This window comes from Arvicola amphibius, chromosome 2 (genome assembly GCF_903992535.2).
Source record: "Arvicola amphibius chromosome 2, mArvAmp1.2, whole genome shotgun sequence".
Taxonomy (NCBI): Eukaryota; Metazoa; Chordata; class Mammalia; order Rodentia; family Cricetidae; genus Arvicola; species Arvicola amphibius.
In genome coordinates this window covers 124892051-124964139 of record NC_052048.2, presented here as the reverse complement: position 1 = coordinate 124964139, position 72089 = coordinate 124892051, and the positions used below count along the sequence as shown (strand labels likewise).

Genomic DNA, 72089 nt, shown 5'->3' with positions numbered 1-72089 from the left:
CTATATAGCTATGCTAAATTGACCCACATTTCTGAGTATTAAAAAATGTATAAACTTTCCTTTTCTTCTTTCTCTACTTTATTAAATTGATTTCTGTGAGGATTACTGTGTGTATTTTGATGGTCATTGCAATGTAATTCTATGGTGCCTGGGAACACTTCTTTAACACTGTGAACTTTCTCAGTTCTCCCCAGTTCCTCTACTCTGTCCTTTTTCTGTGAGGGTACTCAGTAAGGGATGGTTTTTCTCATCATTTTCTCCATCTTCTTCTTTTTCATACTTGCAAGATTTATAGTTCTTCTGCCCTGTTTTCTTTTTACCTTTCAAACAATAATGAAATGGGTTTTGATTTTTAAATAGTATAAATTAACAGAATTAGTCCAAAACTACTTAAAATAGATACAAATCTTTTAAAATATAAAATATTAATTTTTAATATTATTAACAAACTTGTCTATATGTTATTAAGTAATTGATAAGTCAGCCTAACAAATGAATGGTTCTTAGATATATTCTATGATAGTAAATTTACATTGGAAAGAAGTATTTTTTTCTGGTGTATACAGTTCATTTAGTGATATAATTTTATTTAATTTTAGCATAGAACTCTTCCTTCCTTCTTTCTTTCTTTGTTTATTATTTCTTCTCTTTGTTTTTTTTTTTTTTTGAGACAGGGTTTCTCTGTGTAATTTTGGCTCTTCTAGAACTCACTCTGTTTACCAGGTTGACATCAAACTCAGAGATTTGCCTGCCTCTGGTGCTGGGGTTAAAGGCATGTGCCACCACCATTTAGTGGCATAGAGTTATTTCTAATGAGATGTCATCTACTATGCCTCCAATGAGACATATTTTTTTATCTAACTCAAGAGATGAAAAATGACTTTATTCTTTTGTAATATTAGTTTTGCTACTCTGAGGCTCATATAGTAAATATATCCAATATATGCACAAATAATACATACTCAATATATGTTCTTTTAAAATTAGAAATTCATGAGAGAAAAGATATGTGACGCCCTCCTCTCTAAACTAAATTTGATGATATACACACAGTTTTTAAATGGAAACTTTTTATATTTGCACAAAGTTGAATTGTGTAGCCTCAATTAGGGCATTCTCTCAATTCAAAGGTGACTCTATGAGATCAAACTAGGTCCTCTGCATGTGGGTGACAGTTAGGTTCTAGGTCTGTTTGAGGGCCCCTGTTAGTAGGACCCTGGTGCAAGAGCTGGCTTTTTAGAGCCCATTCACTATGGTGGGATGCCTTGCTCAAACTTGTTGCAGAAGGGGGAGGGACTTGATCCTGCCTCAACTTAATGTGCCAGGCTTTGTTGACTCCCTGTGGGAGGCATTATCCTTTCTGAGGAGTGGATGAGGGGTTGGTTGTGGGGAAGTGTGGGGGAAGTAGGAGGAGGGGAAAACTGTGGTTGGTATGTAAAATGAACAAAAAAATTTAAAATAACAAATATCAAGCTAAATAATAGTCATGTCAGTAAAAGTGGTGTGTTTTGAATGCGCTGTGTTTTGAAGTCTTCATCATTAGGGATACAAAGTAAAGCAAATCACATTGTAATCTAGACAAGATCTTATGCTGAAATGCTGGTTCATAAAAGACAAAAAAATACTCTCATTGTTCTGGAATAACTAATATATACTCAAAATTAAAATAACTTCCTGTCTAGCAAAGAAGGAGAAGATTACAACTTTGCACTTTAATTAACTTCAGTAAACAGAAAATCAACTTTTTCCTCCCAAGGGGAAATTGAGTTGCCTAATTTTTCAAATGATAAACAACATTTCTTGAATAGTGTGTAATTTATTCAAGTGTAACACTAAATTATGGCTGTCTTTCAAAAGCTAGCATGCAGCTATGAATTTTTAAGTATCAAGTGTTGTGATCTGAACAAACACGTTTCAGTTCAACTTATTAATTCATGAAATATGTAAAAAAGAATAGAGTGGTACTATTTATATTCTTCTTTTAATGTATATGCCCTTCAAATTAGGAAATGGGTAGTGGCAGATACCATTTTTCAAGGCCTAAGAAATAATATTACATTCTGTTGGCATTAAAATCTAAGAATCACTGCATTTTAGTTAGCATTTTGGCAGTAAGTCGTTTCTGGTATTTTAATGAAAGGTAATATTTTTAAATGAAGTTCAATAATGAAAACATTTATTAAGAAGTCTGATTATATTACTTCTAATAAAATTATAAATGATTTACTAATTCTGCTTCTGAACAAGAATCACTCTGTATAATAGCTCACATTTATAAATATTTCCTTCCTTATAGATAGCCTTCCACATTCACAATAGTATTTAATTTTCAAGACAAAAATGAAATACATATGATACATACATTTGCTAGGGAGCCATGGTTTTAGTTGATAGTGGACAAAGATTTAGAAAGGTGGTTTATCATAAACAAGTATTTCTTTTTCAAGAACAAAATTAATACACAAAATTGTTAACCTTCCTATATATAAATAACAAACTGACTAAGAAAAAATCAGGGAAATAAGACCTTTCACAATAACCAAAATGTAAGTAACAAACAAATAAAATCTGTTTGAGGTGACACTAAGCAAGCAAATTAAATACTTGTATGAAAAAAAATAAGACACTGAAGAAAGAATTTGAAGAAGATATCAAAAGGTGGAAATATCTTACATGTTCATGAATAGGAAGAATTAATATAAGGAAAATGATCTTCCTACCAAAAATAATCTAGAGATTTGATGGAACACTCATCAAAATTCCAATACAAATCTTTTCAAAACTCAAAAGAGTGATTCTCAGCTTCTAAAGGAAACACACATACATGCTCAATAAAACAAACAAACAAATAAAAATCACCTGCAACCATACATGCTCAATAAAACAAACAAATGAAAATCACCTGCAACCTATCAGGATAAGTAAAATACTTGTGAATAGTAAAACTGCTGGAAATATCACTATCCCTAATTTCAAGGTATACTACAGAAATATAGTAATAAACTCAAATCTTATTGGCATAAACACTCACACTTTGATGAAAGAAATTGAATTGAAGACCAAGACAAAAATAAATTTACGTACAGCATCTGTTCTTTTTTTAAAGAAATCAGAAATACACACTGCATAAAAGATAGTATTTTTCAACCCATGATTTTTAACCCACGGTATAGGTCAAATTGGATGATTGCATGTAGAAGAATGCAAATAAATCCATACTTATCACCATGTACAAAACTTAACTACAAATGAATCAAATACCTCAACATAAACCCAGATATACTGAACCTGACAGGAGAGAAAGTAGAAAATAGTCTTGAGTACATTGGCATAGGAAACAACTTTCTGAACAGCATACCGCTACAGAAGACACTAAGAGCAACGAATAAACAGGAATGTAGTGAAACTTCAGTTGTCTTTTAATAAATAAAGCTTTCCTGAAGTTCAGAGTAAAACAGCAGCACCGATCAGTCTTACAGACCAGGCAGTGGTAAAGCACACCTTTAATCCCACTTGACGCACTAGTTTGCCATAGATATTGGGCAGTAGTGGTGCATGTCTTTAATCCCAGCGGAAGAGAGGAAAATAAAACAGAAGGAGCTAGCTCTCACTCACAGTCTTTTTCTGATCCTGGAGGGAGGATCACCGTTTCAGACTGAGGTAGAGGTAAGAGCCACTGACTGGTTGTTTTGCTTTTCTGACCAAAAGATTGAACTCCAATTTCTGTCTCTGGATTTTTATTAATCATGCTTCACAGAAGGTCATGAAACTGAAAAGCTTCTGTAAGGCTAAGGACACTATTGATAAGACAAAACAGCAGTCTACAGAATGGGGAAAGATTTCTATCAACTGTACATCTGATAGCATGGTATTGCATAATAACCGACGACATTATTTGTACAACACATTAACCAAGTAGGGGTAGAGCTGGTGTGTAACTAGTACCTTCATATCGAATGGCTAGCAGTTTATAGATGGAGAGCCACTTGATCACCCCTAGTGCGTCTTTTTGTTCAACTTTTAGTGGTTATTCTGGTAATTACATCTGCCTACCAGCGTTAACTTGTGTTAGTTCATTTGAAGCATAGAAATGTTGCTTTCATTCACATCACTTTACTCTCTCTTAAATAACATGCAAAATAACAGATAATTTTACTCCCAGAACCAGAATCTCGGACTCTAGTCCTGGAAGAGAGATCAGAAAATGTGACTATTGTCTCTGGTGAAAGGTGGAGTCAGGGCTCAAGCACTGTTGATGTATGACCATTAGGAAGCATGGGTTTGTGTTGCATGCTGCCCTCACAATTGCTTAGCTTTATGCAATCTCCCAAGCTTCTTGGTTTGTGTCAGAGCACAGTTCAAGAATGGAGTCATGTGACAATTCTGAGTTCTTGTGAGAACTCCAAGAAAACCAGGCTCTTCAAAACACAGAATTGTCCTTGGAATGTGTTTTCATGCTCCTCCCGGGTATAGTGGATAGGATTGAGTTCAGCTCAGGTGTTTTTATTTATATGCCTTTGTGGAGAAAAATAAAAACTTTTTTTGCAATGTGGGACTTGTCTTTGTGATTGAACACCTTACTCATGTGATTCTACTTTACTCTCAGAGTATAAATGGTCTGATGCTCTCAGTTGGGTTAGATAGTGCATGAGAATTTAGTCTGCCTCCTTTAGGCCCTGTTCTCTCAGGTTTACACCATGATCAAGAGCAGCAACAAGTGGTGCCTGAAGAGGGCCTTGAAGTCAACTATGAGATAAAATAGTTGGGGGTCCCCACAGAAGGAGGCGACTGAGAATAATGAGGCAGACGCCAGCAAAGACTTTTCCCGACCTGGAGCTTGTACATCATTTTATGAAAGAAAGGAGGAAAACGAGCATGGAACAGAGTATGGAAGAATGTTGAAAATGCAACAATAACGAAGGGGAAAAGATCCATGCTCAGCTTTGCATCACTTGGGCCTCTAATCAAACTGTTATTAAGATGCTTATGGAAGATCAGGAGGATATTAATCAGGATGAAGAGATCGCTAATTCCTTGAATGGCTATAAGCTGGGTGATAAAAGAAGCAAAGAAGGATATTTTTATCCCTTCAGGCACTTGTGTTTACTTATGTTTCTACATTCCTCATATGTATGTTTTCAAGTCTCACCATGTGGGATTTGATAACCAAGAGATGTGATCTTCCATGAAGAAAATATTTCTCCCCCTCTCAGCATTTCCTAGTTGCCTGTACTTCTTTTGTGTAGGGTTGAAGATTTGAGGGCTTTTCCAAAATCCTCTCCAGCATGCCCGCTTTTGTCAGTGTTCAGCCATGCTCAGTCAGTCATACTGGTTAGACTTCATGTACCTGGCTTCTCGCATTACTACGACATACAATTTCACAGAAAACTCTTTGATATTCTGGCTCTGACAAACTTTCTGCGCTCTCTTCTGCAATATTCCCTGAGCCTTCATAACTGACATGTTTTATAGATGTTTCAATGCAGCACACAAGAGAACTGCAGACAAAGTGGTCAGTTATTCATGGGCTATGGTCTTATAAGCCTTTTTTAAAATCAAGACTCCTCCACCAGATAGTTTTTGTCTGATGAGTCAACCTTATGAATACCAGTTGTCATTATTGGTTATCCTTATGGACCTCGGGACTATACGCCACAACGCTACATTTTGATTGGTTGTGGTTTTCTGTAAGACTTCATTCCTTAGAAAAAGAAGCTTCCTTGATGACGTGTGAAGACTTTCCTTATCTGTGCCTATAAGGACAAATATTTAGAAAGTAATTAAGACTTATACTGTTTTAATGAGGAGGAGCTAGGTTTTCCCTCAAGAGAAATGACTTCATTAGTCCTTAGTAGCAGTTGGGTAGGTTTCCAGTGGCAGGCATGTTTTTATTCTTTTGTTTCTCTGAACTTTTTGTGATTTTTATTAAATTTATTGCACTATATATTTTTCTCTGTTCCCCTCTCCCATTCTGCTCTCTCCTGTGTCCCCCACACTCTCAGTTTACATTTAGAAGGATATTAGTTCCCACCACCTTTCAATAGTAAGATTTAAAAGTATGCTCTTTTTATTCTTGCTAGGAGAAACTGACTTTAATTTTTACTTAGTTGAATAAAGCCAACTACAATGCTTCTGTCATCATGTATGCATGTGGGGGAATGCTCGATTTTCCGTCTCTCATTCCTGGGGAAAATAGAAACGTAGATCACCTTCTGTAGCTGAAGGTATCACTCCTTTCTCAGTGACAGACAATAAGGTGGAGACAAGTGATTATTGTAGATTGGAGTTGATGGGAGTTGTTTCCAAGCTCCATGATACAGAGTCCAGTATAGTCTAGGAGCTACTGGTGTATTCTTTGAGGATCATTTCAGTCAGCAGTCTTGAAGCTGTTCGGGATGTGGAACTCAGAGAAAACTGCAACAAATGCACTCTGCAAGGTTTGATCATCTGGGTCATCTGTTCCCATTGGAGATTTTTCAGGGGGGTCTTCCTTGATCAGACCTTATTTTTCTTAGCCCAGAATGAATCAACAGCCTCTCACTTTCTTGATTCTGTTTGAAATAGCAATCCTGTGTCCTGGAATCTCAAAATGAGACTCCAAAAGTATGTTCGTAAGTCTAAAATTTGGCTCAAAGTTAATGAAAAAAAATCATCTGATACAGGTAAAATTATCCTAGTTTCATAACTTTATCTCTGGTGGGTATATGTGTATACATGCTTATGTGTGGGACTACAGGAACAAACAGGACACAATACAAGTGTAAAGGACATATAACAATTTCATGTGTGGGTTCTTGCCTTTTACCATGCTTGAGACAAGGGCTCTTATTTACCATTATGTTCACTTGCCTGTGAACCTCCAAGGATTCTCCTGCCTCTGTCTCCCATCTGGATGTAGGAGCAGTAAGTTGACTCCAGATACTCTCGGGTATCACATAGGTCCTGAGAATTTGAACTCAGGTCATAATGCTTATATTAAGCTCTTTACTCCTTTTTCCTGATCATTGTGTCTTAGTTAGGTTCCTATTGCTGTGAAGAGACACCATGACCATGACAACTCTTTTAAATGAAAGTATTAATTAGGGCTGGCTTATAGTTTCAGAGGTTTAGTCCATTACCATCATCTAGGGAAGCATGGCAACCTGCAGCAGATATCATGCCAGAGAAGATGAAGGTTCTACATCTGGAATGGCAGACATCAGGAAGTTAACAGGTTTGAGCTTCTGTGACTTCAAAGTCTATCCCCACCAGTAAGGTCACTCCTACACCAACAAGACCACACCTCCTAATAGTGTTACTCCCTATGGGTCAAGTGTTCAAGCACATGAGTCTATTGGGGTCACTCCTATTCAAACTATCACACATAAATTACAATATTTTTGGAGTACATTTATAAAAAGAATAGTCTTTCTAGTAAGAAAAGTTCTTTGGTACTTAGTACTACATGTAGGATTCTGGAGTCCTGTATAGAATGCATCTTTAATTTTGATCTCCCCAGGCTTTACTTTCTTCTCCTGTCTCATCTAAGAATCTCTATTTAATTATTCAATCCTCCACATTTTCTTCTCCTTTTATTTGTCTATGGTTTTACACAGCATGTATTTATTTTACTTCTAATCACATTTCTGAGTTGTGAGATAGTAGACTGCCATATGCTTTGTTGCATACTCTTCTGCTGAGTCAGTCCTCTTCTCTCCTATCATAATCATCCTTGCATAAGAATGTACATTTCCAACATCCCAACATACCCTTTCATTCATTTTATCTTGAATCCAGTGCTCCCTCCGCCTTAATATAGTCCTTCTTCACAAAGCTCCCTTTCTGGCTTCTTAGCATCCATTTACATCCCAAGTTAAGCAAACAAAACAAATATATTTAATCTTCCCTTTCTCATTTTTCTAAATCTTTCCATTTGTTATTTCATCATCAGTTACAAATCCCCAAGACTCCATGATGGCCACTAAACCCTGTCTATTTCCTCTCTGAAATCAGAATTCATGTTTTTTTAATCTTAAAGATGTTTTCCCATTTAATGATTTTCATTTTATGAAATATGCATTATCTCTTCCATGTGCTTCATTTTCTCAGTTCACATTAATTTTTCCTTTTTATAAAGGTAGCTTTTTTCATAATCTTAGTTGATACTTCTAAATAGCCATGCTTTCATACTTCTCAAATAATGTGATTTAGTCTTATTGAAGTGTTCACTTCCATAGACAGTCTTTTGTCATAGATGAGCTTTCTTTTCAATAAAAAAGCCATTGGGGCTATTAGGATGTGTGTGTCTGGTTATTTTCTCCATTTTCTTTTACAAATGAGCCTTTTCTGACTGGACCTAAGCAAAGAGGTAGAATTTGTTTTAAGTCTATGATAGGATGGAACAGTGAATTCCACATTCAGTTTCTATTGATATCCTAGTAGGATTTGGGCACTGTTATTGTTGGATCTCAGTGGTAGTTGGTATAGTCCCTAAACCTCAGCACTCTCACCCTGGGCATGGAAGGAATGCTTCATTTATCACGGTCTCTTGATAGAATGGAGAAAAGGCTGACCCAGCTTATCTTCCCCTGACACTACGACTAAAAGGAAGTCAAGAAAAGCTCCAGCCTTAGGTTTCAGTGAAGCTGTAGGCTGGGTTTACCTTTTCATCTCTAAGGATAAACTAGCATATCCACCTGGATCATTTCTGACAGTGAAAGGTTGGAGATACTTTTCTCAGAAGAATAAGACATAAAGTTGAGATCTCTAGGAGCTGAACTGTTATTTAATCTTTGCTTAGAATAAGGAGGGGACCACAATTGTACTTCAGGCTTTCTTCCATATTATTAATATTTGTTTTCTGTTGTTCCTCACTGTGGTTTTGCATTGCTGTGGCATGCATAACATTCAAAAAATCTGTATACTGATGGTTATAAGAGCATTGTCTGAGTGTTTAGGTAGAAAGGAAAGATTGGAGGGAATGTCTTTGGTCTTTGTCTATTCGTGAAATATTGATTCCTAGAACACTGTCTACTTTTATGTTTGATTTTTAATTTTTTTCTTTGTTTGAATATGTATCTCTTTGTGCACATATGTGGGGTGCCTGTTGAGACCAGAACCAGGTATAAGATCTCCTGGAATCAGACAAACATATGGTTGTAAGCCTCTGGAAGTGGGAGCGAGGTTTCAAACTTAGGTCTCCTGAAAGACAAGTAGGGTCTTTTAAGTGTTCAATCATATTTTGAGTACAAGAATTTTAATTTTATAACTTAAAACATAAAATAATTTTTAACTATCATACAATATGATCCTGGAGTCTGTAGGATGTCTCATTTTCTCTTTATTTCCCATTTCCTTCATATGTATATTTTATATATAAATCCAGATGTGCTTGTATCACTTTGCACTTAGAGAAGAGAGTTAGGAAAATGTTTCTACTAAGTTTTTCAAGATGTGCAGGTGTTCCCTCTATTTCTAAACTGTTATGGATGTCATTCGTTGCACTGGCTCTTCCAAAATCTTCTGGGGATGATCCACCTTTCCAGCAGACTTAGCTACATGAAAGAATAAAATATATCCTTTTGAAAGACAGTAATAAAGACTATTCCTCCTGTTTTGTTACTTGAAGCAGTCTATATTATAGGTAAGAAATAATTGTTCTATAGAAAAATTGCAATTATCACACCAAGTATGAGAGAACAGTCTGAACCCATACTTTGTAAATCTTAATTACATATCTTTATTCCTATTCATACATAACTATCACTTCATAAATCCTTCTGTAGTATTTAGCTACTTTCATTTAATTTAAATCTCTCTATTAGGTCTGTTATAATTTGGGAGAAATGAATTTTGCATAGTGATAGTCATACTCACTAGAATTTCAAGAAACTTTGAAACAATCAAGGACATGAATAGAATTACTTAAAATAGTCATTTAAAAATGTCCCATGTCATGCTAAGGAGATGAGGCAGCAGGTAAACACATCCTTTGTCAGAACGGTGACCAGATTTCAATGCCAAGAATCCACAATTGGAAAGAGAGAACCAGCTTCTCCAAGTTGTCCTTTGAACCACGGGTGCACTGTGGTATGACTGCACTCACTAAATACACACAAAACAAATCAAGACATAATAAAGCCTGTCCTTCCTCATAATACTTGATGACTACACATAGGAAGCTGAATTTGCACATAAACAGGCATACTTATGTTTGTTCTGAATAGAAGTGATACTCCTTGGGAAAAAATTTAAAATGGGAGCAGTGATGCAAGCCGATTTACAAAACACAAAGGTAAAGAGTTTGTATTACTGAAGCTAGTTAGCATTAGGTGAGCCATCAATGGTCTAGCAGAAATTTGGCATCAATTTCCAAAACAGAAAGAACATTTTCAAAATGGAAGCCAGCTCTCCAGACTAATATTTTCTGTTAAGTAGGAACTATCTTTACTTCTTTGTCACACCTCATTACAGAAAAAAGGACATTAGTAATATATCATTCAAACATTAAAAATAGCTAGTGGAAGAGCACCAGAACATAGCTTCATAAAGAAAGTGAAATAAAACTGGCTGAAAATTGGTTCCTCAGGGCTTGTCTCTAGGAATAATAAGTGACAGGCTAAGAGCCTAATGACTTCCGTCATGAACTGGTGGAAGGTGAGCCCAGGTGAGGTGAGAACTGCTTTGTAAAACAAGGCAGATGCACAGTGATGTTAGACAAGATGATATCTGACAGTGCATGCTGTCAAATAGCCATCTGTGGGGGAGTAACATAGAACTCACTGAAGAAAAGGTTTTCCTGGGTGGTGGCCGTCCTGGTACTCTTCATCCCTCACTTGTGCAGATTCGAGAGGAAGGTAAATATGAAAAGCCACGGATGATTGTTCTTAGACTTTGAATTAGTAGTTCTAGCTTAGATGAATTTACAGATTTCTTAAAATAGTCACTTTTTAAAGGAAAGTACATGTCTGCCAAGCTGGAGTTTCATTTCAAACTGAATCTAACATTAGTGTATCTGCTATCTACTCATAAAATTAAAAATTTGCCTCTGTGGGGTTTAAATTTTTCACCTGTAACATGATGAATAGTAGAGGCACTTTGGGCTTAGCTCTAATTCAATATTTACAAATTAATGACTTTGTCGGGTGGTTGTATACGTTTTTTTTTATTTTTTTTCTCTTTTTTTTTCTTTCTCATGGTTTATTTTTTTTTTATATTTAAAAATTTCCATCTCCTTCCCTCCTCCTCCCCCTCCCTCCGCTCCTCCTCCCCCTTCCCGCCCCTCCTTCTCCCCCCTCCCTCCCCTTCCCTCCACCCATACCTCCCCTCCCTCCCTCTCAAGGCCAAGGAGCCATCAGGGTTCCCCACTCTATGCTAAGTCCAAGGTCCTCCCAACTCCCCCCAGGTCCAGGAAGGTGATCGACCAAGCTGAGAAGGCTCCCACAGAGCCCGTCCATGCAGAAGAATCACAGCCCAGCGCCAATGTCCTTTGCTTCTCAGTCAGCCCCCACCGTCGGCCACATTCAGAGAGACGGGTTTGGTCGCATGATCCATCAGTCCCATTCCAACTGGAGTTGGTGATCTCCCTTTAGTTCTGTCCCACCGTCTCCATGAGTGAACGCACCCCTCACGTTCCTGACTTTCTCCCTCATGTTCTCGCTCCTTCTGATCCTCATCAGGACCTTGGGAGCTCAGTCCAGTGCTCCAATGTGGGGCTCAGTCATTTTCTTCATCTATCGTCAGGTGGAGGTTCTATGGTGATATGCAAGAAATTCATCACATTATTTTTAAATCCCAGCACTCGGGAGACAGAGGCAGGTGGATCTGAGTTTGGGGCCAACCCGGTCTACAGAGCTCGTGGCAGGGCAGTCTCCTAAGCCACACAGAGAAACCCTGAAACAACAACAACAAATAAACAAAAAAGAAAACAAATTAATGAATTCTAAAAAAAATACTCAATATATAAGAGAAAATTTGCCTCTGATACAAAATAGAAAATATTAACATCTATTATAAACTCAGTACCTTTCCTATATTATGCAAGCAATTGCTTTTTTAAAAAAATATTTATTATTTTTGTTATGTGTATAAGTATGAGCCTGGGTAACAGTAAGCCCTGTGTATGTGGGTGGCCATGGAGTCCAAAAGAAGGTGTTGCAGCCACTAGAAGAGAACTTAAACCTGGTCATAAGTCACCTAGCACAGATGCCATGAACTGTACTTGAGTCTGCTACAAGAGTACCGAGTACCCTTATATACTAATCCATCTCCCCAGTCCTAGAGATTTTGTTCTGAAATGGAAAGCAATATGAAAGGCAGGCAATGGACTATATATTCTACTAACAGGGTGAGCACTACATTCACTAAGAACTACTTCTCTTTAAAGCAGTTGGCTAAATGACAAATGACTGACCAAAAAAATTCCACTACTATGTTGTGTTTCATTTATGGTGTGTGGAATAGGTATATATAGCAACATTGTTTTCTGTGCAAGATTTGAGTCCAGGAAAGAGAATGGCCACACTTGCTCATCATAAATCTCAGCTGTTTCTCTCTTTCCAGTAAGTCTGGGCATATGGGCTAATAATTTCACCTGCTTGTGTTTAAAGTTACAGTAGGTGTTGTGCACATGTGAAATAACCAGCTCTTTCCATAATTTTAAAATATGGCAATAGAAAGCATTTTAAGACTTAGTCTTCCAAAACAGAAAGAAATTTCCAATATAATCATTTTCCTACAAACTGCTTTCATACTGAAAAAAAATAACGATCTGGTGTCTTCCTCTCCCTTCTGTTACAGTGACAAATACATTTAAGGAATACTTAGGGACTGGCAGCTATCCTTATGATATCAACTCTTATTTCTAAACAATGAATTTTTCATCTTTCTCACTATCAGCATGTATTTAGAAATAAAGGCAGTAATTCATAGTATAATGCGAGTTTAATAGTTTTAATTTGTAGACTATAATCATCCCTCAATATTGAAAGACAAATACTTTTGATGATTTCTAGGAGAGTAAGCACAAAATAATCACAAATGATACATTTTTTTGCCCCCTTTAATCAAGTAACATCTTTCAAATAAGTAATCAATGAGGCAGTCTATCTCTTTCTATTCTTTCTTTGGTTAAACCAATATTATTTCAAGTAAATGACTATTATTTCACTGATAACTATTATCATCTTTCTATCAGAATTTCTATGGAGCTTTTATATCATGTATTTTTCACTTGGATTCCTTTATTCTGGGAAGGATTTTTACAGTTAATACATAAATAGAACTAGTCATGTTTCCAGCTAATTAGTTAGATAATAATTACATGAATTTGAATAAATTAGTCAGAATATAATACTCTATTAAATTGCAACACTTTTCCTAACCAATCTCAATTCTTAGAAAATAAGCATTATTTGCATTTGAACTTTCTGAATAAAGGATTGTTGCATAATTATATTCTAATGTATTCTGATTAAGTTTCATATTGAAACTCAACTAGAAGATTTGAAAGTTCTCAAAGGTGTGGAATTTTATTCTGACCCTGGTTTTCTCTGTGATTGCATATAACTATTTCCACATTACATAATGAGACTGAATATTTTTAAAACCTAAATAATACTAATACATATTTTAGTAATTCAACTAATAATTAATTGCATTATGGAAACTGAACCATCTCTATTCCTACTAATAAAATAATTCAGGTCAACTTTGGAAGATATAGATAACTATCTTTTTTTTTATTAAAGATTTCCATCTCCTCCCCCTTCCCTCCCCTCCCTTCCAGCCATACCCCCACTCCACCCCTCTCCAAGACAAAGAGCCATCAGGGTTCCCTTCACTATGTTAAGTCCAAGGTCCTCTCAGCTCCCCCTAAGTCCAGGAAGGTGAGCAACCAAACTGACAAGGCTCACAGTGAGCCCGTCCATGCTGTAGAGGTTATGTTCATTGCCATTGTCCTTGGTTTCTCAGTCCTCCTCCACCGTCAGCCACATTCAGAGAGTCCGGTTTGGTTCCCTGTCCCATCAGTCCCATTCCAACTGGACTTGGTGGTCTCCCGTTAGATCTGTCCCACCGTCTCAATGGGTAAACACACTCCTCACGGTCCTGACTTCCTTGCTCATGATCTCCCTCCTTTTTGCTCCTCATCAGGACCTTGGGATCTCAGTCCGGTGCTCCTATGTGGGGCTCTGTCATTTTCTCTATCCAATGCCAGGTGAAGGTTCTATGGTGATATTTTTTAATTTTGACCGTGAGGAGCGCGTTTACCCATTGAGACGGTGGGACAGATCTAACAGGAGACCACCAAGTCCAGTTGGAATGGGACTGATGGAACAGGGGACCAAACCGGACTCTCTGAATGTGGCTGACGGTGGAGGAGGACTGAGAAACCAAGGACAACGGCAATGAGCATGAACTCTACATCATGGACTGGCTCACTGTGAGCCTTGTCAGTTTGGGGGTTGCTCACCTTCCTGGACTTAGGGGGAGCTGGGAGGACCTTGGACTTAACATAGTGAAGGGAACCCTGATGGCTCTTTGTCTTGGAGAGGGGTAGAGTGAAGGTATGGGTGGAGGGAGGGGAGGGAAAGGGGAAGAGGAGGGGTGGAGATGGAAATTTTTAATAAAAAAAATAGATAACTATCTTTAAGAAACTTTACTCCATCTTGTCTATTTTATCTATAGTATTAATATATATATACATATTTTATATATACATATTATTCATTATTATATCATACCATCTCATACAATATCATTCTCATATTAACACAATTACAAGTATTCATTGATATGTAATTGTATATAAGGCCAAAGTGAGGTATATGAAACAAAGGATACAGTCTTCTTGAATAAATTGTAATGTGCCAGAATTAGTCAGTATAACTGAGAAAGTTCAGTCCAATGTATATTAAATTATGTGCCCCAAGCTAACAGTGCAGCCATCCGGATCTCTCATTAAAAAAGACCATTAGCCAACTGGACTAATTGGTTTGATTGTTCTTTCCTCTTTGCATGGCTATCTGTGAATGCTCAATTTACTCTAGGATGGCTCCTTTTCATTTTGTTTTCCAGTCTATTTTTCAAATGTTTGGCAGTATAAATAGTGAAATGTGTTCATAATCCCAGAAAAAAAATCTCCATGCCAAAATTATAAACCTTTGAAAATAATTTTGAGCAGTTATTGAACACTAAGATTGAAATAGTTGTTACTTGTACCTTCAGTCTGTGGCTTTATATTCTCTATCTGGTATCTGATTTTGAAATTACCAGTTGGTTACTTGGAACAAATTAAGATTAGGCCAGAGAATAAAAGAGTAATGCATCATGTTGATATGGCTTCCATAAAGGTACAGATGAAAACAATAAAGATGGACCAGGAAGAGAGGAAAGCTGGTGTTTTGAATCTGGCCATGAAATCCTCTCAGTGCCTTTATTGGTTTATCTTTGCTTAGACAATACTGCTTTTCATTATGAAAAAGAAACTTAGAGAATATATTGCAACAAGCTAGGACTTGCAAAAATATTATGGCAGTCATAAGTAAGTACTAAAGGAATACAGAGAACCCTAAGGATTCTGTCATGTCTTTTACAACCTCTGTTGTACTGAGGCCATGACTATTTTATATTTTTATTGATTGAGAATTTCATACTTGTATATAATATGATTCAATAGAATGTATACCCTCTTTCTTCCATTCCAAGTCCTCTGTCTCTCCTATACCACCTTTCTCTTTTAACTTCATGTGTTCACATTTTTTTTTCAAACTTGAAAAGTTCACTTAATGCAGTCTGTGTATTCATAGATGAGGACTATCAATGCATAGGAAGTCTCTCAGGGACACATCCCTGAAAAAAAGCTGTCTCTCACTTCCCCAGAAGTCTTCAATGGAGAGTAGCACCTACATTAGTGGTGGGAATTCTTGATTCCCTGCTGTGGGACAATGGTTTTAACCTGTAAAGACTTGTTTCTTGTGCTTCTTTAATAAAACATTTATTGGTCAGTAGCCAGGGAGGAAGTATAGGCAGGACAACCAGGCAGGAAGTAGGAGGTGGGGCAATGAGAACATCAGAATTCTGGGAAGAGGAAAGATTCAGTCTGTAGTCGACACAGAGGAAGCCAGACACAGAACAAGCAAGATGAGAATGCCTCAAGATGAAAGGTACCAAGCCACATCACTAACACAGACAAGAATTGTAGTGATGAGCTGCGGGCAGGCCTGCTTTTCATCCTGCCTGACTCCTGGCCACCGGCTAGCTTAAAACCCAAAATAACATCACACAAATTGTATTCTTTTAAACACTGCCTGGCCCATTATTTTCAGGCTCTTACTCACATCTTGACTAACCCATATCTAATAATCTGTGTAGCACCACGAAGTGGTGCCTTACCGTTTAGTTTCTAGCATACGTCCATCTTGGGCTGGAGCTTCATCACATCTGGCTTCTCTCTGAGGAGAGGCACGGCGGTCTGTCTAACTTAGGAGAGGTGTAGCATCTGACTGAGCCATCTACCTCACTTCCTTCTTCCTGTTCTGTCTACTCCGCCCACCTAAGAGCTGGCCAATCAAATGGGCCAGGCAGTTTCTTTATTAGCCAATGGGAATCCTCCATCAAAGAATTATGGGTTAAGATATAGAAATTAGTTAATAAGAAGCCTAAGCTAATAGGCCAACCAGGTTATAATAAATGTAGACCTCTGTGTATATTTATTTGGGACTGAATGGCTGTGGGACCAGGTGGGACAGAAACCTCTGCCAACAATCCCCTCTCCTGTTCATGCTGGAATTTACCTTATTTAATCTTTTATGTAGCTTATACATTCATTCAGGGGTATTTTGAGTTAGTGTATAATGGCCATGTCATGTCCAAGAAACCAACTTTTCCGTAAAGTCATCAACTACCTCTGGCTCTTAAAATCTTTATGCTCTGTTTTGTGCTGATTAGTCAGCCTCAGGAGTTGAGAATATGATAAGCCATTCTTTCTATGGCCAAACAACAAATTATCTTCCACTTGTGCAGTTTTAGATATCTGTAAAAATCACCATCTATTACAAAAGGATGCTTCTTTGTTGAGGCTTGAAAAATGCACTGATCTGGGCTGGAGGTGTGGTTCAGCAGTTAAGAGCACTGGCTGATTTTCCAGAGGTCCTGAGTTCAATTCCCAGCAACCACATGGTGGTTCACAACCATCTGTAATGAGATCTGGTGCCCTTTTCTGGCCTGCATACATACATGTAGGCAGAATACTGTAAGCATAATAAATAAATAAATCTTTTTAAAAATGCATTAATCTGTGTGTACAAAGGCTAATTTTTATAAGCGGTTTTAAAAAAATTATATATACTACTATTACTTAGGTAGCTGTGATAGTTCACCTGTCAACATCTAAGAGGAGTAAGTTCTATCTTGTTTCATTTCCCTTAAATCCAACAAGAAATAGTTGGTTAATCCCAAAATATCTGTGCCACTATTGCACCAGTGAGCATATCTTGTCAGACCAGCCAATTGTGTAGCTTACTGGATTTATAATAAACAAATTTTTAATTTCTAATAAGTATGATTATCAGTCTCCTTTTTCAGCATGAGCAAATAGCTATCTTTGTCATTTCTTTAAATGGTAATACTCTAATTATTAGTTTGCATTGTTAATCCTAATGGATTTACATCCATGCCATCATTCTCCATGTAGAGATAACTCTCAAAGTAGGCAATGTGTCATTTTATTAAGCTTTTAAGATGCTATCATTTTATGAACATTATATTCCTTTTTAATTTGTATTTAACATTTTTGCACACTGTAAAAATCATGAAATCTTTCAAGTTTTTTCCTCTCCACCTTTCTACTTATCCAACTTCATGTCTTCCCTTTTCTCTATTACCCTCTAAATGCCTGAAAAACTTAAAAAACAAATACCAAGACAAAAAAATAAAAAAAAAATTAACAAATCAGCAAACAAAAGCCTCATGGAGTATGCTTTATGATGGACAGTTTCTCCTAGATGTGAGACCAGCCAAGGAATGTGGTTTATACTTCTTATCCCTTCTAAATATTTATGTTTATAACACAATTCTTGCTTTTCTGGTGATTGTAATCCACTGGGGAGAATTGTGGCTGTCATATTATATTGTACCACAATATAACAAACTGAGACAACTGAACAGTGTGTAAAATATTTTAAAAATGACAAGCATGGGGCTGGAGAGAATGCTCAGAGGTTAAGGGCACTTGCTGCTCTCCCAAAGGTCCTAAATTCAATTCCCAGCAACTACATGGTGGCTCACAACCATCTATAATGAGATCTGGTGACCTCTTCTCACATCCAGGCAGAACACTGTATATATAATAAAAAATGACCAACATATTTTTATCAAGTGAAGGCTTGAATACACATTTTTTCAAGTACTTTGTGAATATATTTATGCAATTACAGAAATTTCTAACAAAAAACTAATTCTGAAGTGAAATGAAAATAGTGTAAAGAAAGTTTAGTGGACACTTAGTGTTAAAATGAATTGAATGGATAAAATCAATGGCTATCAATAATGAAATAAATTTAGATATAAGTCATCTTTCTCTTGGCAGTTTTTTTTTTTACTGGTTGACTTTGCTTTGCTTTGTATTGTTATATGCAGAAAGAGATGTCATGAGTTTCATGATTCTTGGTTTTTAGCCAGTTTGAATGAACTGGAGTCTGTGAAGAAAATTAGTAAGATGAAGGTAAGCCAGCACCATCTCTCCCTCTGGTGGCCTCTCTTGCACTTGCTGTGCAATGGGTTCCATACCATAATCAATGAACTCTTCAGTTTTCTCTAGGAAACCACAGTGACTTCCTGCTTATCTCATCCTCGCTTTCTTCCTCCTTTCACCTGTTTAAAGGTGTCTTACCTCACACATCTTTTTAGGGTGTGCTCACACTTCTCAGTATATTACTTAGCTTGTCTCCTACAGATTTCAGTTAAAAGAACTAAAGCGCTGAATTTTTCGTTGTTTTTTGTTTTGTTTTGCTGTGATATGGCAGCACTATGTATCCAAAAATGACACTTAGCTCATGATCTTCTGATTTAGCCTCACAAACATGATTGTAAGTGTCAGGCAACACATGGATTAGATATTTATTTGGAGTATACTTGGGTGCCTTCTATGGCTGCAAAATAAAGACAGTCATTAGTCCTCCACTAACACACATTTTCTAAAATTCCTTGTAAGACAACTTTAAAAGTGTAAATGACATGTAATTGGGGTATTCTATAGTTAAATAATTTCCTGATGTACAATGCAATATTCTTAATAATTTTCAATCTGTAAACAATAGTATAAATTTCAGAACAAAGTGTTTGAATCAGAAAGAAATTCATGACTTTTTTATTGCCCCGTGATTCAGCCTTGGAGCCTATAAGACAAAAGGTAATTCTTTCTGGTATTTTACATTTTAGTATGTGACATATAACAGAATCTTTTAACATATAGTGTTTGTAAATGATATCTTTCACTTGACAAAATCTATTGGTAATTCAATTAAATTTTAAGATGTAACAACCCCATTCTTTTTTTCCATGCAAGATAATGTTTTACTGAGTGGATGTGCCACATTATTCCATTCACTGCTTGGTACATATCTCAATTACTGCCAGAGTTTTACTATTATGGATATTGCTATGATTAACATTTATACTATTATGTAGATGTGTGCTGATGTTTCCTTCTGTATGTATCAAGGAATTGAATTTCCAGATAATACAACATTTATCATTTTAATATCAGGAGCTACCTAGATAATTTTGAATACCACACATTTGTTAGAGTAGATAATTTCCTATGAAATTCTAGAATCTAGCCAAGGTACCACAACAAAGGCAATGTGAAACTTGATTCTAATTTTTGTAATGTGGAGGCATTTTTGTATAATGTTGCAAAGTACATAAAGAAGCACAATTCTTACTGGGCCACTTCAACTTGTATTGACAATGTATTCCCACCTAACTGTACATTCTTGACTAACTTAGCAAGTGCCCCCAAAGGCTCTGGATTCTGAATTAGCTCCAAGCAAGAAAAGATGTTCCAAGAGCTAGAGGTTCACTGCTAAGGGTGGCCATGATGTTGGGATTCCTGAGAGTAAGTAGCTTCATGAACTCTACATTTCTCACAACAAAGGAGGAAGCGGTAAGACGCACTTGATCTGGGAATCACAAGAGTTTACTTTATAACAATATTTTCGCCAGCATTACTTTTGAGAATGTCTCTTTGCTAGCCTGTGAGTGTTGACACATCCTTTGACAAGCTCCAACAGAAAAATTAAGAGGAACGTGCCAACATTTACTTTGCTAAACTGCTACTCACAGTTCAGAGCTAGCTCATGGTCTTTTGAAAAGCATGACTGGAGTATGAGTTCCTGCCAATAGTCATGAAAAAAGCCCATGGAACTAGAACACTGCAGTCTGGGACCATACATTTCACTATGCTCTGAAATAAATCATTAGTGATGAAAAGGAGATGGGTAATATTCAAAATAAAATCATTTACTCTGTATTTCAATAATGTGTTGAAACCTGTATTTTTGCATTGTAGAAACTAAGACACTGGAAAAATCGCATCAGATTTCTGATTTTCTACAAATTCATAAAACAAAAGAATAAAAATCCATGAATTTGAAAAATACATGTGGTACTCGGTGTGCTGCAAAAAGAAATGAAAGTTAAAAGTCAAAGCAAGTTGCTTCTGTCTGCACACACTTAGACCACTGAGGGAGAAAGGGAACTGTGAGCTGCAGGCCAGCCTTGGTGACAGAGTGAGGTCCAGGTTAGGCTGTGTTAGGGAAGGAGAGTTTAGGAGAGAGAGAGAGAGAGAGAGAGAGAGAGAGAGAGAGAGAGAGAGAGAGAGAGAGAGAGACAGAGACAGACAGAGAGACAGAGACAGAGACAGACAGACACACACACACAGAGAGAGAGAGAGAGAGAGAGAGAGAGAGAGAGAGAGAGAGAGAGAGAGAGAGAGAGAGAGAGAGAGAGAGAGAGAGAGAGCTCAATGACTATCTGGCTGATTGTATGCACATTTGCTCCATGCCTTACTGCTAGAAAAGTATTTAAAAATTAAAACTAGATTCATGTTTTCAAGCCATCGCTGTGTCAGTTGCATCCATTAATGTCTTCGAGGCAAGGTTTTATTTGAATAATGCTTCATCATCCTCACGTGCCAGGTGCACTGCTGCTCTGAAGGATTTCCAGAGCAGTAAGTCATGAGTTTATGAATTATTTTATACAGACATAAACAGCTTCTATTTACAATAATCTCCCCTTGTAGCCTTAAGTGAAGAGAAGCAATACTCGTTAAAACAGTAGGGGTTAGCCTTTGGTTAAATAAAAAAATGCACTTGCTTCTAAAAGACACATTTTTTTGAATAATTGGCAACAGAGTAATTTTAACATTACAGAAGAGCCGAGGCAGCTTTCATAATGATTTGAAAGGAAGCAGCGCTCATTTTAGGGAGTTCACAGCTAGAACAAGTCCAGCAATAAATGATAGACTTGCTTGATAGGGCACAGCATGCCACTAGTAGAAAAAGTTGTTTTGATTTTAAATGTCAGGGGAAATTCCTCTTTAAGGATTTTAATAATAATAACGTTTAAATTGAGTCGTGCCTTTTTCCCCTCCAAAAATATTCAAACCTTTTTTTTTTATTAAAAATCCATTGTATGTTTTGGATAAAAGAGAAAGCAGAAAATAACAGGCTTTTCTCTAAAAAAATGGAGGGAAGATAAGAGAAGATAAAGAGATATATGAATGCAATTAATTCCACTATTATATCTAATAAGACAAGTCCATTACAAAAATAATTCCACTGTCTCGAAAAACCAAAAAAAGAAAAAAAATAATTCCAGACATGCATATTTTCCTAAAATTATTTCAACCTCTGCTTCTGCAAAATTCTTAACAACAATTTTGAAAATTTAATATTCCACGAATTTTTATTCAATATAGAGTTCAAAATATACATCAAAATCAATGTTTACGACACAAATCAATATCACCAGAATTTCCTAGATTCCTGTTAAATGTAAACAGAACTTGTCTTTGTATTTTTATAAAAACATGGGCTACTGCATTAAAACTTTCCCAAAAAAAGAAAATTCATAATTACTTCCTAATATAGACTTGCATTTATCTTCATATGATATAATCAGGGCAGAATAGCTAGCTTTTGAGAATATTATGGATCTGATACATCAAGAATGAGTTGCTAGAATGCTGATGGCACAAGGTAGAAACATTCACTGTAGAATTTGTCTAAACATAAGAATGATTAATATAGGCTTTAAATATGGCATTTCATTCACGTAAGAAAAATCAAGGCAGGATTAAGTCTTTAACCGTTAGATGTTTAAACCAATTTAACCTTAATCACTGGTCTTCCAAAAGGATACAATTGATAGATCTTATAGGTGTGTCAGAGGTGGACCAAAGTCAGATTCTTTGTTCTTAATATCTTTTAAATGGCCTTATTTCTGTGTTGGAACCTGAGAGATTATAATTTAACTGCACTGTAACATTTAATTCAAAACCATTGATCTCAGCTTTCCATCTACTGAACTGGATTTTGTTCTGACCTTGGAACCACAGTTCCTACTTCACTATCATGGTCTTGGGATCATAACTTTATTTTTTGTTAGTGGCTTATGCAAAAGAGAAGGGATTTTGCTCTTATGGTTTTTGACTTTTCAGCTAACCTGAACAGTTCTTGTCTGCTGGACCTGGGATCTGAGGATCTTAAAGAATAGGGAAGACTTCTCTCTATTGCTATAAACAATCTTACTTCAGTTTCAGTGCACTATTATACAAGAAGGCAACAACGAAAGCAGAAATCCAAGAAAGGTTGCTTGAGTTCATAAAAACATGTAAATAAACACCAATAACAACATACAAATTCTTTACAGAGCAGTCCTTTCACATAACATTCTCAAGATAGACCTATTTAAATACAGTTGCCTGGTATGCATTATACTTTTATCTGGCAATGCACAAAAGCAAGGCAGAAGTCAATACCCAGATTCAGGGTACACTGACCAGATTGGATTATATAGTTTTGAAATAAAACAAGAATATACCTGTCTCTTACATTTAATGTAAATGTTTAACACAGGAGGCATGAAATCATGTCCAAGGACAATCCAGGGAGCAAAATGCACCTGAGTAAAACTTTCCTCTGTCTTTTTTTCCAGTTCCTCAAGGTATTGTTCACCATGCATCATTCTTTTGACTATCTACCAAAAATTGTCTTTCTAGTCATAATATAATACATCATAAATATAATATACTTGATGGTGCTACTCAAAAAATAGCAAGTTATCAACTAAGTTTTTGTCATGCTTGAATTACAAATTAAAATAAAAAATAAGAAAAAAGAGACAATTCCAATTAGTTTTTCTAATAGCCTTTTGTCTCAAGTTTTATCTGATATTGTCTGTCATACAAATAAATGTACACTGTGTGACCCTAAGCATAATTCTTATTTATTTTCCCAGAGCAACTTAAAATTACAATATAGCAAAATCCCCAGGTAGAAATCACTCCTCTTTCTTCTTGAACTTCCAGAAGAATATAGTCCAAACAACTTGACTTTAAATAGTTTTAATCTATGGCTTTATCTTCTTCTCTGATTTAAGTGAGTAGCTGGATTTTGAATTTTGTTTGCATTAGCAGATTTCTTTAACTTAAAGATGCATAGTTTTGATATAATTAGGGTAATTAAAAGGGTACATATTTTGACACAGATAAAATAGAATATTTATTTGTATAAAATAAATTTCTAAATGTAGGAAATTGTATCTGCATGCTGTATATACTAGAAACAATGAACTTATGTGCTGTCTCTCACACTTTGACAGAAGGAGCCCTTTAATAACCGCACAATAACTCACAGAATGTGAAGCTCTCGTCTATCCTGTTGATAACTACATAGGTGGATGGTGCTAGTTAATGATAATTTAAAGAATCAAGACATACTGAGAGAGCAAATTCATATATTTTGACATGGTTTATTATGTTGAGATGAATCAAAAGGTTCTTATTGAAAGTATATATGATATATAGTAATATCATATATACATGGCTCCTGATTTCTGTAATAGCATCACAATCGTGTATGATTGGCTGGCTGCATTAGTAATGTAACCTTTCAGTTCTAGTCTGTAAGCACTGCCATGTGATTTGTTTTGGCTTTCATGGTAGTAACATATGGAGGCTTGTGAAAACTCTTGCCTATTTCTGCTCAATCTTTACTCCATTACTGTAAAACCATGTCTAGGCTTTCTAAATTACTAGAAACAGCAAAAACTAAAGTGCTTCAACTCATCCTAACTGTACAGTACTAGGCCAGCTGAAAAGTAGGCCAGATGATATCAGAATAAAATAGTGGCTTATATGGTTATAACCAAATAAATTATTTTAATCCACAGAATTTGGAGATTGTTGTATGGCAAAAAATAAGTGATATATTCACTGAAGAAAAAACTAAAATAAATGCACTGAGGAAATTGAAATTTCTATTATAAATATTCATTATTATTTTTTCTTATTATTATTATTATTTTATTATTAATTATTATTATTAGTGACTGGATGAACTCTACCTCTTCTAAATTTAATGTGGGGAAGGAGCAGCTGGGAACTGAATTTCTCTCAAAAGAAAACCAATGGAGTAGAATGATATCATATGGAGAAAACAACACTTTACACCTGTTATCATAAAGAAAGCTCAGAGCGCATCTGTGTTTATACTTCCACTGAGACAAAGGAGGATTTTGATGGGAAGATGTTAGAAGGGTTGGGGAAAGAGATGCAATGAACTGCAATTATCTTCATCGAGATACTTCTATCTGGCCATTTCTAAAGGAATTTCTTGGGAATATGGATGTTTGCTTCTGCTAGAACCCAATGTAGCATGTTAACATTTCTGACATGTGCTGAAAATACAAGCAAGGGGGATGCAAAGTGTTATAGTGTCATTTATAAATGTCCAGCACACACTGGCAGTCACTCATCATGCTGAGTAACTCATTAATGTAAGTAGATCATACACACATCAATAGATGTCAAAAATAAGATGCCTGCTCTCAGTAATATTTTACTTCTATTGGGTTGCCTTGTCCAGTCCAGTGTCATGGAGGCTTTCTCTTTTCTGAAGGGAAAAGGGGGGAGTGAATCTAGTGGAGAGGGGAGGTGGGGGAAGCAGAATCTATTTTCAATTGAAATATTAGAAAAAATAACAATAGATGAATAATATGACAAGAATTTAAATACAATAGAATACTCATAAAAATGCTTTTTATAAGTGATTATGTACATACTTTTATATGGAAAAATATTTGTAGACCAAGTAAATGTGAGTTATAAATATTACAAACAAGAATTAAAGAATTAAGCAATGACAGCAAAGCAAAAAGCAGAACAGTAATTGGATTGGTTCAACATTTTGTATGCAAAAATACTAAGAATCAGTGAATTCAATAAGAGATCATGTGCAAAGTTAAAACAGCCTTTAACCAATGTGAATCCCTATGCATGCCTATATCAAGTGGGCTGCTATGGTTTTCCTGAGAAACAGACACATAGTTCAAGAGAATGAGAATGAATAATCAGCTCAAACAAACATAGCCCAATCCTATTTGATGAATACTAAAGCAAGTAAATTGTTAAAGGAATAAGTAGATTGGGGACAAAAGATAAATAGCAATTGATAGATAGATAAGCAGATCCTCAAATCAAACATCATATACATAAAATTGTTTAAAGTTAATCATAGATCTCAATATAGAAAACACAAGAAACCTTTAAAAGAATAGAAGAGTAGTACTCTATTGTGTAAATGTACCACATTTTCTATATCCATTCTTCAGCTGAGGGGCATCTAGGTTGTTTCCAGGTTCTGGCTATTACAAATAATGCTGCTATGAACATAGTTGAATCAATGTCGTTGTGGTAAGAATAAGCTTCCTTTGGGTATATACATAAAAGTGTTATTGCTGGGTCTTGAGATAGATTGTTTCCTAATTTTCTGAGAAATCACCATATTGATTTCCAATGTAACTGTACAATTTTGCACTCCCATCAACAATAGAGGAAAATTCCCATTACCCCACAGCCTCGCCAGCATAAGCTGTCATCAGTGTTTTTGGTCTTGGCCATTCTGACAAGATTAATATGAACTCTCAGAGGTATTTTGATTTGCATTTTTCTGGTGATTAAGGACATTGGGAATTTCCTTAAGTGTCTTTCAGTCATTTGATAGTCATCTGTTGAGACTTCTCTGTTTATGTCTACACTCCATTTTTTATTAGATTATTTGTTCTTTTGACATTAAATACATTTACACAATGGAGTATTACTCATGGGTAAAAATATAATGATATCTTGAAATTTGCAGGCAAATGAATGGATATAGAAAAAAACATTTTGGGTGAAGTAATCCAGATCCAGAATGACAAATATAATATGTACTCACTTATAAGTGGCTTTTAAAAGCAAAAAAAAAAAATCTAACCTATACTTCATAACCCCAGAGAATCTAGACAACAAAGAAAACCCTAAGAAGACATACATGAATCTAAATTGGAGAGAAAAAAGACAAGGACTCCTGAGTAAATTGGAGAGCATGGGGGTCATGAGAGAGGGTAGAAAGGAATAGGGGAGGAAGGGAAGGAAGTGAAGAAAAATTATAGTGTAATCAAAACAATAAACAAAACATTTCTTTCTTTGCTAAGCATGAGTGAATATGTATGCACAAATACATAAATAAAATCCTTTCAATCCACAAAAATAAAGAATAGAAAAATCTTTAAATCTTGAATAATAAGGGTTTTTATAAAATATGACTCAGAAAATAATGAGAATGTAACACAGTCATAAACTTTTTTCATTGAAAGATCTAGTTAACAGAAGTAAACCACTATAACACTGTAGAGAATATTTATAGAAGATGCAACTTATGTAGTGTCTATTTTATATTGACCACATCCCTTTACCAACGATGCTTTTTTCAACAAAACATAGTTTATATCTATGAAACTTTATGCAGTAGAATTAGTTTTAAAAACTTGTAATATGCTATCTAAAAACACCTAATTTAAAAAATTATATGGTCACTTGCTCATATATAAAGTAGATGTGTCTTGTAGTATAAATGGGAATTTAACCTGATGACGACTTTTAAAAATGTCGGTTCTTTACAAATTGTGCAAGCAGTCTATGTATAACATGACTGTTGTTTTCTTGGACTCTGCTAGTTTTATATTTGCATAAACATTTCCAAATGGAAGTTCACAAAAGCTGTCTATACATAACAAAATATTATAAATTAATTACATGCTTTTATCAGCAAATGGGATAAAATAACCTATTTCATCAATATGAGGCAAGAATATTATACAGTATGAGTTAAAGAAAGACAAGAAAAAAACAGGAGGTAGAAAGAAAATGAGAGAGAGAAAGGAAGAAAGAATGAAAGGAAGGAAGGAAAGAAGGAAGAATAAAAAAAGAAATCAACAAAAGAAATGGTGAACTTTGTTATATTCCAAGGTCTGAATGAACCTTCCAATCCATCTGTTTTAATTTTGATGTTTTAAGATAGGGTATCTCTGTGTAGCTTTTTGTAACTGTCCTGGAACTAGTTTTTTTTTCCTCCAAGAGCACTTTATTGGGAAATATGACGAATGCACGCATATGCACAGACCTTCTCTGTCAGCTTCTGCCAGTTTTGGAATATTTAAATCTTTGGTGGGTTGGTTGGTTAGATCACTGGGGATCTTATTGCTGTATTTATTTTCATTGTTGTGAACCTTCCCCGACTCCCAAGCTGTTGAAAATATGGAAAGAAATAGTAACCAGGGAACAATGTGGACAGTTTCCATTTGTATAACTTCCATTTTTTCTGTCTAATATTCAAGCATATATAAAATCATTTGTGATGTTGTCAAGTGTGTCTATATCCAGCTCTCCATGATAGACTATAGCAAGATCTTACCTAACTCATGAAACCTCCCTCACTGCACACATAAAGTGGAAATGGAACCTCACATGGTATTTTCAGGAATCCCACAAAAACAGAAGCCCTGGCTTAGGGATCGTCATTCAACTTGTTGGTATCACAGCATCATTTTGTCATCTGGATCTAAGCGCAGATCACAGCTGGCAAGGTTGGCTTCGAACTTACAGAGATCTGCCTGTCTCTGCCTTCCTGAGTGCTGAGATTAAAGATGTCCATCACCACTCCCTGGCTATTTTATGTGAAAAAAAGAGCATCAACACAAGCAATTTTCATATTATAGGCTTTCACTGAAATGCCATTCATCACAATACCAAAGAAATGAGGAACAAAGGAGTCATTGCTCCAAGCAGAGTTGGAGGTGTGTGTGTATGTGTGTTTATGTGTGTGGGTGTGTGCGTGTAATGCAAGAAGGTGGGCAGAAAGAGTCTATTGTGATGTAACCATTCCCTGTGTTTTCAAAGGATAAAAAGTAAACACACACAGAAACCAAGTGCTACAATGTGAACGTGCAGTTGCTGATTCTACTCTAAATGTGAAGAAGAATGAATCCATCCTGAGGACTGGTTAGTGACCAGTGTTCAAGTCAGTGCTCTAATTAAGAATCACACAGCTATGTAAGTTACTTACCGGCTAACTTAGATGAAGGGTAATGAGACTCTACACTACTTTTTCTTATGTTGTTTAAAAACACGTTTCCAAGAACATGATTAATTTGAAGTTCAGAGCATCACTTGCTTATCAAGTTGAGAATATCAACATAAAAGTCTCTCTATATAACATATACATCACGTTCATGTTCAGATAACAAGGATGCTCTAGTTTATGTCCATTAAGCATATTGAGAAAATTTCAAGAATTACATTAGGGTAAAAAATTCTAAGTTCACAGTAAAGAGTAAAGTATTAATAGAGTTTCTCTGATGGAGACAATTATGTTTTAATTAAACAAGATGATTAAAGAATCATTTAGAATAAAGGATTCTTAATAAGCCACTAGAATTTCATTTCCAGACTGAATCACCCACTCAGCAGTGTGATGACACAGACTGCTTTTAGTCTGCTGTTTGGCAACATTGTACTGACTGGAATGTGCTTTTCTTAAAATCTCCTAAATAGGAAATATAAATAGCAAATGAACTTTTAAACAATGAGTGATAATAACCAAATCCGATGAGGAGGAATTAATATCAGCTTTGGCATCTGATTCAAGATGAAGACTGGAGATTATTTAAGTTATTAGGAAACAATATTTTCAAAAGATATCTTAAGGATTAATGTGACTTTCCAAATATCCACATCACAAGGGATCACGTTCATTTACATCTTTCTTCAGTTTTATTAATATCAAGGACCTTTGCTGCCAATCTGGAACAGCATTTTGCAGAATGACTGCCATAAGCTCATAATGGATTTGCTGTTTTACCATTTGCCTCCTATTCTGTTCTGAATCAAGAACCACAGAATATCTTTCTTAAATGAGTCTTATATACCTTGAGTCACTGTAAAATCAAGAACTGGCTACCCCCCAAATCAGAAGAAGACATATGATTGTATTAAAGCAAAACCAGGGTGATAAAATGGAAGTGGAACAGCACAGAGAAACAATTAAAAAGTTGATTGTCTAAAAGATAAACAAGATTGACAATCCTTTAGCTCCATTGTCCAAAAGAAAGAGGAGACCTAAATTAATAAAACTAGGGATGAAAGTTGAGATACTATAATAGATGCTAATAAAATTCAGAAATATGTTAGGCAATACTTGAAATTTTATACTTAAACTGAAAAATATGAAACCAGTAAATTAATTTCTAGACACAAATGAACACCAAATTAAACCAATATAAGATAAATAACCAGATCTATAGCAAGCAACAAATTTGAAGCAGTAATAAAATAATCTACCAAGTATAAACAGGTCAATCCAAGAGGATTAAGTGATACATCATACAAATTTGTTAACAGAGAGCTAACAGCGATGCTTTTCCAAGTGTTTCATAAAATAGAAAGAGCAAGTGCACTATATTTTTTTGCAAAGACTGTATTACCTGAACACCAAAAGTACATAAACATACAACAACAACAACAACAACAACAAAAAAAAAAACTGGGTGCCAATTTCCTTCATGAACACTCGAAAAAAAACCTAAAACTTGTAATCTGAACTAAGAACACATCAAAAAGTTACTCACCATTTTCTCATTGACTTTTTTTTCAAAGCTTGGAGGATGGCTTCCTATCTACAAATCAATAAATGAAACACATCAAGTATACTCAGTCAAAAACATAAGTCATACTACCATCACAATAAATGCAGAACAGGCTTTTGAGAAAATCTGATCTCATTTCAGGCTAAACTACTTAAAAGATCTAGGAAAAGAGGAACACAATTCACATAAAAAGCTACATATGCAGGGAACAGACCAGATGGAAACAAAAGAATAAGCTGTAGGATTAAGTGAAAAGTGAGCAGGGGATGAGACCAAGGTAAATACACCTTTGCATGGAAATGCCACGGTGAAGCCTATTATTTATCAACTCAAATTAATAACAAGGCAACAATGCCCATTTCTCCATTCTTTTTAAATGTAGTATCTGAAGTTTAATTAGAACAATAAGATTCTAGAAGAACATAAGGGAATACAAAGGAGAAAAGAAGGCAAAGTATCCTTGTGGCAGGTGATATGTTTCCATAAAAAAGAATCTTTAAAACTTATTGAAAAACTATAAGACAGTTTTAATAAACAGTTTTAATAAAGTGGCAGGATACCAAATTAACATTTAAAAAAATAGCCAATCTTTCTATATTGTATACTAATGAAAACCATACTGAGAAAGTATTCAGGAAAACAATTAATTCACAATTGTCTGAAGAAAAACTACCTTGTGACAAATACAACAATGAAAAAAGACTGGTATATACCTAAAATAAAGCACACACAGAGAAAAGAAGTTGAAGAGGGCTCTCGAGGATATTCATGGACCAGCAGAACTAATATGTTGAGAAAATGGCTATGTCTCTAAAATAATGTGGTGATTTACTGAAATCATCATCAAAATCCCAATGTCATTCTTTGTAGAAACGGGAATAAAGACAATCTTTATACAGAAGCACAAATGGCATCAGGTAGCCCAAGTAATCCTGAAGGACGTGGGGAGCAAAGCTGCAAATCAACACACCCGAATTCAAGTTTTATTACAAAGCCAAAGCTATTCAAAGTGATTCTTTCTTAATCCTGATGAACTGACTTATTCTCATGTCAAAAATTTTTCAGCATCTTTCTCAACCTTCTCAGCCTTTTTAAAGTTGAAGGGGGTTGGGCATTGTTCTGTATTAGGTCTTGGCTTAAGGCGATACTCTGACTTGTTTGATATTCTCCCGGGACCATTTGAAACGTTCTCCATATCAGCAATAAAGCTGCCGCGCTTTCTTATCACTCACGTGCTCACTGGAGTTGCACTTTCAATTTCTTCCAAGAAATTTTTCTTTGCATTTACAACTTGACTTTGTAGAAAGCCAAGACACTGAGCTGATGGCCTGTCTCACTTTCTCCATGCACTGTTCACTAACTGTAATCCTTGGCACACTTTGATGCAAAGGGAAGGATGATTACATTCTTCCAAGTTGAAAAATTAAAGGATATTGTAGACTTATTAATTGGCCTAATTTAAATAATATTTTGTCTTACATAAGAAGAGCAGCAGAAAGATAAAAGATAACGGCTAATTGGTGATGGAAAAGAAATATGCACTGCATTAAGTTCACCAAATAAATGATGCAATGTATGGTGATCAAAAGAGTTACAATAATAACATTAAGAATAACTCATTAAAGAGTACAATAAATGACACAATAATGACAGTTCTTGAGGTCTTGTGAGAATTAGCAATGTGTCAAAGACATACAAACTAGCCGTGTCTATTAAAAAAATTAGGAAATTTTTATTTGGTTGATGCAGAACTACTGTAAGTTCTTCAATTTATAAAACAATAAATACAGTATCAAACTGCACAAAGAAACAAAGGGAAACTTTGCTTAACCTAGATATAGAGGGGAAGGAATTGGTCCTGACTCAAAGCAATGTCCTAGACTTTGTTGACTTCCCATGGGAAGCCTTACCCTCTCTAAGGAGTGGATGGGGTCGGGATAGGGTGGGATGGGGGGAAAGGTGGATAGGACAGAAGGAGGGGAAGGAGCGAGAACTAAATTTGGTATGTAAAATGAGAAAACATAGTTGTTTTTTTAAAAAAATAAAAAATATAAAGATACCTGATTTCCTGGTTTTGTGTTAAGAATTTGTTAGATTTAATTTTTTGTTAGATCAATGAATGGGTTTATTTCCACTACAATATCTTCAACATCTGAGATTCTTTTTTCTGTCTCTTGTATTGTGCTGTTTATACTTATCTCTGTAGTTCCTGTTCATGTACCAAGATTTTCCATATCCAGAATTCCCTCATTTTGTGTTTTCTTTATTATGTACTCACTCATACATGGATACTAGCTATAAACAAAGGATATTGAGCCTATAGTTCATGATCCTAGAGAAGCTAATTAATAAGGTGAACCCTAAAAAAATATATAGATCCACCTGAAAAGTCGAAACAGACAGAATAACCTGACAAAATTGTGAGCAAGGGGGTGGGGGAAAATAGGGAGTGTTGAATGGGTAGAGGAGGTAGAAATATTAGGGGTGAGGAGAACTTGAGGGAATGGGATAGTCAAGAAAGAGGAAGGACAGAGATGAGAGCAAAGGAAGAGATATCTTGATGGAGGGAGTCATTATAGGGTTAACAAGAAACCTGGATCTAGAGAAATCCCCAGGAATCCACAAGGATGACCCCAGCTAAGACCTTAAGCTATAGAGAAGAGGGGTCCCAATCTTGACTTGGCCTCTATTCAGACTAATAAATATCTTAATAGAACCTTCATCCAGCAACTGATGGAAATAGAGTCAGAGACCCACATGGAAACACTGGACTTAGCTCCCAAAGTCCAGTAGAAGAGTGAGAGAAGTAAGAATTTGAGCAAAGAGGTCAAGACCATGACAGGTTCACCCACTGAAACAGTCTAACTGAGCTAATGGGAGCTCACAAACTCCAGCTGGACTGGGAAGGAACAAACATAGGACCAAACTAGTCCCTCTGTGGTTGACAGTTGCATGGCTGGGGCAGACTGAAGGGCCACTGGCCGTGGCATCAGGACTTATACCTGTTGCATGTACTGGCTTTTATGGAAACTATTTTCTTTGGATGGATACCTTGGTCAGCCTATATATAGTAGGGAAGGCCTTGGACCTTCCCCAGAGCAATGTGCCATACCCTCTCTGAGGACTGGATGGGGGTGAGGTAGGAGGATATATGGAGAGAATAGGAGGAGGGGAGGGAGAAGGAACTTGGATTGTTAAGTATAGATAGATAGATAGATAGATAGATAGATAGATAGATAGATAGATAGATAGACAGATAGATAGTTTGTTTTCTTTTTAATAAAATAAATAAATAAAGGAAAAGATCACAAAAAACTATTCCTAGCATTTGAAAAATAAAGAGTGTTTATCTCAAAGATTAATCTTCTGTAACTATATTTTTATAAGAGCAATGGCTAGATTTGTGCACCAAAGTCTCTTTATATCTTGTCACTAGGCATTTTCCATTACTGCATACTGCTTTTTAATAATTGCTTTTGAATTTTAGGATGGTGATTGAAAACTCTTAACTCATTATAATAAGAAGGAAATAAGTGGTTTTCTTATTTTTATTATTGAAATAATATAAAGCAAATGATCACAAAAGCATTCAGTCTCAATGATCAAATTATTTAAATTTAAAACACCAAATATGTTTTTTCATGATGCTATTTTAATTTTCCTAAGGGTTCATGATAACATAGTTTCTTCTATTGCCAGGTGTTGTTACTTAGATGACAAAGATGCAATGCAAATCAAAGGCATTTTAAGTGTCAATATTTTCTTTTAACTAATCAACCAAACCTCTTGTATTTTTCATAAGAATGATCTACAGAAACCATACTTACCATATCTATAAATATAAAATGAAACAAAAAATGGAATAAAGTGATCGCTCAGTCAACAAGCTGCACCTCTGTAAAAATAAGCTAAACGTAGTGGTACATGTATGTAATTCCAAGTCTGACAAGGGAAAGTCAGCTTATGCCAGAGACTTGCTGTACAACTAGCCTAGTCTAGGTTGTTTCAGTCCAAGAGACAGAGAAAGACTCTATCTCAAAAACAAATAAACACAATGTAGAAACTGCCTGAGTTAATGACATCTGAGGCTGACCTGTGACCTCCTAGAATATGCACACATACATGTGTCCCATCACACGGATGTGTACCCATACACATGAACTCAAACACAGAAGCATATATTTAATGAAAGAATTAATAAATCAATAAATTTTTTTCATGCTAATGAATATATAGTCAAAGACAAAACAAAAATACTAAGGAGTTATTATAATTAAGACATTATTTTGAGAATCATCTAATGAAATGAAAATGAGGACAGTGTACACACATGTGTACATGCTTACATGCACAAAAACTCTCTCACACACACAGACACACACACAAATATTATATTTGTTGACTGGAAAAATTAATAGTCCTAGTATTGTTCTTTCTGAAAAATGACATCTACAACTTTAATACCCCCATGGACTCAGATATTTGACTGTTTCCTTGATCCCCATTTTGTTGAACTTTTTGGGAGGATTAGGAGTTTTGATCTTGGAGGAGGCATATCTCTGGAAAATGTGCCTGAAAGATATAAAAGCCAATACTGTCCCCAATTAGCTCTCTTTGTTTCATACTTTTGGGTAATGATAAAAGTGCTGCGCTCCTATTCCAACCAATGCCCGTCAGCCTGATGCCATGCTCCACATCATGGTGGCCATTGACTAATCTGAAAGAGTATACTGTATCTTTATAAAATTTCCAGGAATTCACAAGGATGACCCTCAGCTAAGACCTTAAGCAATAGAGGAGAGAGTGCTTAAACTGGCCGTGCCCTGTAGTCAGACTGAAGAATATCTTAAATATCATCATAGAACCTTTATACAGCAACTGAAGGAAACAGAGACAGAGACCTGCATCAGAGCACTGGGCTGAACTTCCAGTCTAGTTGAAAAGTGGGAGGAATGAGACTATGAGCAAAGAGTTCAAGAACATGATGGCTACACCCTCTGAAACAGTTTACCTGAGCTAATGGGAGCTCACCAACTCCAGCCAGACAGGGATGGAAACAGCATAGGTACAAACTGCCCATTTTTCAACTGGAATAATTATCTCCCCATTCTCCTCCATCTATTCCTCTTCCTCTCTTCCTATTATACTTTCTCCTCTTCTTTGCCTTCTGCTTTTAGACAGTTTGTCACTACTGGTATAAGATAGCATATAATTCATAATCCCCTGTCTTAGCTTCTGAAAGATGGAATTTCAGATATAAACCTCTACCATGGGACACATTATTTATCTCCTAATTGATCTTTTCAAGAAAAAAATACCCAATTCTAAATGGCTGTATCATTGGTATGCAATAGGGTGTGATTTCCTTCTGGCTTCTGTTCTCCATGCGAATTTACTAAAGCATTATGGGACTTCCTTCCAAAATTTCGATTTTATTGTGGCAAGATGAAAATGAGCAGTTGTAGTACCTGCCTTAAATTCCTGGAAACCTGCAAGGCTCAGGCTGTTTGAGTGTTTTAAAGCATGTCTTTCTTATCATAAATTCCTTGAAATATAATAAGACTGTGATTCCTGGGCTAACTGGTGAACCAAGAAATTGAATCACTTGTTTGAATGGTACCGAGGTGGTGCCTGCTTCAAATAGCTAGTTTAAAAACCCAATTCAAATATTCTTGCAAGAAACAGACTGTCAATAGAAGAGAATATCTGAATATATTGTATCTAAATAAGAAATGTTACAAGTGGGAGTTTAAGTTCTTCTTTGTTCAGAAGAGACTTCAAGAACTGGAGTAGTTCCTGAGTGAGTCACTTCTCATTACTTGAAAAATTTCTCTATTCCAAATCTGACTGCACATTGTGAGTAGCCCCTACTGCAGAAAGAAGAAAAAATTCACAAAGTGTAGAAAGTCTGGCTCTTGTTTTTAGAGGAGAGCAACATCATGTAGAAAAAGTGAGAACCTACCAATAAAATTCAAGATCACTATGGAAGAAATTAGAAGTCTTTAGTTGCAGGGTATTGAATGTATGACTGAATGAGAGAGAGCCCAGGTAAGACATGGGAGGTGGGATTCCAAGGCTGTCCTGTCTGTGAGCTGGAAGGTTAGATAGAGACATACAAGGCTCCTATGAGACTTATTGTGCTGCCTTGATATTTGAGAACTGAGAGATCTTGAATTTTATTTGATATGCTCAAGTCCAACTTATTTCCAATTTTTATGGACATATATTTAAGAAAAACTTTCAAAGTAATCATTTTAAAAGAAATATTTACCAAAATCATGCCAACATTTAATAACTTGTATCTAAAATCAACCTTAGAGAATAAAATCAAAACCACAATTGTAAAGGATTTCCTACACTCATGTGGGAGAAATGGGAACCATTTGATTTCAGATTAATAAGTAGGATTAATCAAAGCATTACAGAAATAATTATTGAATTGCCTTTCCCTGTATTTCTAGAATAGGAATGAAAGAAAGATGTGCAAGTTTCTGTGCAGTAGGAAATCCTTTGTGAAAATGTTATAGTAGTGTAACTGCGTCACATGATAGCTACTTCTAGGTTTTTGAGGAGCTTACACACTGATGTCTACAGTGGTAACACAGTTTTGGACTTTCCCCAAAATGGATCAGTGTTCACCTCTTTCCAGATCCACACCAACATTTTCTGCAAGGGCTTTTGTACCAGCGATTGGAAGTCCGTGTGTTGGTCTGTCTCTGCGTGTGTTTCCTCAGGCTCCAGCCCCTTGCACAAAGCTCGTGAACTGGATTCTAGCACATAGAGCATAGACGGGGGGGGGGGGGGGGGGCGGTGCGCTGCATCTCTGATAGTTACGGATGTTGAATATTAAAGCAAATATTCTTGGACATATGTATTTATTCTCTAGGGAACTCTGTTTAATCTCATGTTGATTGACATAATCAGATTTTTAGTTATTAGTATATTCTAGATTCTAAGAACTTTCTGTCAAAAGTATAGGTGCTAAAATCTTCTACCATCTGTGACTTATACAGTTTATGGGAAATGAGTTATTCCAAAAATACACATCAGTATTCTATACCATAGGTTGTTAGAAAAAAATTCTCAGAAATTGTCTTACATAGGTACAAATCAATAAAATCTAGAATCTAGATATAATCATTTCTGCTTTACATTTAACACAGTTTTTTAAACACTTCCCATGTTATTACTTTATAAGTTCCTTGAGTAGGTGAACAACCTTCCATATGATATGGACTTGTGAAAAATTGTGAATTCATTGATTTACCATTACTTTATAATTTCAGCAAAGGTAAACTAATATTGAATTTAGGTAATTTTTGATCTATTCTCATTTGACATTTTATTTTGTGATTTCAAACTCTTGAATTTCCTGATTTGTGCTGCTAAAATGATGTATTAAATGCTAAAATGTATATTTCTTTTTAAATGTCTATTATTAGTACTGTATATTATATTTTCCTTTTTAAAAAAATCTCCCAAGGGGTTACACCATTCCTGGAGGTACTGCAATAACCAGGTCAATATATGGAGTGGATGGAGCAAGCTCCTATTCCAACCCTACTTCCAAAAATCCATTTAATATATTGTCCTCTGATAGAGGACATATCAGATATTAAACTGATATGAATAGATACTACACTTGATCTTACCCAAAAGGCTGAGAAGCAATTGTATATTATAATTTCTAATAATTTGAATTGTCTAGATTTTTCTAATATTTATTTATCAAGTATTTTAATCTAATTTAAATTTTTATATCATATATGATCAATACATCATTCTATTTGGGCTTTTATAACTAAAGAAATGTGACTAACTTATAAAAACAGAAATTTAGGACTGAGTTTGTATACTTTTTGCCACACTAATATAATGAGATTACCTGGGTGACCATCAACAACAGTAATAGGGATACAACAAATCACAGGGCTGAGCTACTGGATACCAGTCCAAGAGAGGGAGAAGCGATAATATAAGCAAATGGGTCAAGACCATGAAGGTGATATCTACCAAACAGCTGACTTGAGCAAGAGTGAACTCACTGACTCTGAACTGATAGCTGACGAACCTGCATAGGACCAAACTAGGCCCACTGAATGAGGGAGACAATTGTGAGCCTTGGGCAGTCTGTGGGGCCACTGGCAGTGGACCAGGATTTATCCCTAGTGCTTTAACTCGCATCTAGAAGCACATTCTCTTTGGAGAGATACCTCGTTCAGCCTAGATATAGTGAGGAGTGCCTTGGTCTTACCTTAAAGTTAAGTATCAGACTTTGTTGACTCCCCATGGGAAGCCTTACCCTTTCTTAAGAATGGATGGTGGTGGTGTTGGGGAAACTGTAGGGTGGTAGGGTGGGAGGGATTGGGAACAGGGACAGTAGCTATATAAAGTGAGTAAAGATTGTATTAAAAAATTCTTATAAAAAAAGAAGGAAAAAAGACAGTGATATGTGAACAGACAGAGCTCACTGGCCAGTTAAGTTCCATTCATGAGTTCCAAGGTCAGTAATACACCATGTCCAAAATGTAGGCAAACAGTTACTGAAGACTCCTCAGATTGGCTACTTGTCTATAAACAGACATAAATAACACACACTTAATGTATGTGTAAATAAACACACACACACACATACAGATACTGACATATAGAGACACAGACACACAGAACATACACACACACACAAACACACCCACATGCACACACACATACCTAAACAAATTCCTGAAACTTGTTTTTTTAACAGTCCTGTTGTGTGAGAAATCCACTATCAATGTGTCAGCATGGGTTGTTTCTAGAGAGGGCTCTTTTCATGTTTGTCAGTGGCTGCCTCTTATCTGTGTTTGCACAGAACCTACAGAACATGTTGTTGCTAGGAGCCTCTTTTATCTCAGCACTAGCTCCAGTCATGGATCTGTAATCACAATCCAATTGACTCCTAAAGGCTACATCTTAATTCAGCACACTGCCGATTACAGAGCTCGTATTAATTTTGGAAGGACATGCACAGTCCATGTCTAAGACAAAGCAAGGATTCATACCAAAAAATTTCAGTGTGCATTCAGCTAAAAATGAAAGGCACAGATGAGCTGTTCACAGCACAAAAGAGCCTTCCATGCTGACACCAAAGCAACAGTCTACATTGTCACTGAGTATGGCTCAGTCATTTTAGAGGCACTGAGATTTCAGCCTGCAGGAATTGCAAGCGAACAGGCATTTCATGTTCCCTATTACAGGGATATGCAGAAGGCAAGGCTGGGAAGAGAAACAAACTCTGGAAAAATGTCCAGTGTGCACTTGCTTTGCTTTTTATTCTAATCACTTGTCTACTTTCTCAGTAGATATTCATTTCTAAAACCTATGCAAGCTATAAATGAATATAATCAGTAATTACTCCACGGCATTATGAATGACCAGAGTAGACAGTACACAAAATAATAATGCATGGAAAAATCACCCCATTCAGAAAAGAAATCTGTTTTCATGTCAGTTTAGTAAACATCACATAGTTCATTTCCCTCCCACAAGAATCTTGCTGTTCATAAAGTATTAAGCATTTTGAAAATTTTTAGAGTGAAGAAACTAAAATTGTGCACTGCCAGACTCAGAGAGACAAACGTGATATACATATCCTCTCATTTCTGCTTATTAGTGAGGAATTTTCAGATGTGAGCTTTTCGTGTGAATTATATAAACATAATAGGTTTTTCATAAAAACTTATAAAAACTATTATATTTATATAATCTATATTATATATATAATATATAATATAATTATATAATGTATAAAGAACCTATAAAGGACAGAAAAGTAAGATGGTGCTGTGGCTGTGGGGAAAGTTTCAAGGGATGGGAGATAGAACAAAAACAATGGTATGAAGATTACAAAGGGGGATAAGGGTCCACCCACGGAGAAGGTGGGACTGATCTAATAGAAGCTCACCAATGCCAGCAAGACTGGGATTGAAGGAGTATTTGATCAAACTGGACTCTCTGAATGTGGCTGACAATGAGGGCTGACTGAGAAGCCAATGATAACGACACCAGGTTTTGATTCTACTGCATATACTGGCTTGTTGGGAGCCTAGTCTGCTTGGATGAGCACCTTCCTAGACCTGGATGGAGTGGGGAGGGCCTTGGACTTCCCACAGGGCAGGGCACCCTGACTTATCTTAGGACTGGAGAGCGAGGAGGAGGGGAGGAGTGGAGGGAAAAGGGAGGATGGGAGGTGGTGGAAATTTTTAATAAATAAATAAGGTGCTATGCATGTTACCAGATGATAAAAGTGTATTAATCCTGCAAGCTACAGGAATGGCCATTTTGGCAAAGAATACCTATGGGGGTAGTAGTGACATAAATATAATGGGAGTAACCACAAACTTTCTTAACACATTTAAATACAGCTCCACAAGATGGCACTGCTATCAGAGCCAACAATTTATGGCTAAACAGGCCATAAGCTCTAGATAAGAAGTTGCTACACTCATTCTACTAACAGGGCATGTGTTGAAACCAACTCCTATCACTTATCAGATACCCATAGATTAATGTATCTCCTAACCTTCATCATAGATGTTTCTCTTCACAGTGGATTTTAATTAACAAAAAGACCCACAACTAAGCAAGATTAAGAGAATCAGAGGTATGGGTGGAGGGAAGGGGAGGGAAGGGTGAGAAGGAGGGGAGGGAAGGGGAGGTATGGGTGGAGGGAAGGGGAGGGAAGGGTGAGGAGGAGGGGAGGAGATGGAAATTTTTAAATATAAAAAAAATAAACCATGAAAAAAAAAAAAAAAAAAAAAGAGAATCAGAAACTGTGGAATATTTAATTCTAAACAAGACATCTAGATTGCCACTCATCCTCATTGCAAATGAGAAGGCAGAAAGAAAAGATAGAGGATTGCTTTCCAGATACAAAAGGGCCACACATAGAAATGCAGTGATGTTCACAGCATCCAGAAGCCCTTTTGAAGCTCAAGCTAGACAAAATTCCAGCTGAAACAGGATAGACAGGCATGAAATCCCACTCTTAGCTGAAAAGGTATTGTTAATTGATAGCTGATGGGAGAGGAAGAGTCAATTTTCTTTAAGGGTGTGGCGCTTGATACACAGTCCACATTTCAGTGGATGTGCATACATTTAAGAGTACATAGAAAACACTAATTTGACTCGAATGATTTAAAAATTGGGGACAAAAATTTGGAGGATTAGGAATGAACCGCCGGGCGGTGGTGGCGCACGCCTTTAATCCCAGCACTCGGGAGGCAGAGGCAGGCGGATCTCTGTGAGTTCGAGACCAGCCTGGTCTACAAGAGCTAGCTCCAGGACAGGCTCTAAAGCTGCAGAGAAACCCTGTCTCGAAAAAACCAAAAAAAAAAAAAAAAAAGAAAGAAAGAAAGAATGAAGGTAGATTTAAGAGGAGTGAATAACAAAGGAGTTATTAATAACTGTAGGAAGGCACAATGCCTAGGTACCATATGTTACTCACACACATGCAAATTATTGCACTGAATTACCTAGGCTCTTTTTTTAATTGGTGTGAATCATGTTAGAAACAAAATTTTGTATTGATGCCTTTTGACTCTTCTTGCTAACAATAGAATTCCCTGGACATTTCTTTTCCTAGGGGTAAGTAAGGTGAAACTCATGTGCATTCAAAAATAACATTATCTCTAAGATTTTATATTATTTTCATTCTTTCAAGATCTTGGGTAGTTAGCCATAAAATTGTGCTTGCTTTATAACTGTTTAATTCAAACTTATAATGAAAAGTTATTATAACAGTCAAAGTGATACAGTGAGCACCTCTCAGGTCTGAATACTCTACAGAATTTGTATTAAATTAGTTGTATCATGCACAAGGGAACTCTCTTCTTTCTTAAGACTGTGCGGCAGCTGTTTTTACAAATTCTACTTGAATTTTGTATCCACTTTGATTAGTAATTTAGACAATTGCATTTGGTATTGAATTGGACTGAAAGAGAAAGATCTCATGTTCTTATGGGTTTCCGTGATTAAAATAGGACCTGTAGTTAAAAATAAGTGTTTAAAATAAAGCAAAATTATCTATAACTTTTTATATTATTTCAGATGCTAAATTTTAGAAATAAGAAATACTGTGATTTAACAAAAAAAAGCTATGATTCAAGTAGACTGAATGGAAACATCAGAACTCTAGAACAAAACAATAATCATTTGTCTCAATCAAAAATATTTATTTGAATTCTCATAATAAAAGATAATTCATATCTTTAAGTAATTTCTTCGATACTCCTTTTTATTCTTTACATCATTTTCTTCAGCAAACTTCTTGAAGCTCACACATGCTAGGGTTAAATTTACTGTTCAAATTTACCTTAATGTAGATTTCTCCTTGTGTGCTTATTTTCTATTCTTGGTTCTTTTTTTGACTTTTGATTCTACTTAAGTATCCCCCCAAAAGTGGAGATACAGTACTTCAAGTATTCTTACAGCTGATGTGTAGAAATACTTACTGGACAAATTAAGACCACAAACAGTTTATTGTGGCTCATAGTATTTCTGGGCCTATGTTGAAGAAAATCATCATGGCAGTGGAACACGGTAAAGTTAAGTTATTCACCTCATGGTGACCAAGATATGAGGAGAGAGGAAGGGAAGATGATGGAGAAAGTTAGGAGGGAAGGTAAAGATGGAGGGAGAGAAAAAGAGAGGAAGGAACTGAGCAAAGAGGAAGTGAGCTCTATTAAGTTTCCTCCTTCATTCTTTTATTTCATCCAGACTGGCAGGCTATTGCATATTACCACTAATTCAGGATGACATTTCTCCCTTAGTTAATGTCCTCTAGAAGGATATAGCCACACAAACAATGAATTATGAATTCCCAATTTAGACAACTTCCATTACAAGCAAGGTGACAGCTAAAATTAGCCAAACATCACTGTGTGTAGACGGTGAGGATGTCATAGTTTATGTGAATTAATTCTCTAACCCTACCAAATTGGACCAATACTAAATCTTTAAAATTTCAGGCCCCTGAGTACTAAATGATATCTCTGTGTTCTTTTCAGCATGTTGGAAAAAAAATACAAATATTAGATAGAAAGAAAATCAGATTAAATAATAAGGTTATGTTTTTCTTGCATAAAAGTACAAATACAAAACAGGCCATAGTGGCTGCAACGTACTTCAGTAGCAGAGTACATGTACAGTATACAGTTTAACATGGGCGTTACCTCCAATACATTAGAAGACTTAGCATTATTATTAAAGCTGCTACCATACTTCTTTTTTTTTCTTTCTCATGGTTTATTTTTTTTTTATATTTAAAAATTTCCATCTCCTTCCCTCCTCCTCCCCCTCCCTCCGCTCCTCCTCCCCCTTCCCGCCCCTCCTTCTCTCCCTTCCCTCCCCTTCCCTCCACCCATACCTCCCCTCCCTCCCTCTCAAGGCCAAGGAGCCATCAGGGTTCCCCACTCTATGCTAAGTCCAAGGTCCTCCCAACTTCCCCCAGGTCCAGGAAGGTGATCGACCAAGCTGAGAAGGCTCCCACAGAGCCCGTCCATGCAGAAGAATCAGAGCCCAGCGCCAATGTCCTTTGCTTCTCAGTCAGCCCCCGCTGTTGGCCACATTCAGAGAGACGGGTTTGGTCGCATGATCCATCAGTCCCATTCCAACTGGAGTTGGTGATCTCCCTTTAGTTCTGTCCCACCGTCTTCATGAGTGAACGCACCCCTCACGTTCCTGACTTTCTCCCTCATGTTCTCGCTCCTTCTGCTCCTCATCAGGACCTTGGGAGCTCAGTCCAGTGCTCCAATGTGGGGCTCAGTCACCTTCCCCATCTGTCGCCAGCTGGAGGTTCCCTCACGGTCCTGACTTTCTTTCTCATGTTCTCCCTCCTTCTGCTCCTTATCAGGACCTTGGGAGCTCAGTCCGGTGCTCCAATGTGGGGCTCTGTCATTTTCTTCATCTATCGTCAGGTGGAGGTTCTATGGTGATATGCAAGAAATTCATCAGTATGGCTATAGGAACTGACCTTTTCAGGCTCCCTCTCCTCAGCTGCCCAAGGAACTAACTGGGGGCGTCTCCCTGGAAACCTGGGAACCCCTCTAGGGTCAAGTCTCTTGACAACCCTCAGGTAGCTCCTTAAATTAAGATATATGCTTCCCTGCTCCCATATCCACCCTTCCTATATCCCAAGCACCCCATTCCTCCGAGCTCCCCCCATTCTCCCCTTCACATTTTTCTCTCCCCATCTTCCCTTGGCCCAGTCTCGCCCAACCCTCAAGTTCCCAATTTTGCCTGGCGATCGTGTCTACTTCCAATATCCAGGAGAATTACTATATCTTTTTTTGGGAGTTCACCTTCTTATTATCTTCTCAAGGATCCCAAATTTATAGGCTCGATGTCCTTTAATTATGGCTAGAAACCGATTATGAGTGAGTACATCCCATGTTCATCTTTTTGGGTCTGGGTTACCTCACTCAGAATAGTGTTTTCTATTTCCATCCATTTGCCTGCAAAATTCAAGATGTCATTGTTTTTTACCGCTGAGTAGTATTCTAGCATGTATATATTCCACAGTTTCTTCATCCATTCTTCCACTGAAGGGCATCTAGGTTGTTTCCAGGATCTGGCTATTACAAATAATGCTGCTATGAACATAGATGAGCATATGCTTTTGTTGTATGTTTGGGCATCTCTTGGGTAGATTCCCAATAGTGGAATTGCTGGGTCCTGGGGTAGGTTGATCCCGAATTTCCTGAGAAACCGCCACACTGCTTTCCAAAGTGGTTGCACAAGTGTGCATTCCCACCAGCAATGGATGAGTGTACCCCTTACCCCACAACCTCTCCAGCAAAGGTTATTATTGGTGTTTTGGATTTTAGCCAATCTGACAGGTGTAAGATGATATCTCAAAGTTGTTTTGATTTGCATTTCCCTGATAGCTAGGGAGGTACCATGCTTCTTTTTACCCAGCGTCTTCTTTTTAATCTCTCATATTTAGATAGTACTTTAAAGCATATTGCCATTTAGACTCATGCTATGTTTTGTTTCAGTTAATCTCAAAACTGCTGTTTTCTCTCAAAAAATGATTTTAAAGTATTTTTGAAGCCTGCTGCTCTTGAAAATTATAGTGGCTAGTATCTTAGGAAGAGTAAAACAATAGAATGGGCATTTATGTGAATATAAATAATAACCTATGTTCAGCTTTACAAGCCAGGCTTAAATTACAAGGGTCATCAATCCTTGTGTTTCAAAGCATAAAAAGATAACCAGCTGGAACCAGCTGGAGGTAGGGAAAAATTTTCCCCTGTAGTGTAATATCGAGGAATTGGACAGGTGCTTTATGAAAGATATTTTTTTTTCTGGCCTTCCACTGAAGCATCTTGTGTAGGTCTTTATAAAATGGCAGTCTAATGGGTCATTGATCTTTTCAGCTAATGCAATTTGTAGATTCTTGCTTTTACTGAAGTAATCAATAAGAACCTTAAGCCTACATTGAAAAAATAAAACCATACTTCTGATTTACTAGAGGGCCCATTTAGAAAACAGATGCACTTTAATGAATAAGAAATGATTCTATAGTCACAAGAAAAGCAATAAAAGGATGATCATGTGTTTATAAAAGTGTACTTATAGTGATAATGCCACAAACATGGATACCTGTGTGTAATATCATGATTCAATGGAAAAATGAAGGTACTGATAGATAAGAAATGAGAAAAAGGACCTATCAAAATTCTAGCATGTTCTATATAATATTTTCTTCTTCCACGTGAACCGGAAAGAGGTCATAAAATCAAATTTGAAACATGATCAGGGAAGTGGGAAGTAAAGTCGTTAGGGAGAGACTCTTGAAGAGCAGGGTGAAAGGCAATACAGAAGGAGAGGAAAGGGGGAATATATATATATATATATATATATATATATATAGAGAGAGAGAGAGAGAGAGAGGGAGAGAGAGAGAGATTGAAGTTATGCTCCTTAGAATAACAATGCTTCCCCCACAAATAAATGCTGAAAATTATCTAATAAAACTCTGTTACAGGCACAGGAAACCTTTCCAGTTATCAGCTTGGGTAGTCCAACCGAATCCTAAACAATACAATTATTGTCATTATCCTTAGTTATTGTCATTGTTTCGAGATAAATAAGATAATACCTTTTTGCTGGAAACACCACATTCCTCAGTCACAGGACTTGGAGAAAACAAATTGGATCTGATTTGGAAACCTCTTTCCTGAGGGCTACTGTCAGAAGGCGTGATGCAAGACAGAGGGTGGGGGAATAAGCAGTCAATATTCCTATTAAGCAGTAACTCCTACTACCCATAACAATAACCAGACAGTAAGACATTCTAAAGGCTGTGATACTGGCATCTATATACTGGCTGTAACCAATGGTCTTTATTCCACTCAATGGGAGAAAAAGCTTCTGGTACTGTTAACCTCTGACTTGTGAGGCCATGAAACATAGAGGGAACCTACTACTGCCCTTGACCTAAACCAGTATATTTTTTAACTTCAGTCTAAATACTTATCCTTAGACCCACAAATAAATCTATCTTCATCAAAAAGTCTCTATTTGGAGCAGATGGAGACTATTACAGAAAAACCACAACTGGTCAAAATACAAGAAGAAGAACTTGTTTTTTGGTGTACATTCCCAATTTTAGCATCTCTGAAACAACTCCCACAACTAAGGACTGAAGAAAAATAAAAGTGACAAAAGATTGATTGCAAGAGACAGAAGAGCAGGTTACCTATTTGGAGAGAGTGTCTTCTAAAAAACAAACAAATATGAGATCAAAAATGGTGGAAGGGTGAGATAAAGAGGAGATCTTGGAGGAATTCAGAGGTGGAGTGGGAATGAATATTATCAAAATACATCATGTAAAATTCTGAAAGGAAGTCCAGTGTGGTGGCACTTGCCTTTAATCCCAGTACGCAAGAGGCAGAGACAGGTGAATCTCTTTGAGTTCAAGGCCAGTGTGGTGTACAGAGTGAGTTCTAGAACAGGTTCTAAAGCTACACAGATAAACCCTCCCTCAAAATAAATTCTGTAAGTGTAACAAAAATATAAGATTAAAAGTTAGTGAAAATTCAGAAACAAGGAAAACAAGAAAGGAAAGATATCAGAAAAGAAGCAAGTGCAATTTAATTTTGACTTCATACATATTCATATCTAGTGGCTGTTTCTAACTTTGACAAAATACATGATTGCCGAGTCACAATACTAAACATGTATTCCCTGCATTAAAAAAAGTAAATAAAGAATCTCCATCAAACGGAAAGAAATAAAAAGAAAAAGGAAAATTCAATCTGTGTCTGTGTTCTTCTTATGCTCTTTTTGTTGTTGTTTGGTTTAGTTACTTTTCTGTTGCTGGGATGAAATACAATGACCAAAACACAACCTAAACAGAATAGTTTTTTGAGTTTGTGTTTCCAGAGGGATAGAGTCTGTGAAGATGGGGAAGGTGCATCAAGGCTACAGGAGCAGGAAGTTGACCAATCACAGGAGTTTGTGTTTCCAGAGGGATAGAGTCTGTGAAGATGGGGAAGGTGCAGCATGGCTACAGAAGCAGGAAGTTGACCAATCACAGTTTCAGGCACACAGGAAACAGAGCGACAATACGTAACAAACCTTCAACCCTGCCCCTAATGACATACTACTTTCATTAAAACTACACCTCATAAAAGTCACATGACTTCCCAAACAGCACCACCAACTGCGGGTTGTGGGTTCAAAAGCATGCTCCTATGGGGGACATTGCTCATTCAAACATCTTCAGTTATATTTCTCTAGACTGCCTTTGGGGGTTTGTGTTTTAAATCACCCCTCTGAGGAGTCACTATATAATTGGAATCAACAGTAAATTTATTATATTTTTGTACATTGTAAAATATAATGTGGGATTTTTGCTTTAAAAAGTACACAGTGCCATATTAGTCGAGTCTAACCATATTGCTCTTCTCAGCTGGCCAGAGCTTCAATAGTGTCACAGACTCTGTGGGGGAGTAGCTGAACCCAAGGCTGGAACTAACCTAGACAGATTACTGAGCACCAAGGTTTCCCAATTCTGAATCATCTTGTCAGATCTCATGGAATCTTTACATTGTCTCGGTGTACCTGTAGACTCAGAGCTAGATTCTCTTCCTGATTTCATTGCCTCTAAAAGCTTCTTTCATCTAACGCAGGCAGAATCTGAACCACAAGTGACAGAGCAACTCCCCAGACATAGATTGGCTCCTCGGCCCGCTATTATGCTTTCTCCCAAGCAAGGGACACGCTAGATAGATGCTGTCTCCTGCAGGCTAAACACACATTTCTCAGATGATCTTGGCAAGTCTGAGTCAATCTCGACCTTGCAACTAGCCTTTAACTCTACCTTTTGTAGACTTTCAGCAATTCACCACTTTGTACACTAGAGCATGCCACATGTCTGGGGAGTGATGTTTGTAGAAGGAGATAGGTATCAAAAGTATGCAACATGCTTAGTGGGAATCCACTACTGTTTAGACAGTTACTTTATCTTCGTTTGTGGAAAAGAGATGAAAACTTTGCAGTAGACTTGGAGAGTCGGATCCTTCTTTCCACATTCTTTTATCCAGGGTCTTTGGATGATGACTTGTTTCTTTACTCATATTTTATAGTCACAGCTCACTGAAGAAACACATATTTAAGAACTCTAGGCAAGTTTTAATATAAAGCAGTACACAGAATTTATTCTGTAGAATTATATAGTGTGTACTATTTCTCACATTAGTCAGAATAGTATATAATACATTGAATAGGTATGATTGGTGCAGTAGTTATGTAACCTAAATTCTTCTATAAAGACCACTTTGTGAAAGGTGTCTAAATATGGTGATGCTTGTGAGTCCATGTTAAGGGATAACCTATAGCTTATTTCTTCTTTGATTTCCATACTAATCTTTCCATCTCCAATAATAAACTAAAGGCCCTTGTCTCCTTCCAGCTGATTCTTTATATTTTCCCATCATTTTGTTTGAGGCAAATGCATTTGCTGTTCTCTTATTTTCTATTAGAAAATCAATTAATTAAATTAAATAAATCAAGCTGTTAATGAAATAAAGCAACAGGTTTTTTGAGAAACAGTCCATTATTTAGCATATAAAATTGCCTTTAAATTAAAATTTCTAAATATAGTTCCTTGCATAAATGGAACATAATAGGAAATGGCTCATTGAGTAAAATGTTGCCAAGTAAGCATGAACAGGAGTTTGCATCCCTTCTACCCATGTAAAGCTGAGCTCATGGGGGCTCAAGGACCCTGGACTAACAGCTAGGGAGCCTGCATGGGACCAACCTAGGGCCTCTGCATGCGAATGACAGTTGTGTAGGTTGGTCAGATTGTGGAGCACCTAATAATAAAATCAGGACCTGTTCTTGGCACATAAGCTGGCTTTCTGCAACCTATTCCCCATGCAGGGATGCCTTGACCAGCCTTGATGTAGGGGGAAGAGCTGGGTCCTGCCTCAACATGTTATGGCATGCTTTGTTGACCCCTATGGGAGATCTGTTCCTTTCTGAATGCAGAATAAGAGGAGTGGTTGGGGGTATAGACAGGATAAGGGGGGTCGAAACTAGTCGGTTTGAAAAATAACTGGAAAAAAAGGTGGGTATAGTAGCATGGGATTTTAACCACAGTGCTTCCACTGAAAGAGCTGAGATGGAGAGAGAAATGCCTAGACATTTGCAGGTTCGCAAGTTGGTGTCCTCAGCAGTCAATAAGAGTGGAGACGTGGCAAAATAATAGACTATAAGACAATCTGTCTCAAACAAGGAGGAATAGTGCTGATGGATGTTCAATAGGATATGTAAGATATTAAAATATTAAAACAATCCACATTCACAATGTCATTCATGAGCAGTATATTTAATATGAATAATCTGAAAAGTCTTAGATTAATAAATGTTAACACTTATATTGCTTAATCGTGTAACTTATGTTTTATGTCTGTGGTTATGCATTTCTATAACTCTCCTGGGAAAGGCTTTATAAAAAGAGAGCCCTGATATAGACAAAGTATATCTTAAAGAAACTTACATAAGGATACAACTAAGAGCGATATTAATGGGACAAATCATTTTAAGTTTAAATTTTAAAAAATTGAAAAATAGAAAATATCTAAATATACACTGTTTGTGATTTGGTCGCCTAAAGCATGGTATATACATATGATTGTATGATGCAGTAATTAATGTTTTTGCAAAAAAATAAAAATATATTGTTTTCTAAAATATAAGCTACAGGCAGCAAAGACAATGCCTCCTTTAACAGGGGTTCTATGTCAAGGGATCTGGGTATAAAATCACACTAGTGCATAAAACAAGGCAAGAATATTCTAAACCCTTCCTAAATTCTACACCAGGAGAGAATGATTAGGAATAGCAAATGTGAAATGCATGCAAGACTGAAAGTTCAAGGAATAAATCTAGTGAATTGTTGAGCTGTGTTTAACTTTGTGGTTTATTAACAAGAATAGATAGCATAACTGCTTTGTCATGAAGTTCATTTAAAATATGCTTTCTTTTTTTTTTTTCTCATGGTTTATTTTTTTTTATATTTAAAAATTTCCATCTCCTTCCCTCCTCCTCCCCCCTCCCTCCCCTCCTTCTCCCCTTTCTCTCCCCTCCTTCTCCCCCTTCCCTCCCCTCCCCTCCACCCATACCTCCCCTCCCTCCCTCTCAAGGCCAAGGAGCCATCAGGGTTCCCCACTCTATGCTAAGACCAAGGTCCTCCCAACTCCCCCCAGGTCCAAGAAGGTGATCGACCAAGCTGAGAAGGCTCCCACAGAGCCCGTCCATGAAGAACAATCAGAGCCCAGAGTCATTGTCCTTTGCTTCTCAGTCAGCCCCCGCTGTTGGCCACACTCAGAGAGACGGGTTTGGTCGCATGATCCATCAGTCCCATTCCAACTGGAGTTGGTGATCTCCCATTAGTTCTGTCCCACCGTCTCCATGAGTGAACGCACCCCTCTCGTTCCTGACTTTCTCCCTCATGTTCTCACTCCTTCTGCTCCTCATCGGGACCTTGGGAGCTCAGTCCAGTGCTCCAATGTGGGGCTCAGTCACCTTCCCCATCTGTCGCCAGCTGGAGGTTCCCTCACGGTCCTGACTTTCTTTCTCATGTTCTCCCTCCTTCTGCTCCTCATCAGGACCTTGGGAGCTCAGTCCGGTGCTCCAAGGTGGGGCTCTGTCATTTTCTTCATCTATCGTCAGGTGGAGGTTCTATGGTGATATGCAAGAAATTCATCAGTATGGCTATAGGAACTGGCCTTTTCAGGCTCCCTCTCCTCAGCTGCCCAAGGAACTAACTGGGGGCGTCTCCCTGGAAACCTGGGAACCCCTCTAGGGTCAAGTCTCTTGACAACCCTCAGGTAGCTCCTTAAATTCAGATATATGCTTCCCTGCTCTCATATCCACCCTTCGTATATCCCAAGCACCCCATTCCTCCGAGCTCCCCCCGCTCTCCCCTTCACACTTTTCTCTCCCCATCTTCCCTTGGCCCAGTCTTGCCCAACCCTCAAGTTCCCAATTTTGCCTGGCGATCGTGTCTACTTCCAATATCCAGGAGGATTACTATATCTTTTTTGGGAGTTCACCTTCTTATTATCTTCTCAAGGATCCCAAACTTATAGGCTCGATGTCCTTTAATCATGGCTAGAAACCGATTATGAGTGAGTACATCCCATGTTCATCTTTATGGGTCTGGGTTACCTCACTCAGAATAGTGTTTTCTATTTCCATCCATTTGCCTGCAAAATTCAAGATGTCATTGTTTTTTACCGCTGAGTAGTATTCTAGCATGTATATATTCCACAGTTTCTTCATCCATTCTTCCACTGAAGGGCATCTAGGCTGTCTCCAGGATCTGGCTATTACAAATAATGCTGCTATGAACATAGATGAGCATATGCTTTTGTTGTATGATTGGGCATCTCTTGGGTAGATTCCCAATAGTGGAATTGCTGGGTCCTGGGGTAGGTTGATCCCGAATTTCCTGAGAAACCGCCACACTGCTTTCCAAAGTGGTTGCACAAGTTTGCATTCCCACCAGCAATGGATGAGTGTGCCCCTTACCCCACAACCTCTCCAGCAAAGGTTATTATTGGTGTTTTGGATTTTAGCCAATCTGACAGGTGTAAGATGATATCTCAAAGTTGTTTTGATTTGCATTTCCCTGATAGCTAGGGAGGTTGAGCATGACCTTAAGTGTCTTTTGGCCATTCGAACTTCTTCTGTTGAGAATTCTCTGTTCAGTTCAGCGCCCCATTTTTTTTTTTTTTTTTTTTTTTTTTTTTTTTTTTTTGGTTTTTCGAGACAGGGTTTCCCTGTAGTTTCTAGAGCATGTCCTGGAACTAGCTCTTGTAGACCAGGCTGGCCTCGAACTCAGAGATCCGCCTGCCTCTGCCTCCCGAGTGCTGGGATTAAAGGCGTGCGCCATTTTTTAATTGTGTTAATTGGCATTTTACCGTCTAGTCTCTTGAGTTCCTTATATATTTTAGAGATCAGACCTTTGTCAGTTGCAGGGTTGGTGAAGATCTTTTCCCAGTCAGTAGGCTGCCTTTGTGTCTTAGTGACAATGTCCTTTGCTTTACAGAAGCTGCTCAACTTCAGGAGGTCCCATTTATTCAATGTTGCCCTTAAAGTCTGTGCAGCTGGGGTTATGCATAGGAAACGGTTCCCTGTGCCCATTTGTTGTAGAGTACTTCCCACTTTCTCCTCTATCAATCTCAATGTGTTCAAATTAATATTGAGGTCTTTAATCCATTTGGACTTGAGTTTTGTGCATGGTGATAGATATGGATCTACTTTCATTCTTCTACAGGTTGACATCCAGTTATGCCAGCACCATTTGTTGAAGATGCCCTCTTTTTTCCATTGTGTACTTTTGGCTCCTTTATCAAAAATCAGGTGTTCATAGGTTTGTGGTTTAAGATCCGGGTCTTCTATACGATTCCATTGGTTAACTTCTCTGTTCTTATGCCAATACCAAGCCGTTTTCAATACTGTAGCTCTGTAATAGAGTTTGAAGTCAGGGATGGTAATGCCTCCAGAAGTACCTTTATTGTATAAGATTTTTTTGGCTATCCTGGGTTTCTTGTTTTTCCATATAAAGTTGATTATTGTCCTCTCAATCTCTGTGAAGAATTTTAATGGGACCTTGATTGGGATTGCATTGAATCTATAGATTGCTTTTGGTAGAATTGCCATTTTTACTATGTTGATCCTCCCAATCCACGAGCAGGGGAGATCCTTCCATTTTCTGGTATCCTCTTCAATTTCTTTCTTCAAAGACTTAAAGTTCTTGTCAAATAAATCCTTCACTTCCTTGGTTAGCGATACTCCCAGATATCTTATGCTATTTGTGGCTATTGTGAAAGGTGATACTTCTCTGATTTCCCTCTCTGCTTCCTTATCCTTTGTGTATAGGAGGGCGACTGATTTTTTGGAGTTGATCTTGTATCCTGCCACGTTACTGAAGGAGTTTATCAGCTGTAGGAGTTCTTTGGTGGAGTTTTTGGGGTCGCTTATGTATACTATCATATCATCTGCAAATAATGAAAGTTTAACTTCTTCCTTTCCAAATTGAATCCCCTTGATTCCCTTATGTTGTCTTATTGCTATTGCTAGAACTTCAAGCACTATATTGAAGAGATAAGGAGAGAGTGGACAGCCTTGTCGTGTTCCTGAATTTAGTGGGATAGCCTTGAGTTTCTCTCCGTTTAATTTGATGTTAGCTGTCGGCTTGCTGTAAATAGCTTTTATTATATTTAGGAATGACCCTTGTATCCCTAATCTCTCCAAGACCTTTATCATAAAAGGGTGCTGAATTTTGTCAAATGCTTTTTCAGCATCTAATGAGATGACCATATGGTTTTTTTCCTTCAGTTTGTTTATATGATGGATTACATTAATAGATTTTCGTATGTTGAACCAGCCCTGCATCTCTGGGATGAAGCCTACTTGATCGTAATGGATAATTTTTCTAATGTGTTCTTGGATTCGGTTTGCCAGTATTTTATTGAGAATTTTTGCGTCCATGTTCATGAGTGAGATTGGCCTGTAATTCTCTTTCTTGGTTGAGTCTTTGTGTGGTTTAGGTATCAGGGTAACTGTAGCTTCATAGAAGGAATTTGGCAGTGACTCTTGTGTTTCTATATTATGAAATACCTTAAGGAGTATAGGTATTAGGTCTTCTTGGAAGTTCTGGTAGAATTCCGCATTGAAACCATCTGGTCCTGGGCTCTTTTTGGTAGGGAGGTTTCTGATAACAGTTTCTAATTCTTCGCGACTAACAGGACGATTTAGAGCATTTACCTGGTCCTGGTTTAACTTTGGTATATGGTATTTATCTAAAAAACTGTCCATTTCTTTTACATTTTCCAATTTTGTGGCATACAGGCTTTTGTAGTAAGATCTAATGATTTTCTGAATTTCCTCTGTGTCTGTGGTTATGTCCCCCTTTTCATTTCTGATCTTGTTAATTTGCGTGTTCTCCCTCTGCCGTTTGATTAGTTTGGCTAAGGGTTTGTCAATCTTGTTGATTTTCTACAAGAACCAGCTTCTTGTTTCATTGATTCTTTGGATTGTTTTCTGTGTTTCTATTTTGTTGATTTCTGCCCTCAGTTTGATTATTTCCAGTCTTCTACTTCTCCTAGGTGAGTCTGCTTCTTTTTTTTCCAGAGCTTTCAGGTGTGCTGTTAAGTCACCAATGAGTGCTTTCTCCGTTTTCTTTAAGTGGGCACTTAGTGCTATGAACTTTCCTCTTAGCACTGCTTTCATTGTGTCCCATAGGTTTGAGTATGTTGTGTCTTTGTTTTCATTAAATTCAAGAAAGACTTTAATTTCTTTCTTTATTTCTTCCTTGACCCAGGTGTGGGTCAGTAGTTGACTGTTCAGTTTCCATGAGTTTGTGGGCCTTCTGGGGGTAGCATTGTTGTTGAATTCTAATTTTAATCCATGGTGATCCGATAAGACACAGGTGGTTACTAATATTTTTTTGTAACTGTGGAAGTTTGCTTTGTTACCAAGTATATGGTCAATTTTCGAAAAGGTTCCATGAGCCGCAGAGAAGAAGGTATATTCTTTCCTATTTGGGTGGAATGTTCTATAGATGTCTGTTAAGTCCATTTGGTTCATTACCTCCATTAAGTCTTTCAATTCTCTGTTAGGTTTCTGTCTGATTGACCTGTCCATTGGTGAGAGAGGAGTGTTGAAGTCTCCAACTATTAGTGTGTGTGGTTTGATGGCTGCCTTGAGTTCTAGAAGTGTTTCTTTTACATAAGTGGGAGCTTTTATATTAGGGGCATAGATATTCAGGATTGAGACTTCATTCTGAAGGATTTTTCCTGTTATGAGTATAAAGTGTCCCTTTCCATCTCTTCTGATTGATTTTAGTTTGAAGTCAACTTTGTTGGAAATTAGTATGGCCACACCCGCTTGTTTCTTAGGGCCATTTGCTTGATAAACCTTTTCCCAACCCTTTACTCTGAGTAGGTGCCTGTCTTTGTGGTTGAGGTGTGTTTCTTGTAAACAGCAAAATGTTGGATTCTGTTTTCGTATCCAGTCTCTTAGCCTGTGCCTTTTTATAGGTGAATTGAGTCCATTGATATTAAGTGATATTAATGACCAGTGGTTGTTAACTTCAGTCATTTTTAGTAGTAGAGTTTGTGTGTTTCCCTTCTTCTAGTTGTGCTGGTGAGGGGTCGCTAGATGCCTGAGTTATTGTCGGCGTTGTTGGACTCCTTGGTTTGTGATTTTCCTTCTATTACTTTCTGCAAGGCTGGATTTGTGGCTGCGTATTGTTTAAATCTGTTTTTGTCCTGGAATATCTTGTTTTCTCCATCAATGGTGAATGCATGCTTTGCTGGGTATAATAGTCTAGGCTTGCATCCATGTTCCCTAAGTGTCTGTAGCACATCTATCCAAGCTCTTCTGGCTTTCATGGTTTCCATTGAGAAATCAGGTGTAATTCTGATAGGTTTCCCTTTATATGTTACTTGACCTTTTTCCTTTGCAGCTCTTAATATCTGTTCTTTATTCTGTATGTTTTGTGTTTTGATTATTATATGGCGTGGGGATGCTTTCTTTTGATCCAGTCTATTTGGTGTTCTGTAGGCTTCTTGTACCTTCATAGGAACATCCTTCTTTAGGTTGGGGAAGTTTTCTTCTATAATTTTGTTGAATATGTTTTCTGGGCCTTTGAGTTGTAATTCTTCTCCTTCTTCTACCCCAATTATTCTTAGGTTTGGTCTTTTCATGGTGTCCCAGATTTCCTGAATGATTTGTGTTAAGAATTTGTTAGATTTGTTTAGTTCTTTAATCTGTGAGTTTATTTCCTCTATAGTATCTTCAGAGTCCGAGATTCTTTCTTCCATCTCTTGTATTCGGTTGGAAATACTTGTCTCTGAAGTTTCTGTTCGTTTACTCAGAGTTTCCATTTCCAGTCGTCCCTCAGATTGTGTTTTCTTCAATACCTCCATTTCATTTATCAGGTCTTGTACTGTTTCCCTTACCTGTTTGATTGCTTTTTCTTGTTTTTCTTGTTTTTCTTGGGTATCTTTGAGAGATTTATTTATTTCGTCTACCTTTTTGTTTGTCATCTCCATTTCTTTATGGCAGTTTTTTACCTCCTGTTTAAGGTCCTCTATTATTTTTATAAAGTACTGTTTAATGTCGGTTTCTTCTATATCTTCTGGGGTAGGGTGTTCAATTCTTGTTGTTTCGGGATGTCTGGCTTGTGGTGATGTCATGTTGCCTTTCATGTTGTTGGAGGAGCTCCTGCATTGGCGCCTGCCCATCTCTTCCTTCAAAAGGAGCGCGGAGGTGTTTGGTGTCCCCAAAGAATGATGGATCCTCCCCAAAGAATGATGGATCCTCCTACAGACTGTCAGGTCCCCTTGCAGGCCAAGCAGCTCTCAGACATTGGCCTACCTTGCTCCAGGCAGTCAAATGAAGGAGGGGACCTCCCACCGGCCTGGGTGCACTCAATTCCAGGTCCCCAGAGCCCAAACAGGCTGAGCTGTGGGATTTTGTGGCCCCAAAGACGGGAGGATGAGGAAGGGGGAGGGGGGGAGGATTCTGGGTGCAAGCTGGGAAGGGACAGGAAGAGAGAGGCAGTATCCGGGGAGAATAACCCCTGCAGGAAGAGCAGGAAGTGTGCTGGTGACAGGGGGAGTTGTGGAGAGTTGGTGGTCCCTCTCCTGGCAGCTGCCGCGGTTCGGGCACTCACTCCTCACTCACCCCAAAGAATGATGGATCCTTCTGCAGACTGTGAGGTCCCCTTGCAGGCCAAGCAGCTCTCAGACAAAGGCCTACCTTGCTCCAGGCAGTCAAATGAAGGAGGGGACCTCCCACCGGCCTGGGTGCACTCAATTCCAGGTCCCCAGAGCCCAAACAGGCTGAGCTGTGGGATTTTGTGGCCCCAAAGACGGGAGGATGAGGAAGGGGGAGGGGGGGAGGATTCTGGGTGCAAGCTGGGAAGGGACAGGAAGAGAGAGGCAGTATCCGGGGAGAATAACCCCTGCAGGAAGAGCAGGAAGTGTGCTGGTGACAGGGGGAGTTGTGGAGAGTTGGTGGTCCCTCTCCGGGCAGCTGCCGCGGTTCGGGCACTCACTCCTCACTCACCCCAAAGAATGATGGATCCTTCTGCAGACTGTGAGGTCCCCTTGCAGGCCAAGCAGCTCTCAGACAAAGGCCTACCTTGCTCCGGGCAGTCAAATGAAGGAGGGGACCTCCCACCGGCCTGGGTGCACTCAATTCCAGGTCCCCAGAGCCCAAACATGCTGAGCTGTGGGATTTTGTGGCCCCAAAGACGGGAGGATGAGGAAGGGGGAGGGGGGGAGGATTCTGGGTGCAAGCTGGGAAGGGACAGGAAGAGAGAGGCAGTATCCGGGGAGAATAACCCCTGCAGGAAGAGCAGGAAGTGTGCTGGTGGCAGGGAGAGTTGTGGAGAGTCGGTGGTCCCTCTCCGGGCAGCTGCCTCGGTTCGGGCACTCACTCCTCACTCACCCCAAAGAACAATGGATCCTCCTGCAGACTTTCAGGTCCCCTTGCAGGCCAAGCAGCTCTCAGACAAAGGCCTACCTTGCTCCAGGCAGTCAAATGAAGGAGGGGACCTCCCACCGGCCTGGGTGCACTCAATTCTGGGTCCCCAGAGCCCAAACAGGCTGAGCTGTGGGATTTTGTGGCCCCAAAGACGGGAGGATGAGGAAGGGGGAGGGGGGGAGGATTCTGGGTGCAAGCTGGGAAGGGACAGGGAGAGAGAGGCAGTATCCGGGGAGAATAACCCCTGCAGGAAGAGCAGGAAGTGTGCTGGTGGCAGGGGGAGTTGTGGAGAGTCGGTGGTCCCTCTCCGGGCAGCTGCCGCGGTTCGGGCACTCACTCCTCACTCACCCCAAAGAACGATGGATCCTCCTGCAGACTTTCAGGTCCCCTTGCAGGCCAAGCAGCTCTCAGACAAAGGCCTACCTTGCTCCGGGCAGTCAAATGAAGGAGGGGACCTCCCACCGGCCTGGGTGCACTCAATTCCGGGTCCCCAGAGCCCAAACAGGCTGAGCTGTGGGATTTTGTGGCCCCAAAGATGGGAGGATGAGGAAGGGGGAGGGGGGGAGGATTCTGGGTGCAAGCTGGGAAGGGACAGGGAGAGAGAGGCAGTATCTGGGGAGAATAACCCCTGCAGGAAGAGCAGGAAGTGTGCTGGTGGCAGGGGGAGTTGTGGAGAGTCGGTGGTCCCTCTCCGGGCAGCTGCCGCGGTTCGGGCACTCACTCCTCACTCACCCCAAAGAACGATGGATCCTCCTGCAGACTTTCAGGTCCCCTTGCAGGCCAAGCAGCTCTCAGACAAAGGCCTACCTTGCTCCGGGCAGTCAAATGAAGGAGGGGACCTCCCACCGGCCTGGGTGCCCTCAATTCTGGGTCCCCAGAGCCCAAACAGGCTGAGCTGTGGGATTTTGTGGCCCCAAAGACGGGAGGATGAGGAAGGGGGAGGGGGGGAGGATTCTGGGTGCAAGCTGGGAAGGGACAGGGAGAGAGAGGCGGTATCTGGGGAGAATAACCCCTGCAGGAAGAGCAGGGAGTGTGCTGGTGGCAGGGGGAGTTGTGGAGAGTCGGTGGTCCCTCTCCGGGCAGCTGCCGCGGTTCGGGCACTCACTCCTCACTCACCCCAAAGAATGATGGATCCTTCTGCAGACTGTGAGGTCCCCTTGCAGGCCAAGCAGCTCTCAGACAAAGGACTACCTTGCTCCGGGCAGTCAAATGAAGGAGGGGACCTCCCACCGGCCTGGGTGCACTCAATTCCAGGTCCCCAGAGCCCAAACAGGCTGAGCTGTGGGATTTTGTGGCCCCAAAGACGGGAGGATGAGGAAGGGGGAGGGGGGGAGGATTCTGGGTGCAAGCTGGGAAGGGACAGGGAGAGAGAGGCGGTATCCGGGGAGAATAACCCCTGCAGGAAGAGCAGGGAGTGTGCTGGTGGCAGGGGGAGTTGTGGAGAGTCGGTGGTCCCTCTCCGGGCAGCTGCCGCGGTTCGGGCACTCACTCCTCACTCACCCCAAAGAATGATGGATCCTTCTGCAGACTGTGAGGTCCCCATGCAGGCCAAGCAGCTCTCAGACAAAGGACTACCTTGCTCCGGGCAGTCAAATGAAGGAGGGGACCTCCCACCGGCCTGGGTGCACTCAATTCCAGGTCCCCAGAGCCCAAACAGGCTGAGCTGTGGGATTTTGTGGCCCCAAAGACGGGAGGATGAGGAAGGGGGAGGGGGGGAGGATTCTGGGTGCAAGCTGGGAAGGGACAGGGAGAGAGAGGCGGTATCCGGGGAGAATAACCCCTGCAGGAAGAGCAGGAAGTGTGCTGGTGGCAGGGGGAGTTGTGGAGAGTCGGTGGTCCCTCTCCGGGCAGCTGCCGCGGTTCGGGCACTCACTCCTCACTCACCCCAAAGAACGATGGATCCTCCTGCAGACTTTCAGGTCCCCTTGCAGGCCAAGCAGCTCTCAGACAAAGGCCTACCTTGCTCCGGGCAGTCAAATGAAGGAGGGGACCTCCCACCGGCCTGGGTGCCCTCAATTCTGGGTCCCCAGAGCCCAAACAGGCTGAGCTGTGGGATTTTGTGGCCCCAAAGACGGGAGGATGAGGAAGGGGGAGGGGGGGAGGATTCTGGGTGCAAGCTGGGAAGGGACAGGTTGAGAGAGGCAGTATCCGGGGAGAATAACCCCTGCAGGAAGAGCAGGAAGTGTGCTGGTGGCAGGGGGAGTTGTGGAGAGTCGGTGGTCCCTCTCCGGGCAGCTGCAGCGGTTCGGGCACTCACTCCTCACTCACCCCAAAGAACGATGGATCCTCCTGCAGACTTTCAGGTCCCCTTGCAGGCCAAGCAGCTCTCAGACAAAGGCCTACCTTGCTCCGGGCAGTCAAATGAAGGAGGGGACCTCCCACCGGCCTGGGTGCCCTCAATTCTGGGTCCCCAGAGCCCAAACAGGCTGAGCTGTGGGATTTTGTGGCCCCAAAGACGGGAGGATGAGGAAGGGGGAGGGGGGGAGGATTCTGGGTGCAAGCTGGGAAGGGACAGGGAGAGAGAGGCGGTATCCGGGGAGAATAACTAAAATATGCTTTCTAATAACTAAATGATGGATGAAAATTATTTGTGAAATTACAGTTTCAAACAGAAAGGTATATCAGAAATATTTTTATTAAGTTCACTATTTTACTGAAAGTAGGTTCTCATGTGACACCATCTTTAAGCTGAGTCGACAGAGGTACTTTAGGAGATAAGCCATGAATATTCATAATGTACTTGGAAACATTTGGCTTAATGAGAAAGATCTTGCAAAAACATTCTATTTGAGATTTAAGGAAACTATTAATAGAATTAAGTTTATGAAACATTTTAAGTAAAACTGTATCTATCATATTGAAGGCAATAATACATGAAGCTAGCTAACATTTTGAAATGAAAATAAATGCTAAAGTTATTCAAACAAACACAGAATATAAAAAACCCAATTTACATGTAAATAGTTATTACATCATTATTGGAATTATTTCGTATCACTAAATATGTTGGGATGTTTACATAGTTACAAGTATCATCATAAAACACTCCCTTTTTGTATTGGTTTTAAAACTTCTTAGTTCAGCAATTTATAGAAAGCTGATATTGCTTTTTAGGTAGCATTTGTGATTTTTCTGGGTGACTTCTTCACAATTGCAAAACCGATATAGAATTTGGAAGTTACAGGAATTGAATGTCCCCACTTTAATTCTTATGTCAATATGAAAAGAAATATCTATGTGTTTAATAGTTAATTCCAAAATGCCTGTTCTGCTCTTTTGTTTCTTGTGGATTATATGGAAACCTTCCTAAATATTTGAGATATTTAAAAAGCATGATAGGTTTAGATTTATATTTAAACCTTAATAATGAGGAAACTGGTATGCTTATTAGAGAATTTCTTGATATGTCTTATAGTATATTTATAATAAAAATGTGATGGTTTATTATATGTAATAGTTTGGACATGAATTATTTCTTAGAACACATTTCCAGTTGAATTTATGGATTTCATAAGACCACATTTTTATAAAGGTTTGAAAAACCCACTTACTTACTTTCTTTGTAGTTAAGAAAAGAAAAGTCAACAGAAATTGGTTGTCTTAGTTGCTGTGAAGAGACATCATGAACACAGCAATTCTTATAAAGTAAAATATGAACTGGGATAGCTTGATTACAGTTCAGAGGTTTAGTCTATTATTCTCATGTTTGGAAGTAAGGCAGATTTCAGGTGGACATGGTGCTAGAGAAGGAGCCATGAGTTCTTTAATCTTGACTCACAAGCAACAAGAGGTGGTCTGTTTAGCTGACCTGATCTTGTGGGAGCTCACAAACTCTGGAACTTCAGCTTGGGATTTTTGGCATGGAACCAATCTAGGTCCTCTCCATGTAGGTGACAGTTGTGTAGCTTGGTCGTTTATGGGGACCCTAAAAATGGGACAAGAACCTTTCCCCGATGCATGAGCTGGCTCTAGGGAACCTACTCTTTATGATGGGATGCCCTGCCCAGACTTAAAACAATAGGGAGGAGCTTGGTCCTGATTCAACATTATATGCCATGTTTTGTTGACTCTCATAGGAGGCCTTGCCCCTTCTGAATGGAGAAGAAGGACGGATGGATTGTAGGTGGGGGGAGAAAGGAGGTGGGGAGGAGTGAACAGAAGAGGGAGAGAAAATTGTGGCTCATATGTAAAATAAATAACTACATTTAAAAAGAAAGATGTGGTCTGTATCACTGGGCATAGCTTGAACATGTAAAGGACCTCAAAACCTGCCTTCAGAGTACACTTCCTCCAAAAAGGCCACATCTGCTCAAATACAGCCACACCTCCCATTAGTGTCAATTCCTTTCTGGGCCATTTTTTCCAAACCACCATGTTGGAAAACATACATAGATTAATTAACACTTTGATCTAATATATAACTTTCACCGAACTGTGCCAGTGGCCATAGTTTTTTTAAAAAAAAAAAAACAAGAACTATGAGACAAGGAGTAAAAGATACAGAAATTTTATATAGAGCTATTTAAAACAATAGAAATATTCATGGATGATTATTTGATAAAAAACATGTCATAGATATAGTCTACTATATCTATATCTATATTCTATATAGTTGAATGTTCATGGGTAGCAAACCTACTAGGCTAATATCATTAGTTAAAAGAAGATATTTGGATTAATTTGTTCCTGTAAATTGATATTTCAAAATATAATGATGGTCTATAATGTTTTTTTGTCATCATTTTTTAGATGAGGTATAGTGATTTATTTTAATTACCAGTCTTCTCTATATATACATATATGTGCATATCTTCAGCAAAGCTGATATATACATACATATTCTACCTATATACATGCATAAATAGAGATATAGATGATAGATAGAAATGTACTTTCTAGAAAACCACTGGCATATTAAAAGCTTTCTTATAAGCTTATTTTACCTTAATGCAATCATCAAGCTCTAAAACCTACATTTAATGCCCTCTTTCTTCACATGAGACTTTAAAGTAATTAAGTAGTGTCTTTAAAATGTAAATCCAGGAGACATTGCTAAGCGAATGGACAAGTGTGATAGCAAATGTAGGCTCCTAATTGATGGGTTCATAAACCAATTACTTTGCTGGAGAATGGGTACTGAGTTAGCACTAGCATCTCTAACAGAGGGCATTAGATGTTGCTCGGAGAATCTGACTGAGACAAGAAAGCAAGTTATTCACTCCTCAGTTACCATCCGTCCTTGCTCAAGGGCTACTGCTGAAGCAGCTGACTTGTGGGCTATATTCAACTGCCTTGCAAAGGTTCCATTCATTATCCATCAACCAGAGAGCCCTTCAACAGGTATTTCATAGCTATTGGCAGACGTGTGCTGTGGGATAACCCTTTTGTATGCTCTTTACATGTCCTCTGATCCAGCTTGTTTCTGTTCTCTAAAGGGCTATTGCTGATCACAGATTTCTAGGGAAACAATACAGAATGGTTTATCATGTCAGTGACAGCGTCCACAAAGCAGATCTTGTTTTCCTAAATACAATTTTGTCTTTAAACTCTGGATATACATATTGGTGAACTATAGATTTATATTAGTTGCATAAACAACAGTGACACCAAATGGTTTGTTTCTTATTGCAAAAATCTTAATGGTAAGAAATGCTGATGTATAGCAGGACTGGTTGCATAGCAAGAGAAGTCAAGTGACAGCCATTTGAATGTCAGTTGTCAACAGCAGGTATTTTCTGAGAGCATGTTTAAAATCAGGTAAGGCGTTAAATGCTGCATGTGTACTATATGGCTCAATGCAAAGTTAACTTTAAGAAAAATAACTAATGTTTTCATTTTATAGAAAAACATGCTGTGAAAGAAAAAATTAGCGGGCTACTCAGTAGATATAGCAGAGACCTCTCTGATTAAACCTTAATTAACCTCATAGCAAAAGCTAGGTAGAGCAACATTGTAAAGTAGTTGCCCTAGAGAAACTGAGAATTTCCTTTTCAAAATACAGTGTGAAGGCTAGAACCAAATGCTATATGGCTAGGAAGCTGCTTTCCTTTCTACTGGCTCCATTAAGAGAAGAAAATTATCTTTCTAGATGGCATTAGAAAGGGTACTGAGTGCAAAGAATGAGTTTTTGGTGGTGGGCATGCTAGCATACTGCAATAACTTGATTATTTCAGCAAATGAATCATGCTCTATCAAAGCAATTCAATGGCTTTTGGGGGACTAAGTGCCCCTACATAAGTGTCCTGTCCATTTTTAATTGGATTCTTTACTACCCAGCTATGTGTGAAGTAAAAATATTGTCACAAACCTGTTTCCTCTTCTCAGATCTTGCTACCACGTTCTCTACTATATATCCAATTGCATAAAACTCATCTTGCATACCACCATAGAACCTTCACCTGGCATCGGATGGAGAAAATGACAGAGCCCCACATAGGAGCACCGGACTGAGCTTCCAGGGTCCTGATGAGGAGCAAAAGGAGGGAGATCATGAGCAAGGAAGTCAGGACCGTGAGGGGTGTGTTTACCCATTGAGACGGTGGGACAGATCTAACGGAAGACCACCAAGTCCAGTCGGAATGGGACTGATGGAACAGGGGACCAAACCGGACTCTCTGAATGTGGCTGATGGTGGAGGAGGACTGAGAAACCAAGGACAACGGCGATGAGCTTGGACTCTACAGCATGGACGGGCTCACTGTGAGCCTTGTCAGTTTGGTTGCTCACCTTCCTGGACTTAGGGGGAGTTGGGAGGACCTTGGACTTAACATAGTGAAGGGAACCCTGATGGCTCTTTGGCCTAGAGAAGGAGGGAGTGGGGGTATGGGTGAAAGGGGGGGAGGGAAGGGGGAGGAGGGGGGGAGGAAATGGAAATTTTAAAAAAAATGAGAAAAAAAATAATGCATGCCAGGCCACCTATGCCCTACTTTTTGAAACAATATTACTTTGACAATTGTTTCAAGTTGGAGCTTAGTACTTTTCCTCATGCCTTTCACAGCCCCACGATTTTCCATTGAACCAGTGTTGTCATGATTAATTTCAATGACTCTGCACTAATGGACTTTGAGGTTATTTTAATTTCTTGTTAAGGCACACAGTGCTTCAAGGAATAATTTTACACATACATCATGTTGCTTGTGTTTAAAGGTAGTCAAAGATTGTAAAATCCTTAAAAAAGATGTGTGGGAAAAATGCATGTGTTAGTTGGATTTTGTATTTGATAAGATAAAAAAACATTGTCCATAGAAAAAAAGCCAAACAAACAAACAAAACAAAAAGAAATGATATAGCATTGGTTATAAAATCATGTATGGGGATAATAAAGAAGGCAAATAATATTTCACAAAAAAACTCTAACATACAACACACAGGGAATGGCCTCTTCTTTTTTTTTTCAAGACAGGGTTTCTTTGCAGCTTTGGGGCCTGTCCTGGAACTAGCTCTTGTAGACCAGGCTCAGGCTGGCCTCAAACTCAGAAATTTGCCTGCCTCTCCCTCCCAAGTGCTGGGATTAAAGGCTGCATTACCACCACCTGGCTGGGGATTGCCTCTTTTTAATTGCCTGTGTATTCCCAGAATTTGACAATCACATCTAGCAAGATAATGTGATTTATTTTCATTTTTGAATAATTAGATAAGTAAATAAAATAATTTATTGGTGTAGTAGTAAAGAGAAAATGCAGGCCTGCATTTAATTGCAATGGAGAATGTGCCCTTCAGCTGGTCTAATGCCATTGATCTGAACAGTTACCCGTGTGCTTTCTAAATGTTCACATTGTTTCTAACACACATTTGATAGTTAGTATTTGTACAGTCCCAGAGGACAGAGGTTTAAAGAGAGGGACTGAGTATCTCCAACTTTATAGCATTATTCAACCATGTTCTAAAAGTAGTATTCCTTAGTTTCTAGGAGACCATATTCTCCAGTACCAATGTGAGTTGAAACAATAAAATACCAATATGAAATGTACTGGCTATCTCAAAATAAATATTTTACATTTTATGAGCATTTCCAATTATTATCCCCCAAATATTACACACACATTATATAATATATATATATACATATATATATATATATATACACATATATATGTGTGTGTATAAATATATATATACACACCTGTATACAAAAAGTATCATATATATTTATATACACACAGATGCGCGTGCACGCGTGCACTATTTTTCAAGTATAATAGGATGAAAAGAGAATATAGGCACACAAGGCCAGAGCAATGATTTAGCAGGTGAAGGTAGCTAATGAAAACCTGAGTTTATCCCAAGGACTCAAATGATGGGCAGAAAGTATTGACTTCACGAACACTTCATACACACCAATGTGTACACACATATACACATATACACACACATGCACACACACACACACACACAAGTTATTATTATAAATAAATAATAAAATGGCATTTAAAAAGATAGGCACATAATGATCTTTTTAAGCAATCATTTTAGGCCTCCCACCTTAAAAATATGAGGACACAGTTCGGTGAATGCTAAGGGGTTCCTCCCTCCACAGCCTAGTCCTGCTATAAGACTTAGGATTCCCTACCATGTGACTTCTACTTGACCCCTAGATACCATATATTAAAATGCAGCCATTCTTCTCTGGTAGTTATTTTGCAACCAAGGTAAAACTATTTATGTTATGGTTAAAGCATAATATTGTCTAGTATTCACAAAGATAGTATTAGGAATTCAGCAAAAAACGTTAATAAAATAATGAATATTATAATTGAAAATGGAATATCAGATGCTACAAATAATCTATTTCTTCATCTAGATTGAAAAACATCACATTAATGTCATTCTTCCCAGAGTTCAACTCTATATATTGTAACAAGCCACCTGAGGGTTCTTAATAATTATGAAACAGGTTTGAGTCAGCCTCCACTCTCGGTCTAATTGCAATAATCTCCAATGTGCCAATTTTTGAGAGGTAATTCATCTTTTCTCCAATTAACCAACCATTTTGAAAAATGCTTGATTTCCTAAATAAGACAACTTTCTCCACACACCACATCCAAAATAATAAATGAACTCAGTATTTTTCGTGTGCTTTTGTATCCAAGATGGTGCATTAAGTTATAAAATAAAATACTGATCAAACCTGATCCTTAAATTCAAGAAAATATTTGGGCTTACAACTATTGTCTATTCAATGAAGAAGAATACTATTTTGGGGAACTATATGCTATGCCTACCCAAGTCAACATTTACAGTCCATGGTTATTTCCAAAACAAAATTTTAAGCTACCTTGAAGCTCCATAATTAATTAAATAATCCCATGTCTATTATCACATTACATATGAAATATAGTATAAAACAAACTCTCAAACTTTATATTTTGCATTCCAATTGCCCTTAGACTAAGATACTGTGTTATTTATATTTGAAAGCCTAATGCAAAACACATGCTGTCTCTCTTCTTCCACTAACTACTCATATTTTTTCCTTTCTTTATACTTCTTTTTTTCTTTCTGTTGATTGGTTCCTACTGTAAAAAAATTTATAATTAGGTGTTAATAGGAGTTGACTTATGACTGTTCAAAGTTACATTTCATGTCTGATTTTTAAATAATACTAGAAACTAGAAGTTCCAAGCCAGGTGCCATCCTTCTTATGTAGCATGTAAACGTTAGCCAATTTAAAGCAGCCTACATAAATAATCAGTTATTTAACATAGGTGTTTAATGGCTGTACAGTGTTATACCACATGCATTAAACTTATTTGCTTTCTTCTTTATAAAAAATAATCATCTAAATGTTTCTTCTCCTTCAATATATGAATTGTGTTTATTTGCCTTTCTGATGATGCTTTCAAATTGTATCTAGTAATAATTGGCATATATTAAATGAGTACTATGTTATTTTCAAAATTTTCATTTGGTTTTGAATATGTTATTGAAAACCCAATGGCTATTTAATTAATATTGTAATATCTTTCCTTTCTTCCTAATCAAGTTTAAGATCATTCCTTTTTCTAATGACTTATATCTCAATTGAATATATGTCATGTAGTGGTATACATTTTCTTCAGTTTTTAGAGAAAATTTAGCATTATTATTGTGAAATGTGTGCCTTCGTTAGCCTTCATTAAATTTTTATGACATTTTGTGGCTTTGTCAACTTTTTTGTTTACTTTATTTTTTATTAAAAATCTTTAAATTATTTTACACAACAACCACTGTTTTTCCTCCCTCCTTTCCTCCCATTTTCTGCCCACACCTACTCTTTACCATTCATCTACTCCTCAAAAAGGGTATAGCCTCCCATGGTAGTCAACAAAGCATGGCATATCAAGTTGAGGCAGGACTAAGCTCTTCCCACTGTATCAGGGCTAAGCAAGACATTCCACTATAGGGAATACATTCCAAAAGTCATCTCATGCATACAAGGTACAGATCCTGGTCCTATTTCTAAGGGCCCCACTAAAGACTAAGCTACATAACTGTTTCCCAGATACAGAGGGCCTACCTAGGTTGACCTCATGCAGCCTCCCTAGCTATCAGTCTAGACTCTCTGAACTCCCACTAGCTTGGGACTTCTGTCTCCATGGGTTTCCCCACCATGATCATAACCAGCCTTACCCATATAGCCTCTCTTCCCTCTCTTCAATTGGACAGCAAGAGCTTGTCTCAGTATTTGACTGTGGATCTCTGCGTCTGCTTCTATCAGTTACTGGATGAAGGTTCTATGATGACAATAAGGATAGTCACCAATCTGATAACAGGAGAGGGCCAGTTCAGACTATATCTAGGAGTCTTAGGTGGGGTCATCCTTGTGGTTTGCCGAGAGTTACCCAGGCACCAGATTTCTCTCTAACCCCATAATGACCCCAACTATCAAGATATCTCTTTCATTGCTTACCTCTTCACCCCTCCCCCAACTAGGTTTTCTGTATACCTAAAGTCACCATCCCCCATCTCCTCCCCTCTTCTCTATCCCTATCCCCAGTTTTACCAAGGAAAGGAGATCTGTAAAACAAAGAATAACAAGGCTACAATAGACAGTACCAGAGAAGTTGGGTAACAAGGAGGACTCTAAGAGGGAAACACGGATTGGCCTGGGAAAAATAAATAGATGAAATCTTCTGTCACATTTTCAGTATCGCCATTGTGAGTGTTGTGGATGATTTTGGTGGTGGGAAAAACTGGGCTAAATTTTCAACCTTTTTTGTTGTCTTTTAGAACTAACATTCCTTTTTCCTGCCTCTTAATTACACTTTCATCTACTATTGTGCTATAGTGTAAATAGTTTATTAGTGTCTATTTTCCAAATCATTATCAACATTCACCTATAAAAAGTTAAGTAGAGTCAAATTATACTGTGTTGAAAAGTGTCACTTATATATTTTCTTCTTGGATTCTTCTAGGATTCTTATTCTAGTTTTCAACTTGTGATTATTCTCCCAACTGACTTTCTACTGCAAACCCTCCCTTCCTTAATATTCATTGTGTTCTCTTTGGATGAGTTTCTCAGGGAAGAATTAACATGTGCTTTTGAATCACTCCACTGTTTGTATTGGTACAGTATCAAAGTTTCCTTTCTCACTTTGGGGTTTCTCACCGACAAGAAGAGAGTAAGTTTGGATACCACATACAAGATTAACAAGGTTAGATATCTTTGGATATAGTTTCTAGCCATTTGACCAAACATCCTTGCTCTGCTCTTGAGCTGGGTAATGAAGCCTGTTTACACAAGAAGGCCATTCTCTGAGAAACTGTATATTCCAGATCTCCAGGAAGTTAGTTTAAAAGCACTTACACTCCTGAACTAAGTGTAGGAAATAATAACAGGCATTAAAATGGTTTATTTACAGAGTTAATTGTCCAGTGTTGTAGGAGGCCAATTTCTTTTCATATAAATAGCACTTTAAAAATATATATATATATATAAATATATATATATATATAAATTTATATATATATATATATAAAATTTTGTGAAGCATCATAAAACAGAACCGTTACAAAAATCTTAATATCTTTTCTGCTCCATTAGAATCCTTGGATATCAGAGTCTTATCACATTATTGGTATTATTTTACTAATTCAAATCATATTGTAGAAGCAGTATCAGAGGAAAAAATGTTCCATGAAAATAGAAATTTATTCTATAAAGTGTTTTATGCACGTGCAAATTGAAACCTACTGTGTTAAGAGTTAACCACATCTTTGCATGGCCATCGGCTATTAGAAAAAGCATTTTACGTGCACTCTTTCTTTCTAATATGGCTGTTTACAACTTTCCCAATGCAATACTTATCCATGTCTGAAGTTGGGCCCCATAAGTCTATGCTTCTCATTGAAGTAGGATGTCACTTCTGTTCCCACAGAAGGGCTTAAAAGAAGTGTTATCAGTCTATTCTACAGAAGGAAAATCTGTTTAAACTGTTGGGTGTGATGTGGGGTACATATAATAAACAAATAATTTCATTTTCCTCATTGACACATTGGAGGACTGGAGATTTAATTAATGCAGAGCATTGCAGCAGTGCCAGATTGTGTGTCAAGTGCTTTTACATCAAAGACTGAAGCAAATCTCTCAACATCATTGACAATGGATTGTCCCATATCATGACAGAGCTGAGAAGTAAGCCCTATACTCACATCTGAATAAGAACGTGGCTGAAAAAATACAGCTAATAATTTCAAGCTCTCAAAAACTTCATTTCAAAACAGGACCACTGTGTGTGTAATAGCTTTTTTTAATGTTAAATAATAAAGAATTAAGATGATACACCTATGTTTTAAGAAATTGTATAAAATGTTAAGAATTGGAGATTGGAGAACCACTGTTGTAAAATGTTCAGCAATATGACTCATATAAAATGGGAATTAATATAAAACCTTGCTGAAATTAGGAGAATCAAAATCAGGTATCCAGATGCCTGATTTTTATATAGCAAAATTCACATATTTTGTATAAAATATTTAAGTACATGATGTGAGATTTCCTTTTGTATGCCATGAATATGTTTTATTACCATTGGTTATTTAAAAAGCTGTTTTAAACAATGGCTTAATAGAGTAAAGCCAGGTGGGAAATTTGAACAGAAATATAGAGGGAAAGTAGGCAGAGTAAAAGAGATGGATGCAGCTGCCGAAGGAGAAAGGTGCCAGCCACCAGCCAGACCCTTACTGGTAGGCCAGAGCCTCATGGTGATTCACAGATTAATAAAAAATGGGTTAATTTAAATGTAAAAGTTAGCTAAAAATATGCCTAAGTTAATGGCCAAACAGTATTGTAATTAATATAAAGTCTGTGTAATTATTCACTTCTGGGCAGCCATGAAATGAATGAACAGTCTCCATCTACAAAATGGCACACAAACATAGAGTTGATAACATCCACATAAAAACTACAAGAGTCTGGAAAAGAATTCTAGACACACAAACAAACCAGAAGTAAGCAAAACTTATTGCTAGCCACATTTTTTTTGAGATAGTCTTTGTGTGCTGGCAGCAAGCAGAGGTGTAACTCCTCCCAGAGAAGGCTTCCTGACTTCTCATTAGCAGCAAAAATGGCTTCAGCTTCTTTGAAAAATGGCAGGTTCCTTGTTTGTACTGATAGCATGAACCCTGGCTCTTTTGGGAGGGTCTGCATTTAAAAGGGGGTTGTGAGCAGAGGGCTACAATGGCAACATAGACCTGCTGTGCTCCTGGAACTGGAGCAGTGACTATGGTTTGCAGAGCTGGAGGTGAATATGTCTTCACGATGTTGGACTGGGTGGAGCAAACAGACAGGTACGCAGAGTTGCTCCTAGGCACACCTACACAGTATTAAA

The 72089-nt window shown here is 38.0% G+C and overlaps 1 non-coding gene across 1 annotated transcript; it reads right to left on the bottom strand.

The window, feature by feature from the left end:
• Positions 1 to 37706: 37706 nt before the first annotated feature.
• LOC119808609 lies at positions 37707 to 37897 on the bottom strand. The gene has a single exon (XR_005284523.1). It is a non-coding gene; the product is annotated as a U2 spliceosomal RNA (small nuclear RNA).
• Positions 37898 to 72089: the final 34192 nt, after the last annotated feature.